Source organism: Hakea prostrata, chromosome 1, assembly GCF_041222555.1.
Source record: "Hakea prostrata isolate BN-2017 chromosome 1, UWA_Hpros_2, whole genome shotgun sequence".
NCBI lineage: Eukaryota > Viridiplantae > Streptophyta > Magnoliopsida > Proteales > Proteaceae > Hakea > Hakea prostrata.
The window spans coordinates 71,935,065-71,998,830 of record NC_142600.1 but is presented as its reverse complement, the minus strand read 5'-3'; the positions used below and the strand labels follow the sequence as shown (position 1 = coordinate 71,998,830).

Sequence of the window (63,766 nt, the reverse complement as noted above, 5' to 3'; positions counted from 1 at the left end):
AGGCTTTTTGTGGGAAAAACTGAATTCAGATATTTCGTATTACGACCCAGTGCTGATGGACCAAGCAGTATTCCTCCCTGCAAACATTAAAAATAGCCAGTAAGTAGAATGAATGGGAGATAGAAACCATTTGATATCAGCTTTGACTCCACTTGTGTGAAGTAACAGGTGAAGATAATGAATAAACACATACAATGATCTCAGCAACTACACGAGGTTGTCTGAGAGGTCTTAGGAAGTAAGCAAGAATGCGTGTGAGAGCTACAACAAGGCAAATCTGTAGAATGAGGAGAGGTAGTGCAAAGTCTAGAGGATTATCCCCTTGCAAGACTCCATTAGAAGTAGCTGCCATTGGAGCTGGACATACGGTTGCCGATGTTGCATTGGATGCCATTGTTTCCAACAATATGTTTTGACTTGCTAGTAATCTTCTCTACGAGAACCTACAAAACATAAGGAGATGAATGTAAATAGGCTGGGCTGGGGTTTTAGTGTTACACGGAAAATGGAACTTTTATCAAAGAAACAAAAATGTTATGTTGTAATTCTTAGGCTATTTTTGTATTCTCAATTATGCCTATTTAAAATAAATAATTACAAGAATTCATTATTGGTCAAGAATGAAAAATGATTTGATGAATTTTATTAAAAATAAATTATGGAATGAAAACTAAGTTTGGTATGTTAAAATAAAAATTTGTTAGAAAACGATGTGAGCAAGTGAGAAAAGAGAAGAAGAAAATATATATATATATATAATATATATGATTTTTTATTAAAAAATGTGTATTGACTATTTACCCTCATCTTAACTATAAAATTTTAAATGAACTTTTGCATAAATGAAGAGAATGGAATTCTCACCATAATTCATAATAGACAAAAAGTCTATTATGGATTTTGGAGATTTTTCTATTATTGTAAATAAAAACAAAACTGATAATAGATGTCAAACCATTTAAAATAATAAAAAATCCTTATAATCAAGAGAATGATAATTGATACAAAAAATAGCCTTAGTCGTGTGGTCGTAGGTCATTCAGAACCCTAACCCACCACGCTCTTGGATGTTTATTAATGTTTTAATTAAGGGATAATTATTGTTGTCCTGTGGTATAGTTTAATTATTAAAAAGATTCTGTTTTTTATGAAATTATTGTTGCTTCCCTCATTCCTAATAGTGTTAAGATACCGTTACAGTTGAATGTTTAATGTCTATTTTATCCTTCTAAAATTAAAGTCAAAATACAATAATATCATCATTTAGAAAAGAAAAGAAAAATTCTTAAAATTAATAACATCAAATTGGAAAGTGAATAACAAGAATTAAAAAGCAACACCAAATTGAAAAGTAAATATAAAATATAAATAAAATAAAAACATAAAGTAACATAACGTAACATAATCACGCATGTGTTTCAAACTCACCCTCACATGCAATAATGAAGAAAAAAGAGAAGAAAAATAAGAAAGAACTATGGTAGTTCAATTGAGAATGCACTTCCAAGATAGTAGATTTCTCGTCTCATCAAATTAGTGATGGAAGGTATTTCATTATCTTTAATTAGATAAAGCTTAGAAGTTGGATTACACAAGGAGCTGAAATCCTTTACAATTTATTGTTTTTGAGATTTTATTGATGATGTAATTCTTATGGATTTAGAGGGAAGACTTGAATTCATCCTTGAAATGGACGACCATATCTCCAACAAGAATAGAACTCCAACCAAATGAGTGCTAGGAAGGAGTAGTGGAGAAAGCCAGAGTATTAAAGAAGAGAAAAATCTAGAGAAACAGCTCTACCGGGTGGCTCGGTAAAAAACCGACAACTCCAATTAAGAATTCAAAGTTTGAATCTTCTCAGGACTAAGAGCATTGTCTCGCTTACAAAACCAAAAAAGATTATAAGATGAATCTTTCTCAACTGAAAAACAATAATACTTACAGGGAAGAAAAAGAATAACAACAAAATATACCCATAGAGAGAGAGAGAGAATCTATGTTACCTGAACAGCAGCTACTAGGCTTAGAGCTTTCCTTCAATGGGTGTAGGAATTCATGAAGCCATGATCTCTTCCTTTCCTCTGCTCACTTCAAAGATGGAAAGAAAATACAAGTACATTAAAGCCACCAAAACACAATATATATCAAATTTGAGAAAGCAATTTTGGCATATGATAAAATTCGTTATAATAGTTATCTATTCTTTTAGTTAAAAAAAACGTAATACTAATATTTCAAGTATTTTTTAATGTAATATGCCAATTCCACTTTGGCAATGTTCATGAACCTAAAATATCAAAAAATATCAAAGATAAACCACCACAAAGGCAATACTCATGCCATGGTTCTAAGTATATGTACCGATATTATAACAGATGATAAATGTCGGATTTGCATATTGTTGATACTGACAGGGGTGTCAACGGTTTGGGTTGGGCCTAACGGTTTAGGGCTGAAAAACACTCAGCCCAAACATAATCCATTAAGAAAATAATGGTTTCAAGCCGGTTTCAGGCCGGTGCGGTTTGGGTTCGAGCTGACTAACGGTTTGGGCTAACGGTTTAGAATTGGGTTTACTAACGGTTTGGGTTCGGATTTACTAACGGTATGTTTTAAGTACCTTGTTAATGTGTAGAATTTATTAACTGGTTGTCCGAGATTAATATTTAAATAACTATGACTCAACTTGAATCAATTGTTGTAACTTTTTTTTTTCAGAATTTATTAAGAGACATGATGAGATACAACCAAATAAGCATTAAGTTCTCGTTTCAAGTCTCGGGGGTGGGTAGCATTAAGTTCTCTTCAAGTCTCTTGTGTTGGGTGTTCAAAACTAAAATCTTCTTTTTATAAAGAAATAAAAATTGTATAACTAATATACAAAAGCAAGTTGGCATCTTGATGAATTTTAATGGATTATTGTCTATGCTTATTCTTCTCCCCTTTCTTGACACTTATAAAAATGGATCAAAATAAAGCATTAAAAGATTTTGAGATGACACTTGCTAAATATTTATTAAGCCCATCTTTCAAATGGTAGAGGGTTTGACATACTTGTTGTTTGCATATTCTAAAACAAAACAATTAAAGAAAACAAATAGATACTTGGGGATTTTCTTGTATTTACATTTAAATTTATTTTATTTTATTTGTTTATAACGGATTTAATAGGCTGGTTTGGGTTCGGGCTAGTTTTGACCAAACGGTTTGGACTAGCGGGCCAAACAAGGGCTGGCCCTGCCTAGCCAGAACCATTACAGGCTGAGGTTGTTCAGCCCAAATATGACCCATTAAGCTTCGGTTTGGGCCGGTTATGGCTATAATGGGTTGATTTGGTCATGTTTTAACGGTTCGAATTAGGTTTTGACACTAGATAGTGATATTAGATAGACATTTTCTCAGACAAATCAAGGATATTCTATATTGACTACCAACTGACATCAAATTTGATATCATAATATATTCCTATTCCATTCCATAGTAGTTAATTTCGACATAGCAAACACGTTTTATTTTATTTTAAATCCGTTTCATTTCTTACTTGGAAAGTTTCTACTTGGTGCATTGGTCAAGTGCTTATTGAATCTTTTACTTTTATATTATTACTTTTTAATAAAATTTTTATATTATTTTTGAAAATTTCTTTCAGACATTTCTTCTTTTAAAAACGAATCAATTGAAAAATATAATTTTAAAATTATTTTTCGACACTCTCATCATATTTAAAGACGTGCTAATGAAGGATCATGCTTGGGAGCAACGATGCTCCCAGCAGCGCATGGTCCAAGTCCAAATTGGGGTCTAGAGTAAATATGAACGTTGAATAAACACTTCATTCAACGGTCCAGAATAGCTCGGACTCCAAATTAAATATAAACGTGTTAGGTTTTTTTTTTTTAATTTATATTAAGTTTCAAAATTAGTTTTTGTATTTCTTTTATTTAATTGTTTAGTTAGTGTGTGGGACCCATGAGGTAAGGGTGGTAATGAGGCACCATGAGTAAAGGAGGCCCTTCATAACCTTGGTTATGAGCCTCTTCATGACATTGGTCATGGGTCTTAAAGGTTTTGATCATGGTGATGAGGTGGGCGTACTTGAAGGGTGCAATTTACTCAAATTCTAACTCTTGACCCTCAATTCTCATTTCAACTTCATGACCATTCATGACCATTACCATGAGTGGGGTTAAGGTTTTTGAATGGATTAAATTCAATTCATTCAAAAGAAGTGAATATGAGAGTTATTTCTCCAAGTAGTGGGGAAGTTAGGTCAAATGTGGTTTATTTACATTAGTAGATGAGAGACAAACCCATTGATTCTCCAGAATTGATTCTCCTCTTGTGAGGAGGTGAGTCATTGTGATTCAATGACCAAATTCATTGCCTTGAGAATCTCAAGGGGTATAAGGTGTGGTTTGGGCCTATATAAACCCAACCCTTCATTGCATGTGGTGTGGAATAGGGACACTCTTCACACTCACATTATTTGTTTTACAAAGTTCATTTCTTTCTTTGAGTTATCTAACTGTTGTCTTTAGCTTTTGGCTCCTTAAAGGGACTAGAAGAACTACCTCATCTTTTAGTTAGAGGTTGTTTTATCTTGGAGGTGGTGGTGTGAAAAATCCTTGGTAATAGAGTGCATCAGTTACCTCATAGACAACACTCAAGGTATAACTTAACCTCATTGATCGATGGTTCGTTCGATTGCAACATCAAGCACTCCGGATTGGCTAAGGGTCTTCATCTTTCAATAGTATTGCAAAATGCTACTAAAGATAGACCCTTCCACATACGCATGTTTGTTGTTGAGTTATAACTTATTCAGTTTTCAATGAAAATTCTATTGAATTATTTTAGTTTTGTGGTTTTTGCTTCAAATCGTTTGGGTTATCGTTTATAAATGTGTTTGGTTGTGGGACGCCCATTTTGGTGTGGGCTGTGTTTTGCGTCCTCCTAACGCCTAACGTGGTTACATTGGGGTTTCTTATTTTGAACGGTAAATGACGCTTATCACCCCTCTTAATTCATCAAATGACACCTCAATTTCTTCTTATTTAAATAATAACAGATACACTCTCTTTTTTGGGCAAAAATGACAATTTCTTGATCAAGTTGTATATTTTCTACTAAATACTTTTTAACATAAACATCGTTGTGTTAAAACCGATATGTATCGCTTATATTGAATAATACGGTACATATACCTTGAACTCCTGAAGGACTACTTAGTCCTTAACATGAGGATGCGAGAGACAGGTTAGGAAGAGCTATTTGAAACACCCCCCCCCCCCTTCCTATACTTTTTTTTATATATATATTATAATAATAATTATTATTTTATTTTTTATTTTTTGAATTTTACAAGACACTCATTATTATTGAGGTGAAACTAATGATTATCACTATTATACTCTAAATTATATGACACGCATTGTCAAATTATAGATTATTTATAATTAAGATTTTTTGTTAAGTAATAAGTAAAATGACCTATATACCCTTACCTTTAGTTTACTTATACAGTGGATCCTTCATAGAGAGTCTTGTCACACCTCTCAATGCCTTTCTTAAACAACAAACTTTCTCTGATAATAAGGGCTTCATTGTCCTCTGAGAAAGCTCTCAAAATCACATATGATCTCTTGCAAATCTATCAATTTAAAATGTTAGAAAAATCAATATTCACATCAAAAGTAATCCTCCTCTTTTCCGGGTCGTGCTTCAGTGCTGCGCATTTAATGCGCAGCATGGTGAAGCGCACGATCGAAATCGAAATCTCAACCGAAATTTCGATCTCGACCATCCGTCTCGGTGTTGAGACGAACGGTCTAGATTTCGATCTCAGCCGTGCGCTGCACATGCTGCGCATTTAATGCGCAGCATACAAGTCAGAGCGCTCCTTTCCTCCAACCCCAGAGAAACCTCATGAGCCCTTATCAGATATTTCCAAATTTTTCATGTTTTTGTCCCTTCCCTTTCCAACGACTTAATTGGCATCTCATCAGACATTCCGAAAACCTGTAAGCTACGACCCAGTATTTACCTTCCCTAATCTATTATTTTTTAATCAGCCATAGGCGACAACCATCAACTGTTGCTTTCATTGAATCCATTTAAGTGGAATGAACCTCAGACGAATCGATTTAAATGTATATGAATCAAACCGTCACAATACTAAATCGGGTTCATGCGTTTTACTAAACCCAAAGTCCCAAATCTCATCATCTTCTTCCCCAAATCTAGCTGATCTATGTTATGTATGTGAGCCTAATTTTGCGTAAATGGGGTGGGGGTTGGTGCCAGCCTCCATGGGAAACAGAGCTAGCAAAACCAACGAAGGCCGAGTTTATGAAGCCGAAGATCATTTTGTATCGAAAATTATTTTTGTGTGCCTGATTTACATGGAAATTCTTCATCCAATGGTCCAGATTACCCTAAGATATGGACGGCGTTGATTATATCTCGGTTTAAGGCTTTTGGTATAAATATGTAACTCTCCTCCATTGTAATTGATCTATTTGCTAAAATTAGTGGCTTGTTTGGCAGCCGTGGGTTTTCTTCCCCTTGAGGATTTGTCATGTAAAAATCCAATACTTCGTGTACTGCATTTTTCTTCTTTTGTTGTGTCATTTTTCTTTGGTATCGATTCTAACAATCTCTCACCTAAAACGCTGGAAGGAAACACAAGAACAAGTGAAGAGTAGATAGGATCATGATACATGGTATTTATATGAGTAATACAAGTATGGATGGGCTAAGATGACATGATATAATCAGTGGCTAAGATGTACTAGATAGGATCAACGGTGTAGAAGACTCCTTAGTCCTTAGCAAGTACTGGATCTTGAATGCAACGGTGAAGATGGGTGAAGGGATTCAACTACTAAATGAGTTAAATAGATGTAAGAGTATTTAGGTCATTTAATGAGTAAAATTGAGGACAACAATGTCATTTTATTACCTAAGAGCATTTGGAAAACTTGCATTTTAAATTATAAATAAGTTTAAATAGGGATAAGGGCATTTAGGTTATTTTATTAATCACTTAACATAAAATCTTAACTGTGATCATTTGTAATTTTAATAGTGGGTGGTCACTAGTTTCTCTCTAATAATAGTTAGTGCCGTGTAATAAACTCTTTTTATTAATGACCCTTTGAAGTTCGATTTAAGTCTTTTTGAGTACAAATAAAATAATGTTTCATATTGCTTTTCTGTGGTATCCAAAAAAATCAATTAAAGACACACTGTCACTTTATATAATCAAAATACCATTACATCTTTTTGAATTTATTTTCTTCAACTTATTCAGATCTTATAGAGGTATGAAGTATTAAAATTTAGTATAACTGAATCTGCAATTATAAAGATATTTTGACCATAAAAATATGAACAAATTGCATTGACACCCAAAATGGAGGCCTTAAAGCACTAACGCCTCACTTTATGTTTAAAAAGCACAGAGGGATTTTCATTGGATTTATTTGTCAAATTTATCACTTAAAAGAGTTAAATCACGGTTTATTATATGAATATTTTTTTTAAAATAAATAGTGATTTAACTGTTTTTAGTGATTAATTTGACAAATATATCCAATGAAAATTCAATTTTTGAGTTTCTGTACTTTTTAAACATAAAGTGGGGTGTCAGTGGTTTAAGACCTCTATTCTAGGATGCCAGTGCAATTGCTCTAAAAATAATGATATGTCCTTAATTATGCTAGAAGGAGAGAGAGATGCAAAATGTCAATTTGTTTAGACAAAAAATGAGTTAGAGGGGCCTAAATGAAAATCAAGCCGGCCAAACTATAATGTCATAGTATTAATCAAGACCAAGGTTTGACATGTCGACTCGTGTAGCCGTGTCGGACCCTAGCGACACGGGGGACATGTCGCCAAAAGTCGCCCGACTTTTGGCAAGGGTTCGATGAAAAATCGAACCCCTGTTTCCAAAGGGTATTTCGGTCATTTTGACATGAAATTTGACGTGTAACCTAATTTGAGGCCAATAAACACATTGGGAGTGTTATTTTGAGTCTTTGACCTAAAACATCACCTAACCTAAAGTTTATAATTGGCACATGTTCAGCTATATGCGGGCAAAACTGGAAGTTTGGAAAATTCATATAAACTAATGTAAATATACAAAGAGAACACAAATACACAAGTAGTAAAGAGATGTACTAAAGCTTTTAGAGGCCCTATGTCACCTTGGCAAAAAGCGAACGAAAAATCGGTGAAAAACAAACGAAAGGCTGTTATAAATGGTAAATTTAACGACTTGTCGGCGGTATATCGTTGACACAGGGCGATATTTCGTCGACTTAGTGTATAAGTCGTGTCGCCCCCCAGCGATACGTCGAAATGTCGCTCCGTGTCGGCGATATATCGCAAACACGAGGAACCATGATCAAGACTCGATCATCTCTCCCTTTAAAAAAATAATATGTTTTCTTGATGCTTCTCGACCATACAATAAATGTGGAGCCTATAAAAATAATTTTCGTATACTTTTAGGATCCAGCTCCTACCCGGCGTAAGAAAAGAACATTCTTTTGTCCGGACGGAGAGGTGATCAGCAGCTATCCCTACTCGTCTGGGCTGTTGCTCTGTTAGCCTGTCTGAGCGACGATTTATAAGTTGATAACTCAAATCCGAATCTTATTTTCGCCTTTTTATTTCAAAAGAGCAAAGAAAGTCCGATGGGTATAAAAGGGCGGTAATCGAAGAAAACAAAATGGAGTGATAAGAGGGAGATCTTGCAGTGTTCACACATACACAGAGCGATAATTCTTCAGTGGCGGGTCTTCTTCAGATCGCTGATTTCCAGCTGAGCTCTCGAAGTCTCGTGCTATTATTCTTTCTTTCTTTCTCTATGTTCCGGTGATCGAACTTCTGGATTCATTTTCAGGTGTGTGGCCGCTCGCTCATGTTTAGGTTTCCTAGTCAATCGTATGTGTTTCATCCTATTTAATTTGAAATTATTGTTGTGGCGTGAAGTTGATAGAATATTTCAATGTCAAAAATCGTGTTCCATTCTTGAATTATGTACCTTTTCCAATTACATGTTTCGGCATCGGCTCCTCAATTCCCCCTCTCCAGATCTAGGATGGAAAATCAGATTCATAGTTCATGACGTCAAACTTCTTTCTGCTGTTCAGTTCCTTCATACTTTTCTTTAAGCCAATTCAGTAGCTAATGTCATGGAAAAATCAGTTGCAAAGCACCAAACTCAGTTTATATCTGTAAATATACCCATACCCCCTCCCCCTCTTTTTCTTTCTTGGGCATTGTTGTTAGATGGATTAGGTTGTAAGCTCCCTAGGGGCTTCTAAGTTTGATAAATAAACTGATTTCATACCAAAAAAAAAAAAAATGTTTGGGGCATCATCTTGTATTAAAGCAAAGCCACTAATATAAGTCGAAACTGTAGAAATGGAGAATTCCTTAATGGTTTGATTTTGATTTCCTAAAAGCACACATCAAAACCTTATCGAACCAGAGCATTGACACCCATGGTATTTGAAAGGCTGGAGCTAAAGTTAATCTCTGATCTTTCTCACTCATTATATCTCGCCCACGCTCTGTCGCTCTGTGTGTTTCATGGTTTCACTTGGATCTAACAAAGGCAGCTCCAATGCCGGGAGAACTTGATTTGAGAAACGAATAACAAACCATAACTGAATTTGTCTCTCGATCTCTTGCCATCCCGTCTCGATTTGTTGCAACATTACTTCCTCTTAAGGTATAAAATAGAGCTTGGTCCTCTCTTCCTCTCTCATTCTTTCTAATCAAGGGTTTTGGGTGTGTGAGGCTTCTCGATTTGGTCATATGAAACAATTTGATCTTCATTTTTGTTAGGAAGCCTTGGCCTTAAAATCCTCAGTTTGTTTAGTGCATTCAGGAATTTTTTATGTGATCAACTATATTTTAAATCCCAGTACTGTTCTACCCCTTCTCGGTGGAAAACCCTAATTTGCAGAGGTGGTTACTCGTATAGGCTGAAGAGAGAGTGAGTAGGGGTTAAGTCTCAGAGACTAATGGAATTGGGGCTTGGGGTGAAGAGTACAAATTTGTATTTAAATAGAAACTTCGTTCTTAGTGGTGTTCTCCCATGGCATCGAGAATGGGTCCAAGAGTGATGGAGGAGGCAGAAATGGCAACAACTGTTGCTGCTATTGTGTTAAAGGGTGATGGCTAGTTTCTATTTGTATGTTTTGAGTTCATAGTTAGATTCCAGAATCAGGATATAAATAGTTTTGCGAAGTAGAATGCTCTACTTTTGTATCTCAGCCCCACTATGCAACCCCCACTACATAAGATTGACACATTCATTTTTTACACAGAATTTTATCAATGGAATTCTTTCTGTTTGCTTATTTCTTATGGATAAATGGTCTTGAAATAGGCGTTGATTCCTAAATAGGTTTGATTGGATTCTCAACTAAAATCATGTGTGACTCCCACTTGTTCCAGAATTTATTCTTTATATTCTTATACTTGAAACCTTTTAGGCATAAGTTCTAATTAAATTATGTGAGTTCCATATTCTGTTCTGTGCTTGTAGATCCCTTACAGCTAGTTTGTTATGATCACATCTTCTTATTCTATTAAAAAAAAAGTGCTATCGCAATCAACTTGGGTATTGAAGTGTGAGTTGCTCCAATGATTCTAATCCAATTCAATAAAGTTGAATGTTTGTGAAAATTCTGCCTACTTAAAAGTCCTTTTCCCATTCCATTTGACTTAAATACATTGGGGCCATCTATTTAACACTGTCTAAGTCAAGCATTGGTTATTCTTTACTTGGGATCACTTTTTGAGAGAAAGAGAGAGGGATATTTCCTTTTGTTTTGTCTAAGCCTATATGCTTATAAGTTCCAATGAAAAATAAGTTTACTCTTTTTTTTTTTTTTTTGGGGGGGGGGGGGGGTAATAGGGAAGTTTCTTCATTAAGTTTAAAACCTTTGGGGATATTTCAGCCTAATTTATCTAACCACAACATACATGACAGAAAAAGGGGGGGGGTAAGAAGAGAAAGAAAACAGTACTACTTTTCAGTCACATGTTACAATCATATATGTCAAGATCACTCAATGCATAAAGATTTGCCTCACTTGTGACTGGGAAAGCAATTTGTATTTGTTGCTGAAATAATATTATTTATAGCCCCGTTTGAGGCGTTACTTTGGGTTTGCTCGTGATTGGTCTTAGTAATGTAGTACTGTATTTGAATGATCAAAACAGTAGCCAAATAGGACCTTTCACAGGGAATCAACTTCAGATTTGATAGACTTAAGATAGATAAAATTCAGATATAATGGAAGGCTAAAAACCGAAGTGGTAGAACAAGGATATTGGTTTAAGAACAAAGACTAACTAGGTCTTCAAAACAGCAGTATGCTATAAAGAAGAATGGATGGAACAATATAAGAGAATTAGGAGAACAATAAGGACAACAAAGTAACATGTAACATCCGGGCTTCTTACCGCAAGGTGGATCAATTGGATCAAACACCAACCTTCCTTGATCAAACACAAGGAGTCTTAACACCTGAGCTTCTCACCGCAAGGTGGATCGATTGGATCGAACACCAATCTACCTTGATCAAACACAAGGGTTCTCCAAGAGGAGGGATGCTAGCAAGCAATTTGATTTTATTTCACAAGTTGTTTTTTCACCTCTTACATAAGTCTCTTTATATAGCATTCTAAGAGACATAAACACTAATGGTAACATCCAACCACTAGCTAACACCACCTACCTATTAATAATTCAACTACACAACACCACTAGTCAAAACAATAATGGAAACATCCACCTACAACACCCCACTACTAGCTCCTTTTATTGACTTTTCAAAGCTAGACTTGGGCTTAGTTCAAAATATGTGGGCTGGTCTTCTCCCACTAAAGTAATCCAAGCCCATGAAACCATGGGCTCATTTTAACCCACTACAATAGTCCTAGCCCATACAAGCCATGGGTTGTTTTGGATCATATCTTTAGGCTTTGATGGGCTTGACCATTGGGCTTTTCTCTTCCTTGTATATGCTGCCAATTCTGCATCACTTAGATTGTGAGAAACTTTTCATGCTCTTCCATTTGTGATCGGATTGGTAAGCTAGTTTTCTATGCCTCCATTCATCATCTTTGGTGGGAGCGCAATCTTCGGAGATGGACATCCAAATCTCGCTCTTCAGACATGATTTGGAATGCCATCTATTTTGATGTTTCTTCTTGATTGTTAGCTTATCCCCATCCCCCTGTTGATGATACTCCAAGGAACAGATTCATTGTTGTCTCCTGGGGCCTTATCTCTTATTCTTTTCAATCTTCCTCTTAAAGACCTTGTTCTCTTGTTTTCTATTCTTTAATATAATTATTCTTTCATCCAAAAAAAATATATATTTATAACCACAACAAATTATAGTTAAAAATGAAAATATATGAGAGAAAAAAGCAGGGGAGCTCCTTTAATAGGCACCCCCAACAGTCAAGATATTCAATCATGTTCACCTCTACATGCTTTTTTATAGAAAACATGCAACACAGATGCATTAAACAAACAAAATAGTTGTTCACTCTTTTTTTTTTGAATGAAAAAAATTCATCAACCAAAGGGAGAAAGGGTGTTTGGGGGGGGGGGTACAGAAGCAAGGGCTAGGCCTAACAAAGCCTAACGGCACAAGCGAAACAGTACATTAAAGAGCAGACAAGAGAAAAACTCAGGGCCTAAGGCTGGGATAGCCCCAAAGAGAAGCTAGTGTTTTCGAGGTGATGCTGACCTTTGGTAGACCGGGAACTACGCTGACAAGACCGAAGAGGAGGGGATGGAGTTTTAGAAGAGGAAGAGCCCTCAAAATCAGAATTGCAAGAGTCATTGCCCTATGGCGAGAATGGGTTAGAGGAGAGTGGAGGAAGGGCTCAACAAAGAACCGGGGAGGAGGAGAGGGCTGAGGTGTGATACGGATCGAGAGTGGGGGGCAAGAGAAGGATCTAAGGGTTGGGGGGGATATGGGTTTGACCCATATTGGGCAGGGAGAGGGAACTGGGGGAGGCATGGGCTGACGGGCTAACAAGGGGCCAGCAGGCCCAGAGATAGAAATAGCGGGGAGAGATTAAAAGATGGGCCAAGAGAGGAGTTGGGCCAATTAGAGGGTCGGCCCAACACTGAATTGACACGAGGACAAGGGAAGTTGTACATTCTTGGTTGCTCTAATTCTTCCACACAAAATCAATGCTTAAAGAGCTTTGGTGCTATAGTTATTCCACATGAGAAACATATGCTTGGGAGGGTTGTTCAGATGGTTTGTAAGAATACCATTTTGAGCAAAAGAGATAATTAAAGAAATTACTTATTCTTTGGGCAGCTAGTGACCAGTATAGACAAGTCGCATTTTGACAGAAGTTTTCCCTTCCCCCATGTCAAAGTGATGTTGGCTTACCTTCCCGCTCTCTTTTGGGGTATGAATACGACCTAATTTCTGTTTTAAGTTCAGAGTTAAAAACAGTGTAAGAACTTGTGAACATAAATTTCTAACTACATATTATCAATTGCAATGCACACTGAAATCGAGGATGTGGATTCCTTAGATGGATAGAAGAGCCCCACCCAAGTTGTGTTGCACATATTTCTGCATCTTCATTTGAGGTTAGCCAACAAATCAGCACCTGCACCTACAGCACCAATCTCTGATTTTCTGAAGGATTTAACAAGAAGAATTGTTAGAGAAAAAGAAAGTGATGCAAAGCTTGACCATTTTGACATCTTGTGACGGTTCCTTTTGGGGTTAAGCATCTGCATGGCATTAAAGTAGTTTATTTTGGATGGAAGTGACAGATATATGATCACAGTCTAAATTCATTTGGATGATAATGTCATTTTTGTAGCTCTTCCTTTTCCCTAAATCTGGCTTCAGTCAGAATTATAGCCTGGTTTTACCTATTTTGATTAGTTTTCTGATTCTTCTCCTGATTGCCAGTTGGGCCCCTTCATGTAATAAATCAGAATGGTCATCTAAACCTGTAATAAACTAGTTGGTTTATTATAGGTATTCTAAACCTAACCATTAGGTGATTTAGAATCCCCATCAATTTGGGTGAACTATGGATCTGAGGTATTTAGGTCATCCCCACCAAATGGCTGGGTCAGAAATTTTGGAACTTGTGATTTTATCTGGTTGTTGATCATTCTACATAGCCAACAGTCTTGCACCGGCAGTGTGTTGTTCTATGAAATGAAGGATCGTGTTTGGGTTGATGGTTGCCTAGTTGAGACCTAGCTCTATTTGGTAACCTTTGTAGATGAAATCCAAGGAGTAGGTATGCCTATAAATGGGAAGCTTACACCAAGAATATATAACCCAACAGACAAAAGATGGAGGACCGGTGGAACTTTTTCCTAGTAAACAGAAGTTTTCAGAATGAACTTCTAAATCTAAACAGTAAAATCAAGGAATTTGATAGGGAAGCAGAAACAGAAAAGAAGGCCCGGAGGGGGGGGGTTTAGATTAAGGCCAACTTGACCTGAGAAGGAGATTTGGAATCAAATCAAGTAGAGGTGAGTTGAGAAGGGAAAGCAAAGCAGAGCTCCTAGTGGCTTTCAAAGCTACTATTTTATTCAATTTAATAATTTCTCCATGAATGTTCATGTATACAAGGAACACAAGAGGGAAGTTTCCTAATCAAATGCTAAGATAACTCCAACAAGATAAGCTTAAAAGAAAAAAAAAAAGGGGGGGGGGGGAAGAAATACCAAATTACATAAATTTCCAGAAGCAAAAATGTGTGTAAATGCATCAGTCGTACTTCTTGTTTTGAAAGACTTTTCTTTTGTAACCTTTATCTTCATTCGTTATGTTTGTGCAATGTTGCAATTTTCTTCTATTTTTTAATAGTTAATCTAGTCAGTGAAAGATCGTCACTTCAATTTACTAGAGCTTTAGAACCTCTGTTGCAAAACTTCATTTTCCTTGTATGTTTTTTATTTTTATTTTGATATCATAATAAATATTCACTTCGTCAGTTTAAAGAGGGTTTGGACTTCATTGAAAGGTCATTTTAATTAAATAATATCTGTACACTTCTCAAGTAGCTTTCAGTCTCTTATATTTTGTTTTCTGATTTACTCAAACCATGCTTAAACCAGAAAATTGGCATCTTGTGTTCTTGGTAACACAATGTATACTTATGAACAAGGTAGCACTGCTTAATACTCGCCTAATGTTTTGTTTCGCTAGATAGAACAAAGTATCAGAGGCGCTAATTTCATATGCAAAGTGTATAGTATTCATTTTTACTAGTAATTTTCAGTTATCTTCTTGGCATTCTTTTGTGGTTGGTTGGGTTACGCGTCCAACTTCTTATACTCCCAGTTTTATGGTCACCTGTTAATATCAATGCAAAAATTCCAGCTTTTATTTGATAATTTTAAGTTTTTCTTTATTCTTACTACTTTTCCCATTTATTCTTCTTTTTCTTTTCTAGGTAATCGATCTTATACATCATAATAGAGGAGAGTTGCTTCTACTGAGTTACAGTTGTTTCCCACCCTGCTGTGAGTGTTACAATGTTGAGTACTTGAAATAGTAAAAGATGGAGTTTGGCAGTTTAAAGCTCCATTATGGAGTTGAAGGATATAAGGAAAAGCCAGAGCATTGCGTACCTAGAGGGTGTGCTTTAGCATGTATGGTGAATTCAGAAATTGGTTCCGTGCTGGCTGTTGTCAGGAGAAACGTAAGATGGGGGGGCTGGTATATGGCTGATGATGATCAGTTGGAGCATTCTTTAGTGCAATCTTTGAAGCTCTTACGGAAGCAAATATTTTCATGGGAGAATCAGTGGCATACTGTCGATCCATCCATTTACCTACAACCTTTCTTAAATGTGATCCAATCAGATGAAATTGGAGCCCCTATGACTGGGGTTGCCCTTTCATCTGTATACAAAATACTATCCCTTGGCATCCTTGATCTGAACACCGTAAATGTAGGAGAAGCAATGCGTTTGATAGTTGATGCTGTGACTGGTTGCAGATTTGAGGTCACAGACCCTGCATCAGAAGAGGTTGTGCTCATGAAGATTCTTCAAGTTCTTCTGGCATGTATGAAATGTAAAGCATCCATTTTGTTAAACAACCAACAAGTCTGCACCTTGGTCTATACATGTTTCCGCATTGTTCATCAAGCAGGAACAAAAGGTGAGTTGCTGCAGCGAATAGCTCGCTCCACAATGCATGAACTTGTACGGTGTATTTTTTCATGCTTGCCATGTATAGAAGACATGGAAAAGCCATCTGATGGAGGTGGGCCTTCTTCCCAGACTGAGGTACTTTATTTAATTGCTTTCTTTATAATGCACCGGCATTTTCCTGTGAATTTATACTCTGCTAATTTGATAAGTAATGATTTATTGTCATTCCTTTGGTGAGCACTATGTTACACAAGTAATGATAGATACTTTCCTGAGATTCTCAATAATGTGGAAATATGTAATTGGTTAGTATCTGATGAGCTGGATTTCAAAGGTGAAAAATAGTTTTCTTTATTTCCTCCCTATATTTTCCTAATGTTGTCGTTTCTGTGGGCCTAGCCTCTAGATGCAGTTTGATTATCTCCCTGGTGTATCCGTTTGAATGTGTATTAGTTACATATGCATGATCCTGCATGCTTGTAATTTAAAAATCATTGCTGGCATATTTCTATGTCCATACAGAATTATTTCTTAATTGTAATTGGAAAACAAAATTATGAAAATATCTGAATATTTGCAGTATATATGCTAAGCACAAGTTTTTTTTTTTGGGTGAATAAAATGCTAAGCACAAGTTATTGTGCAGGTAGGTGGAGTTCACAGTGAATATACTTTTCGGTTCAAGCAATCAGCTAGTGAAAATGGCAGTTTCAAACATGCTTCAATGTCTGTAGGTTCAGAATGGAGCCTGCCAGGTGCAGGTGTTGGCAATGATGGTAGTGTTGAGGAGGCTGTAAATGACATGCAGCAAATCATGAGCGAACCATATGGTGTTCCTTGCATGGTAGAGGTTTTCCATTTCCTGTGTTCTTTACTGAATATCTCTGAGCAAATGATGAGTCCAAGGTCTAACCAGACAGAATTCGATGAGGATGTCCCACTCTTCGCCTTGGGATTGATAAACTCAGCTATTGAGTTAGCTGGATCTACTATTAAACAACATCCAAAGTTATTGGTGCTGATACAGGATGACCTGTTCCTTAATTTGATGCAGTTTGGCATGTCACTTAGCCCATTAATCCTGTCAATGGTCTGTAATATTGTACTTAACCTATATCTTCATTTGCGTGTTGAACTGAAGCTGCAGCTTGAGGCCTTCTTCTCATGTTTGACATGTAGGCTTACTCACAGCAGGCATGGAAGTGCTTCGTACCAACAGAATGAAGTTTTAATGGAGGCTCTTGTTGACTTCTGCAGGCAGAAGACATTCATGGCAGAGATGTATACCAACTTTGACTGTGACTTGTCCTTCGGCAATGTGTTTGAAGACCTTGCAAATCTATTTTCAAAAAGTGCATTTCCAGTTAATTCGCCATTGTCTTCAATGCATATTCTTGCTTTAGAAGGTTTGCTTGCTGTTATTCAGGGACTAGCTGAAAGAACTTTCAATGCCTTACCTGTAAAAGATCAGACCTTATCCGATCTTTCTGAGTATTCTTCATTCTGGACTGTGACGTGTGAGAATTATGCAGATCCTAACTGCTGGGTTGAATTTGTTCGTCAAAGGAAGCACTTGAAGAGAGTGCTAATGACCAGTGCTGATCACTTTAACAGGGACCCGAAGAAAGGGATGGAGTTCCTCCAAGGGATGCATCTTTTGCCTGATAAGCTTGATCCATCAAGTGTGGCTTGCTTTCTCAGATACACACCTGGATTGGATAAGAATGTAATTGGTGATCTTTTAGGAAGTCATGACGAATTTTGGGTTCAGGTGCTCCATGAGTTTGCCCAGACTTTTGATTTCCAAGACAGGAGTTTGGATACTGCTTTGCGTCTGTTCCTGGAATCTTTTAGACTACCTGGAGAATCCCAGAAAATACAGCGGGTACTTGAGGCATTCTCAGAGAGATACTATGAGCAATCACCACAGATTCTTGCTAACAAGGATGCTGCTCTGGTGTTGTCTTATTCAATCATATTGCTAAACACAGATCAACACAATGTGCAAGTGAAAAAAAAGATGACAGAAGATGATTTTATTCGTAACAATCGGCACATCAATGATGGGCATGACCTTCCACGTGAATTCCTGTCGGATCTGTACCATTCAATCTGCAGGAATGAGATTCGGATGACTCCAGAGCAAGGGGCTGATTTTGCTGAAGTGACATCGAGCCGTTGGGTCAATCTGTTGCACAAGTCACGGGGTGCTGCTCCATTTATTACTTATGACACCAGACCCTTCCTTGACCGTGACATGTTTGCTATCTTGTCTGGGCCAACACTTGCTGCTCTTTCAGTGGTGTATGATCATGCAGAGCATGAAGATGTTTACCAGATGTGCAATGATGGCTTCTTGGCTGTTGCAAAGATATCAGCATCATATCGCTTTGAAGAGATCTTGGATGATCTGGTTGTGTCTCTATGCAAGTTCACAACACTTCTAAATCCTTCCAGACCAGAAGAACTCATCCTAACCTTTACTGATGATTCCAAGGCTATGATGGCAACTGTAACAGTTTTCACCATTGCAAGCACATATGGTGATAGTATCCACACTGGTTGGAGAAGCATCCTGGAATGCATCTTAACTTTGCACAAGCTAGGCCTGGTTCCTGCTCTTGTAGGCCGTGACTCTGCTGGTGAGAATGAACTCTCTTCAGATTCCTTGGCAGGAAAACTTGTTAAAAGTTCGACATTTATGTCTCATGTGCCTGCTAAGAGTGTGACTACTGTCCAGAAGGTCATCAGGTCTGATGAGTAGGTTTAGTAAGTTATTATCTTTCGATACCGAAGAGACAATTTTAGAACCCAGCGACGAAGGAAGTCGAAGCACGTCAACGTGCCCATGAGACTATCCAGAAGTGTCAGATTAATGGTATTTTCTCCGAAAGCAAGTTCTTACAGTCGAATTCACTGTTGCATCTTGTGCAGGCCCTTATCTGGGTGTCAGGTAAATCCCAGAAAGGAAAATACCTTTCTCCCGATGATGAAGATGCTTCTATTTTCTGCTTGGAATTGCTAATTACTGTCACACTGTATAATCGAGACCGGATAGTTCTCCTCTGGCCTAGCGTGCATGAGCATATAGCTGGTATTGTTCAGTCCACTGCAATGCCATCTGCCCTTGTTGAAAGGGCTGTCTTCGGACTCCTGCATATATGTCGGCGGCTTCTTCCATACAAAGAGAACCTGGCTGATGACCTCCTGAGGTCATTGCAACTTATCCTGAAGCTTGATGCTCGTCTGGCTGATGCATACTGTGAGCACATTACACAAGAAGTCACAGACATTGTCAAAACAAATGCTGGATGTATTCGATCCCAAATGGGGTGGCGAACAATAACATCTCTCCTTTCAATTACAGCTCGACATCCAGAGGCTTCAGAAGTTGGGTTTGAGGCTCTGGCATTTGTCATGTATAACGGGGCCCACCTTTCTCCTGGTAATTGTGTACTCTTTTTGGAGGCATCAAAGCAGTTTGCTGAATCCCGGGTTGGGCCCTCTGAGAGATCCATACATGCGTTGGATCTAATGGCAGGATCCTTCACTTGTCTCAAGAAGTGGGAAATATCTCCTCAGGAAATTGGGGAGATTTGGATTAGATTAGTGCAAGGACTGAGTAAAGTCTGCCTGGACCGAAGGGAAGAAGTTAGAAATCATGCGGTCTTGTCATTGCAGAGATGCACGACAGGTTGTGAAGAGTTACCCATTCCCCCTCTGATTTGGATTCAGTGTTTTGATGAGGTGATCTTCACAATGCTTGATGACATGCTTGAGGTTACACAGGGGCGATCATCAAAAGACAACCGTAACATGGAAGGAACACTCATCCATTCTGTAAAATTATCATCCAAGGTGTTCTTGCAGATTCTGAACAACCTTCCTCCAATGGAGAGTTTCTCCAGACTGTGGTTAGGCATTCTTGGTCGGATGGAGAAGTACACCAAGGTCAAGATAAGAGGAAAGAGGAGTGAAAAGCTCCAGGAACTCATTCCTGAACTCCTTAAAAACACCTTGCTTGTGATGAAAGCAAAAGCAGTCCTTGTTGAGCCAAGTGGTGATGCAGCAAGTGATTCCTTATGGGAGCTGACATGGCCCCTTGTAAGTAACATAGCTGATTCTCTGAAGTCTGAAGTGTTCCCAGATCAGGAATCGGACAACCAGCAGAGAGAGACAGCAAATCCAGCATCACCAGAAAGTGTCACAGGTTCATAAATTCATAGCAAATTTCATAATGAGTACAGTTTTAATTAAAAAAAATTCCCCTTCAGCTCTATTTTGTATGAAGAGGTCATAGTCTCCATTTTTGTACCCTTTTATATCTCCTGTTAATTCTTTTAGTTGATTTGCCTTTGAAGCCGTCTACATACCAAAGTTTTTATGCTTACACAGATTGATGAACTCGAATGTAGGATCCTTTCTATGATTGAATAGTTTCGTATAGTTATGTAGCAACTTTAGATGATTAACATGTTGAGTGAGGTTCTTATCTTCATTCTTTAAATGGCATTGATGTATGTTGCTTTCAAGTAGTGCAGCAGTCAAAAGTAAAATCTTTAGTTGTAGGCCTTCACCATGAAAAGAAGGGAAAATATTAGCCAAGCTTGGTAAGTTTAAGTGTGTTTGGCTGAAAAAGAATTGGCATGGAACTTCTACTGATGAACATGGGTTGATGCTTTACCATGGGCTGTCCCGAGTTGTTTGGTTTGAATGTCTTGAGTTACGTAGACACTCATTTGATTGAGTCAAGGTCAATAGAGGGTGGCTCAGTTTCAAGTTGGTTTCTTTGAGTGGTCACCCCAGGTTTTAGAGTCGAGAGTGCATCTGGGGCTGCTTGGGTTGGTTCTGTGCAGGATCATGGTAGTTCCAGCGATAGCTGGGTTGGGTGTGTGTGTGGCGGGGGGGGGGGGGGGGGGGGGGGGGGGGGTTGAACATTGCAAGGATGGTTGGGAACATCTAGACACTCACGTATTGACTCTGGTGAAGGATTTGTTCTGCTTCCAGTGGGTGCATTGGGTGGATGAAGTAAACAGTTGCTCTACAGTTACATATACCTATACCCCCTCATACCCTTGGTTGTCTGAGCCTTAACGATTTGTAACAAAATAAAAGAAAAGAAAGAAAACTTTCAGGTACTCTAGGTGTCAAACCCCACCTCCACTTTTACAGGCATGGACATCCAACCCCAACCCTAACCCTAGAATATCTTACCATGACAACATAGTGTTTTTCTCTTCCAAGAGAGAAAGAAGAGTGCAAGTTTCCAAGTGATGGGTAAATGTCTACACTTCCCTTACACCTATCCAACACATATTAGGAGGGTCTATGTGAGACCCATTGGAGATTCTATCTTTAATTCATTTTGTCGGCATTCAAAAGTGGGTTTTGGTTTTATTATGTGGTAGAAAAATGTGAGGAGAACACAAACATCTATCTTGATGGAGTAGAAAATCCAACCTAATGAATATTAGTGGTGGGAGTTTGTTAGTCTTGTTTGAGGATGATACTTAAGTTACATTTCCATACACTGCTGCGGCGGATTTCACATGAATAACCTTCAAATACTTGGTTGATGTGCTTCTAGAACCGTGGTAATAATCTTTTATACAGAGATAGTAAGTTTAGAGAATGTATGGGTTTGAACCTCCATTCTTCTATACCTTCTTTGCGCCTCCCTCCCCACCACCCCCTCCCCCCCCCCAAAAAAAAGGAAAAAAAAACACTGAAAAAGAAAAACCAATTAAAAAATAAAGACACAACAACCTAGTTAAGAAGTAGAATTGCACGAAACTCTTCAAAACCCAAGCAAGCCCAGGCGGGTGTTCGAAATTATTTCAGTCATGCGCATCGGATGCACATGAAGATCAAGCGAAATTTTGGTCGAGCTTTCGATCTCAATCGTTGAATCCCAATGGTCGAAATCGAAATCTTAACCAGATCTCAATCTCACGGACGAAGACGAATCGCATGACGGTTCTCCGGCTGGTGTTGGTCTAAATGTCTAAACCAAAAAAATTGAAAATACCATAATAGCCTTCTGATTTAACGACACGAACGGTTACAGACCGGTCTGCAGAGCTCACTCTCCAAGGAGTGCTTGTCAGTCGAGTCCTTCCTCGCAAGGGTTTCCGTATAAATGCAGAGAGAAAAAAACCCCTTGATCGTCGCTCAAAGTCTCTCTCGAGTCCTTCCCATTTCTTGACTTATTCTTCTTGAATCGAATCAGAATTCAGAAGCTCAGAAACATCCATAGATTTGTTCATTACAGAGAGAGAATAAGAAAGAGGAATGGAGAAAGAAAGACGAACAAGCATGGAGATGGGTTTATTGGGACCTTCCCATTTCTTGACTTATTCTTCTTGAATCTGTCTGAAGCTCAGAAGCTCAGAAGCTCAGAGAGAGACATCCATAGATATTTGTTTGTTCATTACAGAGGAAGGAATGGAGAAAGAAAGAAAGACGAAAAGCATGGACACCCATCTCCTGGAGATCAACTTGATCTCTGCTCAGGGCCTCAAGATTCCCTCCGCCAAGCTGCGTCGGTTGCAGACCTATGCATTGGCGTGGGTCAACCCAACCACCAAGCTCCGCACTCGTGTCGACATTGTAGGGGGCGAAAACCCTACCTGGAATGATAAGTTCATCTTCAGAGTCTCCCAGGATTTTCTCTCCAGCGATACCTCCGCCGTTTCCGTTGAGATTTACGTCGTTGGCTATCTCAAAGATTCTCTCATCGGCACCGTTAGGTTCTTGGTCGGAAACTGCCTATCCCCTTCACTAGTTTCTTCTTCCCCTGAAACTGTCGTCGCCGGCATCGGCATTCCCTGCTTCGTGGCTCTTCAAATCCGCCGCCCCTCCGGCAGATTTCACGGCGTTCTCAACCTTGGAGCCATGTTGATCAACACCGGCTTAGACCTCCTCGGCTTGACGGGATTCTCTGCGATTGGTTACCGTGACATGATGGGCCATCCACACCACCACCGCCTTCTCCAACGTCAACACCGAAGGCGTGACCAATCCAACAAGAGCAACGACGAACAATCCGATTCTTGCGACAATTCGTGTGCAGATTCCGGCGATTGTTCCGACGCTGAATCGTCTTCCGCTTCGTCTACGTCGACCTCATCGACGGTTCTGCAGGAATTGAACGGAGGAAAGGGGATTGCAGTTCTGCAGGAATTGAACGGGAAAAGGGATATGTCGATGCTGCAAGAATTGAACGGAAGAAAGGACATTACTGAAGATGCGAAAGAAAATGATTTGGTGGAGATGGGAGGACCGCTTTGCGGGTTAGGGTTTCAGCGGAAGAAGAATCATACTAATATAAATCTATCGCAATGCTGCACGAGTTGGGGTTTCGGTAGAGCTCTCGTCTGACTCTCCATTGGATCATGAATTAGGGTTTTGTTCGATTTCTTTGTGCCTCTAATGGGCAGCAGTTGCTAATGCTGGTGAGTGCTTCACATCGTCGTTTCTGGTATTCTTTGTTTCTCTTATCGTCCCTGCATGCATCCTTTCCTTGTTCCTGCAAGTCGTTCTGCTTCAGAGGGTTCTCCCCTCGGTTCTTCAGCAAGGGTAGGATTTGGAGCCCCCCCTGTAAAATCCTAATCTTTGGTCACTGTAAAGTTCAAAAACCGCCATTAATGGATGTCTATAGTGTATTTTAGTGATGGATTTGAACAGTTTAATGCGTTCTGCTTCTCTGCCTTCTGGTTCGAAGTTCGAACATCCAAAGCTCATCTAATCTCTGCGTTTGGCTGGCCCCAACCGACCATAATTCAAGAGACCGGCCTAGTTTGGTTGTGGTGAAAGGAAAATTCCATTAAGGGTATGTTTGGTATGTATTCTTACACTACTGCATCTCTGCATTAGGGGTTTAAAATGAGTTCTGAAGTGACAATAACTCTTTGGTTCCAAAACGAAATAGCAATTTTTTGTTGAAGTGGGGCTTTGGTAGTATTTTAAACAGAAGCCCATTTGTATTATCATCAGGGGTTCGTTTGGGTGCAAGGGAAAGTAATGCAAAGGAAAGTGAAAATTTTCAAACAGAAAAATGGAAATTAGTTTGTATTTGAAGTATGAAAATTTCCCAGCCCCTTCATTAGATTTCCCTTGCAACCAAACGAATCCTATGGGGAGTTCAGAATGAGAATTTGCATCAAAAGACAATTATATTTCATTTCATGGTGCACATGTATATAATGATGTCCTCTGTCTACATAAACAGATTTTTTAATTATATATATATTTTTTTATATTTTTCTTTAACAAACAAAAATTAGTGTCATTTTAGTAAAACGTGACAATAATTGTACCCACTTATCTCGTTCTACTTACTAATTCTTAAAAAAAATATATAGAATATTAAAAGGTTAAAAATTAATTATTAATGTATAGTGATTTAATAGTTTTTTATTAACATTATTTATCATATAATATTTAGCACAAAGACTGGGAAATGGAAGACCCAATTGGTTTAAAGGCTAAGATAACATTAGAGAATGTTTATATAAATTCCCTGGATCTATCTACCCAACCATTGCTACTCAAACTTTCTTTCCTTTAATTACCAAATAAGAAAAAACTTCCTTTTCTTGCATATCATTTTGATTTTTTTAAAATGTCAGACAAGTCAAGAATGGCATTATTCTATAGGAGAAGAGACCAAAACAAAGAATCGATGAATGGTATTGGATTCTCCCCTGTCATCTTCATATCTCTCAAAGATATTTGAATCATGTCCTTCTTGTATAAAGATATTCAACATTTGGGATATGAAATATCATGGGTTGGTCATTATCAAGGATTCCTTTTATGGAACAAAATATCTTCTTCTTTAATCCCCTAAATTATATATATATATAAGAATTTTTAGGTTTCTAAAAGAGACTCTTTACCAATAAGAGTGTTTTTTTTTACCAATGATAGAGGTACTTAAAAGTTTTATAGTTCAACTCCTTGAAATCTTTCTTTTAATAGGATAATTATCTCTGTCCGTCGAAAAATAAACAGAACAAAGAAAGTGCGTAAGAATATCTAAGTAAGTTCTCTATTGGCAGAAAAAGTATTTTATGCATGCTTGAACACAAAGAGGGGAAGAAATGACTATACCACCCCTCTTAAAGACATTACATTTTTGTCTCCTCACCTCCACTTCAAATGAGCCCTATGCATTTAATCATCCCATCCTTTTTCTCCTACAAACAAACAATTTCTTATAGAAATTCTCCATTCCAAAAATTATATAAATTTGTTATAACTTGGAGTTTTATATTATGGATGGGTACCATTACATATGCAACAGAGAGTGTCAAACTTATGTTCTATTCACTAAGAAGTATTAGTCATTATTGATGGAGTTACCTTAGATGAAATGACAATTTTTTATTATTATTATTTTTTTATGTTCATCAAAGATGTCGACTGGGCAAAATAAGACATTGTGATGACATTTAAAGAAAATATTACGATTCTATGAAGAGAAATGGAAAGAACCTTTGTTGAAAAACATAAATTTCCACCATTCACCAAAAATATCAAATGAAAAAGAAGAATATTCCTTCCTTTCTTTTGATAAACAACTAGCTAAAAATATAACTATTCAAGCTTTTCTTTTTCTACTGGCATGGATCATGTGCTGCCTACTTTCCTCCTTTTATCATTTTATAAATAAAGTTCCCAATTTATAATAATAGGAAGACATTTTAACCCCTCAGGGGTGGTTCAGTTGGTAAAAGACCAACACTTCTATATAGGAGGTCGGAGTTTCAATCCCTTCGGGACCAGGGCGAATCCCTGCCTATATTAATTATAAAACTACCCTGAAGATGCAGTCGAAGTGCACGTAAGCTGACCCAGATGAACCTCAGATTCCAAAAAAAAAAGAGAAAGTATTATTACATGTTGTCATGATTCATGTCTTACCTTCCTAATCTCTATGTAAGTGAAGTTCATGATATTTCTGTTTGTCAAAATAAATTAATAAACATTTGTATCATCATCTCATCTACTTGCTCATGTGTCAAAATTCTTTTCAAATGAGATTCTAACACGTTGCCATGAACATAAGCTTAAAATATAATATTTAACTAGAACCACTAAAGTTAAACTAAAAATTAGTACCATTAAAAATAAAAAAATTGACAACAACATGGGTTGGTGGGTGGGTATATTTTTTTTTTATCAACTCTTGTTTGTGGATGTGACCCAACAAAGAACAAAGATCTCAACTACTTTTCAATTATAAAAGATTAAAACCATATAATAAACATCAATGATCGAATTAGGATTACTTTGAAAGTGTTCCATTACAATGGATATTCCTAGAAACTCTTTTTTTAATTTCTCTATCTGCATTTTGTTAGTGAATTAAAAAAATATTAATCATCTTCTTTAACATTATAATCCTTCTTTTACAGTTTGGATAATCCACGTGAACACTATAGAGATTAGTGCTAATCACTTTAATAATTAAAATTAAATTGAGTGAATTGTTTAATTCGAATTGCAACAAAACAGAGTATATTAAAGAATTCTAGAAAGGAGATATATGAAAGTTGGATAAGGAATGACACCCAACTTTAATTTCCAGAGTTCTTTGTTTTATTTTATAATTTAATTGATAACTTAAAAATAATCTAATTTTCGAGCAAGGAATTTCTATTCCAGTTAACAAATGATAACCGTCCGTTTTTTACTATTCTTCGAAGAATACCGAAAGTGTCCATGATACCCTTATCCAATTTTTCCTTAATTTCACTTTGTTTGGATAGAATTTAGAAGAGAAATCTTGTTCTCACTAATGATATGACCATTCAATTTACATTCTTTAGAAGCAAATCAAACGTATTTCTAATGCAATTTGATGGTATTGATAGTGAGCAATTTGATGAGAGATTCATTTTCAGCATTAGTGTACAAAAACTGAACTCGGTTTTGAAGTATATGATCTGAAAAGCATATAAAATGACGTTAGTGGCTGAAAAGAGTTGCCGTAGTGGTAAGGCCACCAATCTCCATCTCAATTTAATTATTAATTCTCTAAAGAAACGTCTATGAAAAGTATAAATTTAAAGGTGCAAGTGCAAACTGCAAAACCGGTTTTAAATTGCTTTTAAAACTATTCCACATTGGTGATTAGTGGAGAAATTTGAAACACAAAGTCTTATACATACATAAATAAATAAATACCTTATATTATAATATGTAACACCTCAAATATTGAATTGATGATTTAATTAATAGTATAAAGCATGAGGATAAACGGATATGCTGTTCAAATTTCCCTTCTCCAACTCAATTCTGAAAAAAAGATGGCCATAATTGTTGCAGAGACTTTTATATCCAATATTGGATTCAATATGGGCATGCTTGAATGAGAAGTCACTTCTAAATCATGGTAGATGAGACTAGATTCACTCAACCCAACCCCACATCTAGTGCAATCAATCCATTTCACAACAATTCAAATTCATCCAAAACTTCATTAAAAGGGTACCCCACAATCATAAGACCCTTAGAGGGAATTTAATATAAAATTTGTTTTTTTAACAATTAAATAGGTAAAAATTGGGTAAAGCTAGAATTTAAACTAGAAGGGATCAAGGAACGGAATTTCAAATAAAAAATAATGATTTTTTTACCTCAGTTAAAAATTTTCTCCAGTAGCCAGGGGGTGTGGCAAGGCAACTACTGATGTTTTACACATGAAAAGAGGGCCGAGGGTGTGTGGCAAGACAACTACTGATGTTTTACACATGAAAAGAGGGCCGGGAGGGGGGGGGGTGTGGCAAGACAACCACTGATGTTTTACATATGAAAAGAGGGCAAGAGCAATTTTAAAAAATTTTAAAAAATGAAGGAAAAAAAAAGTTGAAGAAGGAAGAGGCCAAGAAAGAGAAATTTCAACAAAGAGGTGTGGGGGGGGGGGGGGTGGATCTAGTTTTGAGGTAGCTCCACCTTTAGTAGAAGATTATATTAAAATATTGAGAGTTGTTCTTAAAATGCTTTCCTCAAGGTGTCAAATAATTTGTAATCTAAGCTTTTATGATACACAATTACTTCCAACACTCTTCCACCCAAAAAAGGAAAATTTTGTTCCAACACTTGCATGACATAATTCCATTATGATTTGTAATGAAATTTAATGTATAATCAATTTTAAAGAATGTCTATCCAAGTAGGAAATCAAGAGTTCAAATTTTCTTGAAATCAAGGGTGAAGCTCTATCTTAAATTATAGAGCAAATTACACTGGCATCCCAAAATGGAGGCCTTATAGCACTGACACCCGCTTTATATTTCACAAAGACCCCAAAATTAAATTTTCGTTAGATATATTCGCCAAATTTATCACTTAAAACAGTTAAATAATTGCTTGTTTTCAAAAATATTCTTATAATAAATAGTGTCTGGAAGGTTTTTAGTGGCAAATTGGACAAATATATTTAATAAAAATCCAATTTTGGAGTCTCTGTGCTTTATAAACATAAAATAGGGTGCAGTGCTTTAAGACTAATTATATATAATAACTATTTTTGAGGATATAGTCAAGATGTATGTAAGCTAATGTTGGTAAACCACAAGATATCTCATTATCCAATATACTCAGTAAATTGTTTTTTTTTTATAAGAAATACAAAAGATAAATGCATGAAAATACAATGTTCGATCCGATCCATTCCACCAGGGAATGGAAAGTGATCAAATATCATACATGCAATATACTTAGTAAATTGTTAGTTTTATAAGTGTTGAAGATGCTACTAGTTGTCCAACCAAAAAGAAGTTACTAGTTGAAGCCAACTTTTTTCCCAAGAAAAAGTTCTCCTTTTTCTCTTTAGAAGCCTTGGGGACGGAGGAGATAGAGCTAGAATTGAGGATTTGACATGGACCTTAGTATGAAATGAGAAACATGAAAATGACTTGACTTTTTGATCCAAATATCACACATTGAATCTCCATCACTTAAAAACACTGATGCAAATATTAATCAAAATCGTTACCTGTGCAACCAAATCCAATCCAATGTAGAAAACCACGGCTGATGACTGATGGGATGAGCAAGAGGGGAAATTCCTTTTCTTTTACTTTTTCTCCATCATCTTCTTCTTCTTTTCTCCTTTTAATTGTTTTTAGTTGAGGTGTTAATAAGTATTTAATGGTGAGAAAGGAAGCAGAAGGGGACAATAACATGTTTCTTTTCCATTAAAGAGAGCGGCTGAAAACCCAGTGGGTCTCTCACTATAAAAAGGCAAAAGTTGAGTAACACCTTACCTTCGTCAGTGAGTCTTCAAAAAAACCAACCACAATAACAAAAACGAAACCCAGATCTTCGATTTCTCCCTCTCAAGTCTCAACAGCCCTATAAAACCAGTTCCGTTTTTGGGTCTAGCCTGTCGTTTTGTTTCTTGGAATAAAGGCCATACATTTCGCCCTTTAAGAAAGCCTAAGTTAATGGATCGTTATGCTTCTTTCTATGCTGAGTCCATCGATTTAAGGATAAATACAGAGTTATCCATCTCATTCCCTTGTAAACGGTCATTGGGTTCTTTGTAATCTATTCAGTTTCTCTGCTATATCTGAAGGTTGTTTGACAAACAGAGGAAAGGACCCAGTTGATCATTATAAGCGAAGAAAAAGGTGTGTTCATCATCACCTACTCTTTATTGGGTTATATTCAGTTTGTCGTTGAATTACTTTTGTTCCCTTATTTGATCTGTTTTCGGTTTTTTTCCTTTTCATTCTTCCTTGTCGTTTTTATAATGTCGTGGTTGTTTTCTGCAATGTTCTTTGTCTGGTTTTCGTTTTGAGTGCCCTACCAAACATTTTTCACTTAGGATCTCGGTTAGGGTTTGTCGATGTCTTGAATCATGATTATGGAAGAATGATCGTTGCAGTCCAAGGTTGGATAAAATTAAAACCTCTCTTCCTCTATATTTTTCGGGTCTTTACCATCGTCTTATGAAATGGGTTCAATTGTTTGAGTTTGATTTGGTTTTGTTCTTAACTTTTCCACCCTTTCCTGTTTACACCTTGTTTAACGATGGGCAGTGAATTGGGTGGAGATTCGGTTTTTGCCTTTTCAGTTGAATCTAATTGGACCATTTCTTTATTTGTGGGATTTAACCAGATAAATCCTTAGATGAAGATTCTTCGATTTCTTCTCAGGCACATTTTCATCTCATAATAGCTGGAGATTCTGCTTTGTTGCGTGAGCTTACATTTTACTTTTCGGTGTTTTAGTTTCGTAATTCTTCTCGGGGATTCTCAAACCTTTTGTTTTTCATTAGCGGGGTTTCTTAGCATGATTCGTCATTCGTTTGCAGGTGAACTGGGTTTAATATTTACTTATTAGCTCTGAAATGATACTTTCGTTAAAATTACATGTACGAATTTTTTAATTTTTTTTTGGAAAGAGAGTTTTTGGTTTTGGTGACCAAGTTTTTCTGTTGGTAGTTTTCCTGTTATCACATTATTGTATCTCAACTCAACAGAACTTATGTTTACTCCCTGGGTGGAGTTGCTTGATGTTCATCGATGGCAGTAAGTCCTCACTAATCAGTTTCACTGAGGTTGCGTCTGAATGTTGCTTTTTTTTTTTTTTTTGGATGGATGATTATTGTTTTGTTCCAATTCCATAAAAAGTTAATATTTGTAAAAGCTCTTAATGGTGTTCTTAGCCCTCCAATTACTTTGGCTCTTCTTCTGTTCTGTATCATCCAGTGCTACTACATGTTGAGGAGGTTCTGTCCTGAAGGCATTATAATTTCAGTAGAGCGCTTGGATTTGTTGTCTAAGAATGCTTGTACTTGTACTAAGATCTAGATGTGTTTTTGTTTTGTAATTGCTGGTGGTTTCTTTACCCCCTTTTTACCCCCTTCTTCTGCTTAGGGTATCAACACATCTGTTGATCATGGAGGAGGAAACATCATGGATCACAGACCACTTTGATGACATTGGGCGAGAATCTACATATGTTTCAAAGTTTGAGCCACTCCCTGAGATTAGCAATGAAGAAAGTAACTTAAACCCAGTGGTTTCCCTAGATTTCATTCTTCCTGATGACTTACTGGAAAGAATTTTTGCCCATCTACCCATTGCAAGCATCTTTAGAGCAGGTTCAGTGTGTAAACGATGGAATGAGCTTGTGAATTCCAGAAGGTTAAATGTTTTGTCCCAGAAACCTTGGTACTTTATGTTTACCTGCTCTGATGAACCGGTTGGGTACGCCTATGATCCCAACCTTCGGAAGTGGTACAGTTTGGAGCTCCCTCGCATCGAGACATCTAATTGGTTTATTGCTTCCTCATGTGGTTTGGTCTGCTTCATGGACAACGACAGTAGAAGCCAGCTATTTGTCTGCAATCCTATTACCAAAGAATGCAAGACACTTGATGAGCCTCCGGGTTTGAAATACTCTGACTACAGTGCTCTTGCAATCTCAGTTGATAGGCTATCCAACAATTACATTGTTACAATTGCAAAATCTAAGCAAGTTCCTGGTAATTTCTTCCAATGGGATTTGTCAGTTGATGTTTACGAATCTGAAACAATGACATGGGCGACCTCTGCAACAGAACTTTTTACAGGGTGGAGAGGAGGAGATGAGAGTGTGATTTGTGATGGGGTTCTGTACTTCTTGATTTACTCTACTGGAGGTGGCATGGGTTGGCATGATCGCCATGGCTTGATTATGCACGACCTTTCTGGCCGATCTTCCCGTGGTAAGCTTATGCATATTCCTGTGCCTTGCTCTCTGACATGTGGTCGTTTGATGAACCTTAGGGATAAGTTGGTGATGGTTGGTGGGATTGGGAAACCAGATAGACCGGACATAATAAAGGGCATTGGAATTTGGATTCTGAATGGGCAAGAGTGGCAAGAAGTTTCAAGGATGCCCCACAAGTTATTTCAAGGATTTGGTGAGTTTGATGATGTATTTGCAAGCGGTGGAACTGATGATCTCATATACATTCAGAGTTATGGAGGTCCAGCACTGCTTGTTTTTGATATGAACCAAAAGCTATGGAAGTGGTCACAGAAGTGCCCTGTGACAAAGAAATTCCCGCTTCAGCTCTTCACTGGGTTTTGTTTCGAACCAAGAATCGAAGTTTCTCCCTAATTATTGGCTAGTTCTCTTTCTTTTTCGCGGTAATTTATCATTCAATGCTTTTCCCTATTATAAGTTATGTAGGAGTTGATGTCGGTGGAGAATCCTATAGAAGATGTAGTGAACAAGATGATCCTTATTTCTGTTTTCTATGATGTGTATTCTTTCTTTTGGAGATATCTTCAGAAGAGTTACAAGTTGAAAGGTTGAAGCTTTTGTACAAGTGGTTTGGCCTCTTCTTCTTGCCACTACTCAGAAAAGAAAATCACTGAATACTTTGATGCTGCAGCTTTTGCTTGATATGGTGCTGGGATTGGCTTTTGTTGTTCCCCCTTTCGGCCTTTTCTCCCTCTCCAGTGTTTTCTTTTCTTTTCCAGTAGCAAGAGGTTTATTGTGTTGGGTTCCTCACCCACTCATTTCCTTTTCCCCAGTAGGGCACTATTGATCTAACATTTCTTTTGACTTTGTTATGCTGCTGGGTGCTGCAATTTCTATTTGAAATATCCTCTCTCTTCATGGTTAGTGGAGTGCGCTGGGGAGGTTCTGTAGTTTGAGTTTTTTTGTCTGCCCAGTGGCATCGTTTTGCCTTTCATCTCATGCAAGCATATTCAAGCTTTGTGGGTTTTCACTATAGGGAAATCCTTACAACTGGAGAAGGTGATCTAGAGATCCATGTGGTTCATGGTTGTTAATTTTTGTTTTTGTCTTTTTCTTCAATAATTATGTAAATCTATGTTCAGTTGCTTCAAATGAAATGATCTTTTCGCTCGAAAAATTCTGTTAGCTTCAAACCAGGCCATAATGGGAATGGAGTTGTGCACGGCAGATTCCTGAAGACAAAAAGACAGTTTACAGCATCAAGGGGGGAGGCAGCCTTTTTCCAAACTCATTTGGCATAAAGCAAATGATCATTCAGAGTTCGACACTCAGAATTTTCAGATTGACAGAATTGTCTGGAGTCTAATATTCATCTTCTGTAAATTTCCCCTTAATATTATCTGTGAGAAAAATTTCCAAACATTGCAAAAAATAATGATAAAAATAGAAGCTTAAATTTCCAACTGGAGTATTTGTAAACGAAGATTGCAAAGGGCAAGGCCAGCAGATAAGTACATTGTTTTGTCAGCATTGTATTAAATCTTTTGTCTCAGAGAAGGATGATCAAATAACTTGAAATTTTGCATACGGATCCTAGGATTTATAAAAAAATGGAAAAGAAAGAAAAAGAAATAAGTTTTCCTTGGTAGAAAAAAAAGAATTAAGTTCATGCTTCTGAGGCTTGTACTGTTTTCTCTAGTGTCCGTAATCAATGTTGTATCATGACAAAATGGCTTACAAATCCACGAAAAATATTTCAGTCGTAATCTTTCTTTTCTGCTTCAGCTGCAGTTTTTGGAAACTGGGTTCTGGCATCCGGTTTTTAAATTAGATCACCGTGGAATGTTGTTTTGTTGAAATTATCTTGGATTGTGTTTAATTTCAGTGTTGTACATTAACTGTGTTGGCACGTTGCCAATAGTCAAGATTTCAACCTTTGGCAGCAGGTGCTACATTTAATGTGCTGCATTCAAGTCTGCTTCTTTTCGATTTGGGTTTATTAATTCGGAACTTAACAACCACAGAATTTGGTGTATCTGGTGTAGAATGTGGGTCTAAGATGTCAATGGTGCAATTCATCAGAACTTTGTAGATTGAAGAGTTTTCCCTTTCCTTCAAGGAGTTGAGTCCAGGACTGTTTGCGACCTGTGCTCACTCCGAATCCAGAAGGTATAGTTTAAGCAACGAAACAGGGAGAGCAGGGTACGAGTCCATCAGACCACCTTGTCTGTTCTTTCGTTCCAAGAATCAAAACGGAGAGCAGAGTAAGCCCAGAGGAAATCTGAGAAGATGGGAATGCTACAATGCCTGAGTGGAGCCCTGGACAGGTTGGGCTGGAGTTGAAGCTAGAAAGGTACAGGCCTAATAGTGTCCTGAGTCATTCAATGTCAGCCAGTTCAGGGCTCCATGCAGGGAAGGACAGGGTTAATGCCGTTAATCTGTCGTTAGTTAAGGATTAATTTTGCAGCTAAAAAGAGAAAAAGGAACAATGGCAATCATTTCATATCCGCAAATTTCCCTGCTTTTAACAATAGTTTTTCAACACTTTTGGCAACAAACAAACAGTGACACGCATGTGGGACAGAAGAGAGAAGGAGAGAATGCGTGTGCCTGTGCAGGTGGACAAAAAGAGGAAAGCTTCAGTCAATCAAAGAAGAAAGGAAAAGCACAGTAAAATCGAACTGACCCACTATTGTTATATCTTATATGGCGAGAGAGAGAACGGAGAGAGGGTTGAGGTTTGAACTTTGAACCTTGATGAGATGGAAAGAGAAAAAAAAGGTAGAGATGGGGTAGCAGAAAAGCAGGAATTTCTGGGAATAAAGTTGAAACGCGGGATTTCGGTGGGGAAAAGAGGAGGCACTTGCACTCCAGTGCCCAGTTGGAAACTTGAGTGTGCGCCGGATAGCACGATCAAGGACCCTCTCACACCGCCTCCCATCGTTTCTGCTAGAACGCTTGGTGCCAATCTCTGGGAGCTTCAGAACCTGCCGCTTTGTAAGATGAACAAGGGTGGTTTTATGCTTCGTCACAACAAGAACAAGGGTCTTGAACTTCCTACCCATTTGGCCGATCCTTCTTATAGTCCGCCCCCTGCGCAGGTAGTTCTAGCTTTTCTGCTTGATGGGTTCATCGGCAGGGCCTGGAGTTCGTCTGTTGAATGGATTTATTTCATATTCTGTTCAGGAATCTTACTGGGTTTCATCTTGTTATTCTTACTCGTTACTTACCCAATTTATTTCTTGATGAACTTGCTTATGACCCATCTTGTTTGTCTTGTTGAGATCTTACTTCCGTTTCTTTCGGGGTTGGGTTCCTTCCATGTGATCACGGGTTGCAGTATGTGGAGTTCGTGATTTGCGTTTCCCTTGAGGGTTTGTTTTAGTTTTGTGATATTTGGCCACTTACTGTGTTTCGAGCTTCATCTATGTATTATCAACCGTCTCTCTTTACTTTGCTCATTCTTCCCCTTGGTAATGTGACATCTATTGAATTAGGTTCCTGGTACTGCATTTGATAAAAATAAAAAAAAATTAAGAAATTGTTAAATTGAATTATACTTCCTTAAGAACTTATCAACTTATGTGGAATGATGGGTTTGTTTCCTCAGAATCTTGCCTATTCATTAGCCTACTCTGTAGATTTTCTCTGACGGCATCAACTCGGTGAGCAGTGGTGGCGGTTGATTTATTTCTTGCTTCTAAGTAAATAAAAACTTTGCAGATCAAAATCTGAAACTTCACATCTGCACAGGGAAAAGTGTCACTTTGTTTTCGTAATATTGCTGCTGCCAGACCCTCTGTAACCCTTTTGTTGTAAAATGTTTTGCGCTTTTTAGTTCATCAGAGAAATGATGAATTGTTAATGATTACATTGTCATTTTAATGTATTATAACAGCATCAGACCTAACATTTCTCATCCTCATTGGGATACATCCTTGTATTGTAGACATAATTCATCTGTTCGGTCATTAAGGTTTACTGATTTGGTGGCTGCCATCCAGGTTGGTGTAGTCCTATAACTAGCTTTATCAAAAGGCACGATTCTATTGCCATAGGAAAACCAAGTCTTAGAGCATTATTAGCCATAAGAATGTGAACTGAGCTCGAACTGAATAAAAATAAGGTAGACCGGTTTTTCAAGACCTTTTTGGGCTTTAGCTGAAAATTGCATCCCTTCACTTAAAGTTGGGTGGTGAGGTGGAACCCATGTATAAACAGATTCTCTAGGAAGTATCCTGATCATGGAAGTGCCTTTTTTTTTTTAATATAATTCTTCTCATGAGTGGAGAAGCATTTTTTAAACTGTCATCCTGGGGATGACTTTAAGTTGACATTGTCCAGTCCAGTTCAGTTTGGGTTGGCATTGGAATTGGGTTCAGCTATAATTTAATCATTCAGTTTCTGTGGTTTGGCTAGTGGTTGGTTCCAATTCCAGTCTTATCTACCTACATTGGTATTGCACACTGGTTAGTATGTTTTTCAGACTATGCTATGTCCATAATTGAAAAGGTGTCTTTTGTTGAACACTTAGCATGTTATTATCCATCCTCCCCTTCTTTTTCAAGTTCGAACATGTAGTGTAACTAATCTTCTGTTTTGTTTTTCCATGACAGCCGGACAGTGCTAGTAGTTTAAGGAGGCATATTGCAGCATCATTAATGCAGCACCATCAGTCGATTGAGAGGAATGGCCGTGCTCTACAGCCTATGTCTCCAGCAAGTTATAGTAGTTCATTGGAGGTAAACTTCCTCACATAAGCCTCATAAGCCTTTTTTCCTTTTTTTGTTTGTTTGTCCTTCCAAAGAACTAGTAAAAAAGAGACACTGAGGAAATTATGAAAAATGGTGATGGTCATAGAGTACTAATAGCACTTTTGAAACCATGCTGCAACAGAGTCTAACACAACAATGATGAATCATTGAATCCTTTAAAACCCTTCCGTAAATCAGGCAAGATAGAGTTCATATTACCCTCTGAATTAGATGGATTTGAACATTACGATATTCTCCCCACATGCTTATTAAATAGTGAATGAGTGAGGTTTTAGTAGATGTGTCATTTTGAATCTGGATTGGACCTTTTGGTGCAACACCTACAAATTTTTTACTTGCTTATTTTAGGTTGGGGGTGTTTCTTATTAGGCAGATTCAACTTAATAAGCAGAGTTATTTTTTATTCACCATAGACAATAGGATCGGACTCTGGGAAGAGCTAATGTCATCATTAACTCCTGCCCCTTATTATAGAACAGGATCAAAGGTTGAATCAGTCCCAAAACAGGATCTGAAATTGAGGGGCAGTTCAGCTTGATGGGGATAGGGCTGGAATTGTTGATAGGTCAAGTGGGTCTGGGGGTTAGGTTTAAGGTGGGGAAATAGGTCTAAGACAGTGGGGCGGGGTAAAGGGTTTGAACATAGTCAAATCTGCAGCAGGTTCACCCTCTGCTGATTTCAACAAGTGGACAGAAAGCTGGATTGTGAAGTGTGTTGGGAGAAGTGCTGCAGCTGTCAAAACTGCTGGGCAGCATGTGCTGAAATTGGGATCCAGTGGAGTTCTAGGAAGGAAAAAAATGTGCTAAGAAAGGTCAAATGTGATCGAATTAAAAGGTTAGCCTCAAAATAGAAAATAACCTGACAATAATGAGTAGTCTTAGCAGTAGCAGCAGCAGCAACAGCGTCTTGTGAATGATTTTTCTAGTGAATGACAGTAACAAATAATGACCTCCTGGGCTTCCCAACATAAAGGAGTTATCCAGCTCATAACAGCTCCTTCCTCCATGGAACACCAAGGAAACACTTCAGTAGAGGCAAGGCAAGCTATGCAGCAATGGTAGAGAGCAAAATGATGCCTGTGTGGCCTCATTGCGGTTGTTTTATGGACAATTGTTATAATATCAAAACTTGGTATTCATTTTAAGAAGAGAAGAGAAGAAAGAGAAGAAGAAACAAGCTATCCAAAGAGAGCAGAGTCTGTAGCTTGAGAAGAACACTTAGCTGCAAGAGTCAGGACTGCTCCCTGATATTTATAATACTAAACAGTGAAATAAAAGGTGTATGGAAAGGACAAACTACTCCTGTGCTCTAAGATACTGTTCATGTTCACAATCCATAAGACCAAGTTACCCCTAGAAACTCAACACCACCCCAAGCTGGCATATATATCACCCTTGCCTGGCTTGTTACAGCACTGATGAAAATTACTAAATTAGAAGTTAGAAGCAACCAAGGACTTACTGAACACATCAGCAAACTCATATGTTGCAGAAACAAGGGGAGTCTTAATCAGTTTCTTCACTACTAGACCCTGAACGAAGTGACTAGCCACTTCAATATGCTTGGTCTTGTGGTGGAAGGTAGGGCTGCTACTGATGTAGACAGCTGCTTGGTTGCCATAGTATGTCATAGGTATTGGCACAGTGAAACCCATCTCAGGAAGTAAAGGCCGAATGTACATCAACTCAGCAATAGTATGAGGCACGGCTTTATACTCTGCCTCAGTATTGGACCTGGCAATAGTGGTTTGTTTCTTGCTATGTCACTTAACCAGGTTAAATCCAACAAAGGTATAATAACTTTGTAGTAGAGTGAAAATCACTAGCTGATTTTGCCCAATTTGCAATAAGAGTATGCCACCAACTCTACATGCCTATTGGGACGATAAACAAGTCATTTACCATTTCACCCTTCAAGTACCAAAGGGTCCAAATAGAGCATCCCAATTAGTTTTACAAAGGGACTGCATGAATCAACTAAGAACAACATCAACCAAAGATATTTCAGGTCAGGTGAGTCAGACATATCAATTTTCAATCAGGCTTTTGTAAGAGTTGACATCTTTGAGAAATTCACCTCCATTAACCCCAAACTTAACTGCAAGAATGTTCACTGGGTTGCATCCATGCCAGTGGCAGACAAGTGATCCAAAACGTACTTCTTTTGAGATAGGTTGGTTTCCTTTTTACTTCTATATCTTGATCCCAGGAAAGTGATGGAGTTGACTTATATTTTGATCTGAAACATGCTGGTCCAGATTACTTTTCCCCTCTGCTATGCCTTCCTCATCATTACTAGAAACAGTAATATTGTCTGCACAAGCAACCAAGACATCTAACTTCTCTCCCCTCAGCAATAAACAATGAATGATCTGAAAAACATCAAGAGAAGCCATATTTGGTCATGATTGCTTTAAATTTGTTGAATCAAGCTCAAGTAGATTGCTTCAGCCCATTAATTGCCTTATGCAACTACATGCATGTCCAACATTCTCCCCTTGAGTAGCAAACCCTAGATTCCTCCATGTAAATTTCCTCAAGCAAGTTCAAAAAGGAATGCATTTTAATGTCCAAGTAAGATTATTTCTCTTGATTATAGGATAATAAAACATAATAAGACACTTTGAATAATCTTTGCTTCTAATAATCAAGTTATTAAAATATGATTACAGTCATCCATGAATTAAAGTGAAAACATTAACCAAAGTTAGTTAAATCTAACCATCAGAGTTAAATAGAGGAATAGTTAATAGCTGAAGTCTACTTTCTTGAGAGGTTTAAAAAGTTAAGTAGCGCCCTCATCTATCAGTTGGGTGAGAAGGATAAAGCACAAAGATATAAGGGCAACTACTAAATCATAAGATATCTCCAATGTCTCAGAAAGGTTGGACTCCGTAGGCACAGTTCGAACAGGCACACGACTCGCCATGTAGCTCCGTGTCCTCTATCGTGGGTCCCTCATAGGACTCAAATGGCGGCGGACTCTTCAGGTAAACGTGGTCCTCATAACCTACAGTTAAATCTAAAAAGAACATACTCATAAAAGGAATGAGTTCAACAGAACTCAGTGAGGTCAACTTAACTGTATATCAAGCATCCATTCACAATTCTCCACACAAAGTTATATAAATATAATAGTAAGACAAATAATAAATGAATATGCAATTATGCTTCTAACTCTAATTATGAAGTCTCTATGGTAAATACGCATTAAGTTATACGCCAGCCTCCTCTGGGCGGTCTCAATCACTCTCCCTCAACAAGAGACGTTTATTGGGTTCTCTGCGATTGTTGAGTCAAGTCACATCAATCCGTGGTTGGGGATTAGGTCACCACTCTTTCACATCACCATTTGGTATGAGAACTAATGCATGTCAAGGATAACTCTAGGCCCAATGCACGGTCATATGGTCTCGTACTACATATGGTTCGGATATCATTCTTCAAAGGAAGGCATTTGTTGGTCCTATATCCTTATCCACCTAGAAATGGGATCCTTAACGGGAAACTTCTATTGGATTTCATTTCTTAACCCAATGATCATCCACATATATATATAGGCGGACACTCTCGTGGCTTTTCCGAGGAAATCGCACATTACGTTGAAAGTGACACAAGCCCAAACTTTATACATATCCAACCTTACCATCTCATGATGGCAGTAGGCCTACTTGATACTCACAGGGACCAAGCCACTGACATCACGGATTAACCAGCTTTAATACCCCTACCGGAAGGGTAGTAGTACTCATGGAGTCATGGGGTTACCTAGCCAACACATCTAGAAACCTAATATCATGTATTTAGGTCTAAATGCATATATATATATATATATATATATATATAGGGTCACCGAGGTAATGGGTGAACCCACAACCCTAGTTGGCATATAAATACAAGAGGACAAGGGTCACAGAGGTAATGGGTGAACCCACAACCCTAGTTGGCATATAAATACAAGAGGACAAAGTCTCACAATAAAATCCACAGTTTCACATATTATAATTCATAAAATTTGAAATAGAAACAAATAAATGATCTTACCTTCTGTTCGCGCAAAGTCATAATTTATAATAGAACAAGATATAAAAAATAATGAAGATTCAAATAACGCCATCAATCATACAAGATATGGTTAAGTATTTTCCTCAGCTTCCAAGCTAATATCAATCTCCAAGTTCCAAAAAAATCCACAAAAGAGAGTGCAATTGACCCAAAATAACTTTGAAAACATGAGAAATTAAATGAGTAACAATCAGGGGATTGACTGGGGTCGAAGGGGGGAAAACACGCACCCTACATAGGGGTGGGGGATTGAGCCACATAGGGCCAGTTGACTGCCCCCGGTCAACTGCCCAATCTAGGGCTCCGACCACTTCGATTGATTTCGGCATCGATTCGAAATCAACTTGAAATGGGACTTCGGGGGTCTTCAAATTGACCTCATTAGGGCCCCCAAAGTACCTTTAAACACCTCAATTGGTTCCCAAATGAAAACCCACAATTTGGGCTCTCCATGTCTACCCGTGGACGTCTCAAAGAGGTTCAAATTGGTTTCAAATGCAAGGGATTGCATGAACCAACTCTCACAAAGATTGGGAAACATAAATGGGGCAAAAATAAGCAACTCAGTGTTGCCCAACAACAACAACAACCACAATAAAGCTAAAATCTCATCATAAATGCTTCAAAAGAGATGTTGCAAAGAGGGTTTTTGAGACTCTTTACCCTAGTGCGTGATTTCTTTTGTATCTTGCACTTCGCCACCACCAAAGGAGTGAAGAAGCTTCAAAATCCCAAGCTTTTCCTCTCTCCCACGTTCTCAGCCTTCCTCTAGCATAAATAATGCATTTATGAGGTTTGAGGAACATAAAATAGGGTTTTTAGCCTGAAATTCCGAATTTGCCCCAAAACTGGGTAAGGACGGTCAACCCAGCTGATCAACCGCCTTCGACCAACCAACCCTTTTTCTCCTTCATTAGAAGGCCGATTACGATGGTCTTCAGAGGCCTGATCAATGATTTAATGGTATCGTTTACCTCGAAATTCAAGTCCTCTAGCTTCGGTTTATGGGAATGTCAAAAGCTCAATATTATGCCTTCTAAATTGACCTTCTCTCTCCTTTTGAAATCTATTAGAGTGATCAGGTCATCATTGTGGTATTCACCTCCATAGGTTCGATTTCACCCAAACTCAACTTGTATGGTCCCAAAGTTGGTACTTACTTGCATTCCGGGTTCGCAATCCTGAAACCAGTAGGTTAAAGGGTCATAAATCCTGGGGATTTCACAACAATCACATAGTAAGCAAAAGATGAAATAATGGAATTTTGTGTTATGGATGCATGTAATAATTTAACTATGCGAGTTTCTATCTAAACAGAAATGCTTTAAGACATAACACTAGCCCTCCTCTAAGTATGTCTCGTCACTCTGATCCCTCACAAACTGGCTATCTTTGTTGGGATCCTAGGTCAAGGGTACAATGCTCGTCATCATCCATGACTGGGGTATAAGTCCACACTCCCTCACCACAACCATTGATCTAAGTACTAATGCATATCAGCGATTGTAAACCCAATGCAAGGTCTTAAGGTAACACACTACATGTGTTCCAGATACATTTTATCATGCATAGTGCCCTTTTGATCCGGTATCATTTTCCACCTAGGAATGTAAATCTTCACGGATTGATTATCTTTGTTGGACTTTATTCATTAACCCTATGGTCATCCACATATTGTTGGGGTGGAGGCTCTCATGTCTCTTATGACACCCAAGCCGTCTTTTGGACGCCCATGAGCCCAACCCTAACATATGCAACACTACCATTGTATAATAAACAGTGGACCACTAAGTCTACTCACGAACTGTTACCTCTTTTGGATGACACAGAGTCATGTCATTGCCATCATGAATCACTTGGTTTCAATACCCATGCCAAAAGGGTAGTAGCACATATGGGTACCTAACCATGCAATCTAGACCTCCTAGTCATGAGGAACAATAACCATGATAGTGCTAGGGGCATCAGATGACAGTGTCCTACAGCCCCTAATATCCGAAGCTAGGAGTACCAACCTTGGTAAACCCTAACTTATAGTCACAACATTCAACCACATCATACGATGAAAGAAGTAAAAGTGCAATACATACCATCTACGATTCATTATCAATAAGCAAGCACACGTGATAGCAATTACAACAGGTTATAAGAATCATTAGCATGCTTAGAATAATCATCAAGTCATCATACTAAGCAATTCAGTCATATATGCAATTGTCCCTTACCTGACTCAGCGGAAAAGTATTGAATAATGTGCTAAATCCCTCAAGCAAACACCCTAGCAGATCCTAAAAATTTTCTAAATTAAGATTATAAAGTTATATTAGGGTATGAGAGTTAAACTGGGTAAAGACAACATTAATACAACCTCTGGAACCTAATTGGTTGGTTAAGGCGGTTGGTCAGTTGATTGACTTCCCAAAGCCTCGCCTCAATCTCAGGCAGAATTCTAAGTCCGAAATTTAGGCTTTTGATTACCCATCCTTGATCTTTTTTGGGTTAATCTAAGTCTAAATCACGTCTTTAGAACTTTAGAGAGGTCACCTAGACTATAGATCACAAAAGGGAATAGTTTAGATCCATATCATCTTCTTCGATAAGATCCGCCATTAAATCGGATATAAAATCCATCCTTTTGGCATATTCAATTAAGAGCATCAATGGAAAAGGATTAAACTAATCCAAATCACTACCACATATTAGAGGAAGAATAACTACTCTCTAACAAGATAAAAATTCAGTAGAATAAGAGAGTGGTTAAACTTACCTCCACTTGGATCCAAAAGTCAAAGCAAACTCGCAAGATTCTCTGCGGAAAGAGGTTCTCTTCCTCCAACCATGTGCTTTATGACTCTTTTCAGTCCACGGCAGCCTCCATGAATTAAAATAATACAAAATTAGGTCATATAAGGCTTTAAATAGGGTGCCGAGGGAAAAATAGGGTTTTTCGGCACAATTCTCCAATCAACCATTAGGGGTGGTAGTTGCTTGGTCAGTCGACCACCTTAAGCAACTGTCCCTGGTACTTTTCAATACCTAGGTGTTTTGCCCTATCGGTTGGTCCCTAGCTTAGTTACAACCTTAACCAACGTGCGGAGGGCTCTTACCTTGTTCACAAACATCCTCCAACTCGACCTTTCTCGCATTGGATATCCACCTACCCATTCCATTCAAGTTTCGACTAGATCTTCTTTTGGTTCCTAGAAAGGCAGTTTCTTCACCAACAATATCTAGATCCATGGGCTCTGTGGCTGAAACATGGGTTTCAACCCAGATGGCCCACAGCTTCTTCCGGCTAGAGCGTCGGGTACTCGGACCTGCAATTCGGGTTAAGAATACGGGGATTATTACAGATTTTATGACCTATTTACCCTTTATAGGGTAGAATGACATTGTTGTCCTAGTCTTCTTCTTCATCACCCTTCATTCCTTGTCCTAGAAAAACCTAACTCAAAATAGGATCACAGTGACCATTCTTCCTTTGTAAAACCTAATTGCCCATAACCATAACCAATCTTTTCTCTTCCATTGTGACATTGTCATTCTTCTAAAACCAAATCCATCTTCCATTTTGGAACCTGCCACCTACCCTCTCTCAAAGCCATCATTGCAGCGTGTCTTTGTAACTCTAATGGAAGGGGGATAGCAATGGTGCATTGAAGAAGGAAAGGATGCCTTGGTGGCGTCAATGTCCAAAGATGGGAGACAATCTGGGATTGAAAGGAGGTCTTCGGCGGTGTTGTTGATTCGCAAGTGCAATATTCCAGATTCTTTTGTTTACCCTTAAGCTGACTGAAGAATCTTCTATCTCTACCCCCCCCCCCACACACACACAAAAAAAAAAAAAAAAAAAAAGAAGATGCATTTCTAGGCAGAGTTCTATTCGGGAACCATCCTCATGCTTCCTCTCATATCTTTTTAGATGATTCTCTCTCTCTTATATTGGGACTACTAATTTGTGGGATAAATAATTCTATAGTCCTTATGAGTTGCCCTGGTCATTGTTTAATTTTCAACCCATTTGTTGGGCCAGTGAGGCTGTTTGGACTTTGTGGTCATGAAGGAGGTAGTTTATAAGAAAGAGATACTATGACAAGAGAATGGTTTTCTTTCAGAAGGGTTGTACCCTTGACTGTTCTCTTTATTGTTTTTCTCTTTGTTTCTCTCCTGTTTATCCATAAATCTCTACTTAAGAGTTAAGACTCGTGGAAGCTTTCACATCAATTGGCAGAGCTATTGACAGACGAAACATACTGTACCCTTGACTGTTCTCTTTATTGTTTTTCTCTTTGTTTCTCTCCTGTTTATCCATAAATCTCTACTTAAGAGTTAAGACTCGTGGAAGCTTTCACATCAATTGGCAGAGCTATTGACAGACGAAACATACTGATTCTAGTGTTGCGTAATTGGACCTTTGAGATTTTGGTTGTGCAAACCAGTTTACACATACCATTTACTATCTCATCCTGACGCTCTAATCCTCCCCCCCCCCCCCTTCTCCCTCACCAAAAAAAAGAAAAAATAAATAAATCCCCACCAATCCCAAAGAAGAATCATTTTTCCCTCAGTTTTACAGGATATCATTTTGTTCTTTGCAGGTGGCAGCTTACAACCCTGCTGTCACTCCTAGTAGCTCCTTGGACCTCAAGGGGAGGCTTGGGGAGACAGGTTATAGCCTTAAAACATCTGCTGAGCTACTAAAGGTATTGAACCGGATTTGGAGCCTTGAAGAACAGCATGCATCCAACATAGCATTGGTGAAAGCACTTAAAATTGAGCTGATTCATTCTCGAACTCGCATCAAAGAGCTGCTGCAAGAGCAGCAAGCAGACCGACAAGAAATAGATGATTTGATGAAGCAAGTTGCTGAGGACAAACTGGTCAGGAAGAGCAAGGAGCAAGGTCGTATGAAGGCAGCAGTTCAGTCTGTTAGAGATGAACTAGAAGATGAGAGGAAATTAAGAAAGCGCTCCGAGAGCCTGCACCGGAAGTTAGCACGAGAACTGTCGGAGATGAAGTCTGCCTTCTCAAAGACTCTGAAAGAACTTGAAAGAGAAAGAAAAGCAAGAGCTTTGTTGGAAGACTTATGTGATGAGTTTGCTCGGGGAATAGGAGATTATGATCAGGAGGTACGTACAATGAAACACAAATCTAACAAGGACAATGGTAGCGGGGATGACCATGACCTGATGATCTTACATATTTCTGAGGCATGGCTTGATGAGCGGATGCAGATGAAGCTTGCAGAAGCTCGTTCTGATCTCACTGAGAAAAACATGATAGTGGAGAAATTAAGCTCTGAAATAGAGACTTTCCTTCAAGCAAAGCGATCTGGTAGTTCGAGGAGCAATGATGTCATTGCCAAAGATCATAATGACAGCTGCTTGCGTCATCATTCTCTTGACTCTGTTCACTTGAATGAGGCTGTTAGTGCACCTAAGGATCTCGAAGATGATGAAGACAGTCTTGGCAGTGATTCACACTGTTTTGAACTGAACAAGTGTGTCAAGGATAAGCAAACCAATGATTGGCCTAGATCTAATATAGAAGAAGATGGGGATGATAAATTGGAAGAAATGAAGTCTAACCGTACAAAGAAAAAGCTGGGCTCCCATGAAAGGATCAAGGGTCGTAAGGCCCATAACCCATCCAACTTGCAAGTGCAGCTTGAGCAACAAATTGCCAGGGCAAAGTCATCTAACATGAAGAACCCAATTATGGGTAAGGAGCAAGGGAAGGAAGGAGAAGATGTAAACCAGGTTGAAATGAGCATTTCAAAGAAGTCGGAGAGCTATGCAGTTACACCAGAGGGAAGCCATGAAAGAAAAAGTAAACATGATGGGAACCATGGACCAAAGTTGAACCATGTGATCGATGAAATGATTAGAAGTGAGCCTTTGGAGGAAGATACTAAGGTTCATCTTGAAAACTGCAGGGAAGAGTTATGCAGTCGAATGTCATGGAGGGGTCATGCCAGCCCAGTACGAGAATGGGTGTCAAGATTCACTGCCCCTGACCTTGACACATCTGAATCTTCATCAAAATGGCCACGAGGTTCAAAGGAAAATACCTTGAAAGCAAAGCTACTCGAAGCGAGGCTAGAGGGGCAGCGTTCTCGCCTAAGATCTTCCAAAGGTTCTTCCTAGGCCGATGGAGACAATGGTTTCAGCGGACAAACAAGACTGATCAACAATCTGTGGGTTTTTGTGCCATCATCCAAGGTACTTGTCTTCAAATTTGAATGTTATGATGTGTTAGTGTTACATGGAATACTTTTCCCCACTGCTGTAATTTAGGAATTTACCCCTGTATATGAAAATTGTATTGTTATCACATGGGTACAGCAAATCTTAAGCTGACAGGATTCAAATAGTTTGCTGCATCAACATTTTGTTACTCTTTAACTTTGTAGGAGTTCTGCACAGAGTAATAGACCCTCATTTTTGTCAGACTTGACATCAACATTCTTTGAATTAAAGACTTGGGAATTAAAGACTCCATGCGAAGGAAGGAGCAATTGTTCAGGAATGTGTCGTGATCGATGGTTCTTTCTCATTTAGGTTTATCCTGTGTGGCAGCATTGATCCTCAACAAAAATTTGTCTTCCCTATGTGCAGCAGACAGCCCTGTGCAGTCTCAATCCTGTACAATGGCTGAAGGGCTAGCAATCTTATATGGGATGGGTTAGCTGCTGCAACTCAGCTTTTATCGTGAATGCATTTTGGATTCTCAAGAAGCCTGGTGATTGGATTGCTGGACGTTTTAATCAGATTTATCAGATACTTTTTGTTTACTACGTAAATGGAGTTTAGTCCCAAGAGATAATGTAGAATGTTTTCATGCTAGAGCTCGGAGAGCTATTCCTTCTGTGAACTCTCTAGCTTTGATAGAGACTTGCTGGTTGGCTCATCAATTGACGTGAAAAGCTCTTCGTTTCTCCCATCGTTTTGTATTTTATTTTTTCTTTGTGAAATTGGTAGCCTTGTATTATGGAGTGGGGACTATTACAGATATAATACAAGTGGGGACTATTACAGATAGCACAGGGAGCGTCGAAGCCGTGACCTCTTGACTAACAGGTGCTGTCATTACTGGTTGAGCTGCCCTCTGATGGCATTTCTATATTTCTTTTGCTTCCTCAAACAAACCCCTAACACTGCCCAAGTTGGGATCGTCTAGCTATGCTCCCCTCACTTTTCAACCATATATTTAGGGTGAGGGGACTAGAATTCTTTACCAAGTGCTCATATTATGGAAAAAGGGTCACTTGACTAAAAGACAATGGAGCTTGTCTTGGGGCCAAAAATGTTCCTAGACTCTGCTTGTGTTGAAGCCGTGACCTCTTGACTAAGTGCCGGTCATTATTGATTGAGCTACCCTCCGATGGCATTTTTATATTTCTTTTGCTTCTTCAAACAAACCCCTAATACCGCCCGAGTTGGGATCCTCTAGCTATGCTCCCCACTTTTCAACCATAAATTTAGGGTCAGGGGAGTATAATTCTCTACCAAGTGCTCATATTATGGAAAAAGGTCACATGACTAAAAGACATAGGAGCTAGCACTGAGGCAGAAAATGTTCCTAGACTCTGCTTGTGTAGAACCCTTTGGCACCAACTTCGCAATATTTTGGAGAATCGCTTCAAAAGTTCCATCAGTTAGAATGATGTCCCGAGTACGAATAATCCTTTTTTTTTTTTGGGTAAGAGTACGAATAATCTTAGACCAGCAAATTTATTACTTTGGCTTTCTAGCACTAACATCCTTTTTTCTTTCTCTTCCATTAACATCTTCATAATCACAGTACGGAAAAGAATATATAACACCCTTTCTTGTTCTCTAATCAGAACGCAAAGATATGAAAGCTGAATTCCTTGTGTCTAGTTTGTGTTAGTCATAAAAGGCAGAAAGGTGGAGAAGATGTCTATTTTAGACAAAGACAAAGGCAAAGGCAAAGGCAACCCTTCTTTATAAAATAAAGGTTAGTGTTTTCTGGTTAAATGAAGAGGTACATTATAAACATCGAATGGGAATCCTTGAAAGTATAGGGACACAAGGAATAAGGAATGAGGAGAAATGCTTAATCAAAGTTCCCCAATATCCCTAAAGTGCCAAAGTTGTTTCTTCTAATTGGTGTGGTTAAAAATGGAGATTATTTGGCACAATGGCTTACACTTCCTCCAAAAGGTCTCAGGCTCTTTCAGTTTCTTACCCTGATGATCCATCAAGGGCGTGAAAAGGTGTAAATTGGTTTGGCTTCAAGAAGTGCTGATGTGGGCAAAAACCAAACCTGAGCCAACTGAATTCTAAATTCTGAAACACAAACCTGAACCTACAAAGAAGAAAAAAAAAGTAGATGGGGTGAGAGAGGCTCGAACTCTCGACCTCAGGATCACTCTTTAGCTATGAGACCTACGCGCTAGCCAACTGCGCCACCACCCCTTGATGTTTTATTGTGTCCATATGATAGTACTACTTATAAATCTCAACCATTTGGATTTTAGTAATTTTTTTTCAATTTGGTAATCAAAACCATTATTTGACATCCACAGATTCGTGATCCTTTGGAAAAGATGAAAACAACTGAGGGGAAGAGAGAGAATAACTTGAGATAATAAAAAATCAAAAGGTCCTACCGGGAGTCGAACCCAGGTCGCTGGATTCAAAGTCCAGAGTGCTAACCACTACACCATAGAACCAATTGTTGGTATCCATGATTCTTGTATTTTTATTTTATCGTTAGTCACTACCACCCCATTTATCAAGTTTACACAAAGATTCAAACTGGTCTTCAAGATCCAATAAGGTCCTGAGTCTCCTGACTAGTTATGACAAATTATAATTGGAAATGGATTTAAGCAACATGCATCCATTCAATTTTGGTAGTTTAATCTTAGGTTTTTCAAAAGGTTAAACTTCTCTTACACACTGAAAAAGAATCGCAAACCAAATGGTTTGGCTTGAAAACTTTTTATGAAATCAAATGTGTTTTCACATTTATGGAAAAAGCTGCCTTGTTTGATAGAAATATTTAGTCCAATATAGCAAAGAAATTTTGGCCATGGAATTAGGGCCAGAGCTAGCCCACGGCTCCTGATTTTTTGGAAATTTCTCCCTCCCTTTTTTCAAATTTTTAAAAATTTCCTTTTGACGCTTTTTTTATGTGTAAAATATCAGCACATGTTCTCCCACATCGCCCCTCTAATATCAGCACTTAGTGAAGAAAATGTTTAATAGTAAAAACGATTGATAAAAAAGTCAACGGAATTTATGTGGTACTTGGCGCCCGTAGATGTTAAATCCCGACTCTACCCTTAAGTGGAATCAAGCTTTACTTGGTAATTGATATCACCATTCACCACCACCATATCTTATAAAAATCATTGAAAAGAAAGATCCTTTTAAAAATTGAACAACCAGATGTTGTTCATTCTTGAAACAAGTTATATGGGTGCAAGTGTGCGACCCAAACAGATTGAATTTGTTGATAAGACTCTAAAAAATAAATAGAAATTGAAATGAAAATCATATCCCCTTCTGACTCTGAATCTCATATCTTCGATCATGTATAACTTTATTAGAGAGTAAACGCGCAACACTCGCAGGGTGTTCATGAACCAGCAGCCTCCATTGTTTCTGGGATTGGAGAGGAAAAAAAAACAGAAGCTTCTAAACGCATTAGTCATGGTCCCCTACCCACCCTGCAAACCTATTTGTAATTGTAAAACCCACTACCACTACTCACTACTCACTACTCACCAGTAGTGTCTCTTCCAGTGGCATTCCACCAACCCCATTTCCTCCATTTCTCCCCAAAACACTTACAACTTTGTCTTCTCCATCAGTGCACAAATCTGATTCTTTTTTCTCTCGAGCTACAGAGATAGAGATGTTTGTCTTCTTGTTGTATGCTTTGGAAGGATAAGAAAGTATTGGATATGGAACTAATACCAGTGCTTAAATAATGCTTGAATTTATTGAAACTTTCAAACCCAGGGATCCTGGAGTAGGTGCAGGTGCCTAGATAGTATAATTAATAAGAGAAGGGAAAGAAAACCCATATATTCAACGATGACCCAGATCAAGTCATGGCCTCATGGGAGAAGAAGGAAGATGAATGACCTAGGTTAGGTTGGAAAGCAAGTTATCAATTCTATGTAATAATTTAAAAAACAAAAAAAATTACTTGGGCTAAATATACTACTTTTTCTTGGTATATAGGTAAAAGAAAATCATATAAATAATGGTGACCACCAATGCCAATGATTGTATCTCGTGTTTTAGATTTTTGAGATCTAAGAATAATTATTAATGGTATCTGGTTTATCTTCTCAAAGAGAATCTTCCAATGGATGTCTTTTAAGATTCCATCGTCTGTAGTATTCTATTCAAGGACATATTTCTATAATTCATTGGACAATCACAATAAGTTCCCTTTAAAGAGAAGATCAACTATTATGAAGTGTTTTAAGGGTTCCGGATAAATGTTATTTTAGTAATTTTCTAGGCTTAAGAGTCTCCTAAATTTATTACAAAGGAAAATTTTCAGTGCTACTAGGAAACTCCAGTTAAATGTTGATGTAAACAAGTTAAATATTTCAAAAAGACAAAAATAACTTGAAACGAAAAGCCTGCGCTCAACTCATTTTCTCATCTCCTCCACCGTTTGGGACTACTTTCTCTCTCAATTATAAATCCTTGTAGAGTTTGGAAGATATGCATCATGAATAGTATTTTTAAACTTAGGATGTGGGAATAATACTGAAAATAAATAAATAAAAATTAATTGAGACCAACGGTTTTAGGAATAGCAGGTCTGTTATAAATCGAGTAACTTGGGGAGGGGGGGTGACATTAATATTACAAGATAACTAAGGAGATGGTGCTGAATAGTTGCTTATGATAAGTAGATGCATTCTAGTTTTGGGAGGATAAATCAACTTTGGGGTTGTATTGTTTCCTTAAATGTCCTCATATGGACAAATCAGCAATTGAGGATATAGATGTACAACCACAAACAAAGAAGAACACAAATAAAACACACAAGATGAATTTAACATGGTTCGGTAAAATCTTGCCTATGTCCACTAGAGAGAGAGATATTCCATTATTTCCATGAAATCTCACGCCACTCTTATGCCTACAAAGTGATACCCTTTGATTGCCCCCCAATCCCTATTATCAAGATGGGTCAATCCCTTACAGGGATTGATTCTCATAGGTTATCCCATAGAGACTATTTATAGGGAAACTTAAAACTCCTAATCTCAATATAATTATAATTTTAACCCAACACTAGTAATTGATCCACACCCTGTTTTAATTACAAAGACAATTAAAACTATAATTACATGGACACACAGAATACAGAACACTCACACCCAACAATTTCCACCTTGGCTTAAATTCTACAAACCACTTTGAAGAAAATCGTTGATATTGGTGTAATCTAGAGGGGGAGTGATTAGGTTGCAACTAGTGGAATTCCCCAATTCTTCGGATTGATTGCAAATTCAAGGTAAATTGAAAATTCAAATGAAATTAAACAATAACAAATAATCACAACACAAGAATTTATAGTGGTTTAACTTTACAAGTCTATGTTCACTCCTCTCTTAGTCTTAAGAGAGATTTTCATTAGTGGTTGTCTTTCAATACGATGGGTAGAGAATCAAACCCTTACAGTCTTTGTTACGGGGTAGAAACACCCTTTTACAATCTTTGTTCATTGGCAAAAACACAATTTTTACAATCTTTGTTCACGGGCAAGAGCACCCTTAACAATCTTTGTTCACGGGCAAGAGCACCCTTAACAATCTTTGTTCACGGGCAAGAGCACCATCAACAATCTTTGTTCACGGGCAAGAGAACCCTCTACAGTCTTTGTTTACGGGCAAGAGCACCCTCTACAATCTTTGTTCACGACACAAGAGCACCCAAAATCAATTTTAATCTAACTAGACTAGAATTGAACAAATGCAAGAGAAGGATGTTACTTAAAAAGAGTTGTGACACTTTATCTCTTGTGTGAGTGTGATGCAATGAGAGTTGTATGCCCAAATGATATGATTTGCACCACTAATGACCTTCCAATAAAAAGCCTTCAATCACCTTAAGCTTTGTTCCAATGAGCTTGCTTAAACACCTTGGTATGTTCTTCAAGGATGAAATAAGGGTGAGAGGCAAAATAAGTGATTTGTTGTAATTTGAGAGCTTGAGAATACTTGGGGAGTAGTTGATCAATTGGCAAGGTTCAAAGTCTCAAATGGAGTTGGTTGGGCTTATATAGATAGCATTCAATTGCTTGGCCCAACCTCCCAACGGATAGAAATTTATGTGAAATTCCTAGGAAGGACGTCTGTTGAATAGCGATTTAAAAATAGTCGTTGGGCTTAGTCGAACTAGATGGCCCACGCACGGGGCTCCTTTCAGCGGACATCCATCTGAATCGACGAGCTCCATCTCAAAAATAGTGATTTAAAAATCCGTTGGCTTAGTGCGTGGTGTCCGTCCCTCGCTCGGATTGCGCCGTCTCCGGTCCTTGTCTTGGGCTTGTTGTTTTGTTTCTGCCCCTGCCTCTCCTCTCCTATTGTCGGCTCAAATGATTGATATGTGTTAATTGATGTAATTCTATGGTGAACTGAAGTGCTTGTTCTAATTTTCGTCTTTTGCTTGCTTGAGTTGTTCTTTGTTTTGTTCTGACTCCTTCTTCTGCCTTTGATTTAGACTTCATATCCATCTTGGCTTGGTCTTGGCCTTGACTTGGGCTTAGGCATTTGGAATTGAGTTGGAGTTGGTCCTCTTGCTCTCATATTAAACTAAACAAACACAACTCAATATAGACATTAGTAATTCATGTTTGTTATCATCAAAACAAATGGATGTTGATGTGGCAATGCAAACATCGCATTTCCTAATAGTTGATGAGGTCTCTCTGCAATCACCAGTATCTGTACACCGATCCTCTCTTTCTTGGATCTTAGCACACCTCCAACAATGATCCACCGAACCTTGATCTAATACCACTTGTTGAGGATACATATGCACAACCACGAACGAAGAAGAACACAAGCAAAACACACAAGAAAAATTTAACGTGATTCGGCAAAATCCTACTTACGTTTACCAAAGAGAGAAGAGATTCCACTATTTTCAGAAAACCTCCAACCACTCTCATACCCACAAAGTGATACCCTTTGCTTGCCCCCAATCCCTATCCTCAAGGGCAGGATAAGGCAATCCCCTACGGGGATTGATTCTCATCGGTTATTCTACAGAGACTATTTATAGGGAAACACAAAACCCAAATCTCAATATAATTATAATTTTAACCCAGTACTAGTAATTGGCCCAAACCCTGTTTCAATTACAAATACAATTAAAACTATAATTTCATGGACCCACATAATACAAGACACTCAAACCCAACATCAGCATCGTTGTTTGATGTAACTTCAGTTGGACCATGTAAATTGCTTTTCTTTTTATGGCATTACTAATAAAACTAGGTTGGCTAGCTGTTGGTTGATCCAACCCAAACTTTGGCTTAATTCGATAAGTTTTTAATCTTTTCCATAGGTTTATAATTCACAATAAGACATTTTGGCAATTTTCACCCAAAATTTTCCGTATGGCGATTTTTTTCTTCAACCGATACCGAAACCCACCATATATCACCGATATTTCAACGCTATCTTGTGAAAAATTGAAAATATCTCCTAAATTTCAAGAAATTGGTCAAAATTTTGATCCAAAGATTTGAAAAATCGATTACATGTTCACTCCCCCCCCTCTTCGAATTTGAAGATTTTCATTTCCCACAGTGATGCCGTCTGATACAAGTTGACTTAAATTTAAAAGTGGATAGCGGAGCTCCTCTTCTGATTCTTAGACTGAATTAGAAGATGCTTACAGACGGAAACGAGGATGAATCGATTAACTATGCCATCGACAAGAATGGATTTCCCTCTCTTCAGCTACTTTTGGAAGAAGAAGAAGAAATGAGAGAAGGTAATGGAGTTGAAGATCCATTCATTGGAACTTCACAATCAAGATTCACTATCGATTTCTATCACAATAGAACATATTGGTCATGCTTGTTGGATAGGAATCCACAAAACATAAAAGGCTTAAGCAAATAGACTTGTTCTAGGCATGATCGAAAATGTCGAAGGCATTCTTGAAGGGATAACGACAATCTTGAATCATCCTTTAGCGTACCCAAGAGCATTGAAGGTTGGGATAAAGGTGTTGTTCACATTATGCTTAGCGAAGCAAGATCGAACCAAAGCGGTCAATGCTGGAGAAGTGGAGGCACTCGCCAAGCACCTTGCAGACTTCGAGAAGTCTGACGTGGGTTCCAAGTGTGGGGTTTAAAGAGACTTCGAGAATTCGAATCTTGTGTCAGCATTGTTGGAGAAATCTCACTGAGATTTAACCGATTCGCTAGTTTCAGCAACAAGCAAAAAGCCAAATCTCACAGAGATACTTATATGTCATGTTTAGAATTTTGAGATCTTCAAGACCTTCATTTGTGGGTACTTTAATTATTTTAAGGTGTTTTCAAATGCTTTCTGTAGGGGTGATTTTAGTAATTTCTTATGGTTCTCTTGTGTTTGTTATAAATAGATACATAACTTAAGCCTTGCATCTAATACAGGTTCAGTAGAGCTAATTACACTTACTGTCTGATTTAGGGCCTACTTTATGCTAAAACCAGACCAAATACGTTGCACTTGAAGAATTTTGAGATCTTCAAGATGATCATTTTGAGTGCCCTTTACTATTTTAAGGTGTTTTCAAATGCTTTCTGAAGACACAATTCTACTAATTTTTTAGGATTCTCTTGTGTTTTTGTTATAAATAGATACATAACTTAGGCCTTGTATCTAGTATGCCTCTAGTAGAAGTAATTACATTAACTGTCTGATTTGGGGCCAGTTTATGCTGAAACCCGACCAAATACCTTGCACTTAAACAATGTTTTCCTTTCTTTTTTTTTCCCTTGCAAAAACTCTTAAATCATGATTTAGTCACCTAACCATCTCTAATCCAACACCTTTAGGTTAAACCATGATTTAAGTACCTAACTTTACTTTTTTGGGGGTCAGGGGTGGGGGCTGCTAAGAGATTCAAGTACCTAACATAGCCTAACATTTTTGACTATGTACCTACCTCAGACCTGTTCGAAATTAATAAATGGAGGAACATAAAAGCTGTTGTTTACTTGTTTAGTAATGCTGATGGAATGTTCCCAATGCTCCTCGTGTCCTGGACCTCCTCTATCAAGCTAGAAGTCTTAGAGGAATGTCCGATCCAACTACCCCATAACAATCAATAAGAATTCGATTCGGGTTTACCTAATTCAATTGGGTTTGGCTTGTTAGAGCGGTTCAGAATGGAGTCCGGATCAGCGACCCCGACGGGAGCTCCCCGACGCTTCCTGACCACAAGAACCAGTGGGGGCCCACGGTGAAAAACACTTTTTGGAATAAGAAAGAAAAAATAATAATAACTTTTTCACCAGTGGGACCCACTGGTTTTTGTGGTCAGGTCCCCCGATGGGAAGAAGATCCGGAATCTTCAGAATGATCCTTGGTATTCTTTTCTCCACCCAACAAAAAAAGTATTTAGCTCCTCTTCTCGGGGAGAATTTCCCACTGAGGGTCTTATAAGTTATAAGATTCTGCCACGTGTAACATTCTAATCTAAATACACGCAATGAATTTATCTTCTCTCTCGGATTAGAGTATTCTGCCTATTGGTTGAATGCTAAACTTATTAAGCACTCGTCAAGAAAGTCCATCCGTGGAGAGGATCCAAACCCACAAAATAGAAACCCAAAACTAGCTTGAATCCCAGAAACAAATCAATTATTTGATTCAAAAAACGGATCTTATCAATTCCAATCCAATGCAAGCAGAACTAACTGTCAAATTCATGGTTTAAAGTATTCCACAATACGACATGATACTAACTGTGTTCATATTGTATACAAACAATTTGATAAGTATTAATACATCTCCCTAGTTTTTTTTTTTTAAAGCATGTGTTAGATTGCACTAAAATATATTAACTAGTATGATATAATATTCGATATAAGATAATACATATCTAAAAATCACCTGACTGATACTATACTCAATTCCGATACTTTAAACCTTGATAGAATTTTAAATGGTTAATAGTATAGTTGCTGGACAATAGTAGTGATTTCTTTTCAAGTAACTTTAGTAAGGGCACCTTTTGAACCCAATGCTAAATAATGCATAAAAAGAGTAGTGATCGATGATTCGATGGTAATTTACTTCCTTGTCAAAGAAGTCCATTGTTGATTTGTATAATGAAGTTAACCTATAGATCCTAGAATTGATGATTAGTGCGAGTTAAACTTTTCATGCTACTCTATCTAACAATACCTTTAAAAAAGTATATATATTTTGTACAAATAATTTCTATTGCACAATGCTCAAACAAAGTGCCTTATTGGGTCTTTTAATGACAAACTAAGTGTCATGTCGGCTAATCAACAATTAAGAATGCTAATCTATAAACATAATATATTCATATGATGATGGCATCAAAATGTAATATGTCCTAATGCAAAATCTAAGTTTTTAAGTTTTTTTTTTCAATTTAATCACTAGTAGCATAACAACATTTTAAATATACAGATCGAGTTTATATGTATTAGGTAGGATTAGTAAATCTTGATTCTGATTGACTATATATGTATTGATTAGACAAGTAATGATCACCATTAATCTTTCATCTAATGAGATGATATCTTTTATAATGTTGCCTTGCCGACTAATAATATGATATGATCCAAAGCATCAAAATGTCTTATCAGTGGGATTCGTAAGCTGAAAAAGAAGAAAAATTAAAAATAATCAAGCTGATAATTTATTTTTAGCTATTTACCATGGTCTTCTTTTCATATTATTATCCAAAAGAGTGTTTAATGAGTTAAACAACTTTTTCTAGAAACAAATTTTGCAATAGAAGTCAACTTGATTCCAAAGATTATAAAATGTAATTGGAAGTGAAGTGCGATGCATAATTATTATATGGATTAGAAGCAAGAGCATCAAAACAATCCAAGTCAATGCTTAAGTATCATATTTTTCTAATTACATTTGTTTACCTTGAGCTATCATTATTGTTATCAACTGAGAAATTTCTTAGTGGATCACTGAAATATTTTTTTCACCCTGCATTGTTTGCTTATATTAGGTGATCATGTACATGAGTGATATAGTTTCCTCCATTGTTGGATCAAAGAAACTTATTTCTGTAATTGATCTGATGATGAATTTGGTGGCTTAAATTATATTATAAGCATTTTATGCAAGCCTTAATGCAATATCTAGCTCAATGCATCAATTATGGTGTTATTAAACATTCAAAAATAATGTGTTTTCTGGAAGTCTATGGCCTATAACATCATGATTAAAGAAATATAATTAAACTGCCCACATTGTATTCTTTATATATAGTAACACCATGTTGGATGTTCATATATATATATTGCTCAATCTGAGATTGATTTGCTTTCTGGGACACGCATGATGCTCACCAATTTCTGAATGTTATTGGGCAGACCCCATAAGATAGGGCTTTTTAGGAGTTTTTAAAGAATTTCAAAGAACCCAACCTAACTCTAAGTCTCTAATCTATTATTAAAATCAAACCACTAGTGGTTGGGAGAGACTGAGACACTATTTTAACCTGCCTCCTGTGCTTCTGCATTTGAGGATTGAATTCAAGGCATTTGGCTTTACAAGTAGAAAGATGGAATAGAAAAAAGGAAAAGAGGAGGAGCTTCAAAGAGGTTTCCATAAGCTTTTCAGCCATTTAGAAAATAATATCCAAAGTAGAAAAAAATCTTAATGAAATAAATGCCTTTGTCCCATAAAGATGCTATACATTATCACATTATTATTACTATTTATTATTATTTTTGAAACTGCACTCTAACATTATAGCAATTAGATCTTGTTTCATAACTCCCCAAAAACAGCTTCTAGGGTTTCTTGTTTTAAGAAATATTTTAAAAAATAAATAAAAATAAAACTGTTTTATTTTTGATAATTTTTATAACATAAATTAAATTTATGAAAATTTATGTTTTGAGAAACACTTTTAATACAATACTGTATCTTGAAACAAAAGTTGGGACACTATAAGTTTAAGTCAAACAACTTTACAGAAGGGTATTTATCGAATTTGACATCTTAAATTATTTAAGAACCTTACTAAACCTTATAATATTATACGATAGAAATTCTTCATTTTATTACTTCTTCAACCCTAACGATCAGAATACTTCAATTCTTCATCTTCTCTATCTCTGGGAAACCCAAGTCCCTATCCTTGTTAAAGGGGTTCCTGATTTTTATTTTCTCCATCTCCGATTATTGCGATAAAACACATGTTGGTATTCTTTTTGCTTCCCCAAGCAAATTTTATCAAACATCTACAAAAATATTTCTAATTTTAGAAACACTCAAAACTATTTCTCATGGAGTCCAACTTGAATGTTGTTAATGATGGAGATTGAAACGAGCGTTTAGGTTTTTCTATCCAACATGAATGCACAGCACCCAAGCAATTTCATTTCTCATCTCTTGAAATGAAAACACTCATGGGATATCAAGCAGATTTGTTTTTTTTTTTGGCCAAAGGTAAACTTATATTAAACACCCCAGCTCTGGATAAATAGGAGAAGAGTTCAGTACAAGAGGTGGATACTCCCACCAAAGAGTCATGCTGATCAGTAATTCCATGCCCATGATTAGGAATTGGAAGAAAAGAAATCCCAGAAAAGGGTTTAAACATTTGAAGAAAATAAATATCATGTGATGGCATGAATAATTTCTAGCTAGCAACCATCACGACAGAAGAGCTCTGGGAACAGCATAAAGAAATGGAAGAAAGCAACAACACTGAGAGGATCGAATTGCTTCAGTTATTCACATTTATGGTCAAGCGAGATTTTAGTCCATCAGATTCAAAATCTTGATCGAAAATTTGATCCGACAGACCAAAATAATGTTTCGTTTGACAATTCTGTATATTTAACAGTAGGACTGAAGCATTGAAACGACAGGACTGGAAGTGGGAGCACAAAGGTCCTTAATTTTATGAGACAACCCCATTTTGTCTACAAGCATATTGATCCACCCATTGCATGAAATGCTCAGGTCCTGTGCCCGAAACTCTTTCTGCTTTAATTTCATCGGTACTTGGTTCTGTAACAAGGATGCAGCCCTGGAACCCATCTCCCATTTTCTCTGTTGGAAGGAAACAATACCTTATGGACTATATAATACGGTAACCCATTATATTTAAGTGCACATCTCATATCTGCAGCTGTTCTGTGTTCATCATGTTCATATTTCTCTCTTGATATTATCACACATTCTTCCTACCCAGAAAGAGAGAGAAAGAGAGAAGAGCTCTGGTAGGGTTGGAGAAGGAATGTGGTGGGGAAAAGTTGTGATTGGACATTGATGACGATGGAAAGGAAATGGGCTTAGTGGGTGAGAAAGAGAGAGAGAGATAAAGGGAAGAAGAAGACTGGGGAAGGTACGTTTTCGCCGGCAGCTTTTTGGATTGACAAGACACTGATGAAGAGATTCTGATGGTGAATACGCCAGTGCTTTCCAGATTATTTTCTTCCTCGCCATGATAGGCTGTCGTTGTTGATATTGGGTAGTTATGTGTTCTTTATATGAATATGAGGTTATTACCAATTTTTGCGGATTATATTAGATATTAGGTGAAACTATACTGATTGAGCTATTGCTTGTGCTAGTAATTCACAAGGTTAATGTTTGCATAAGTCAAATTTAAAAGTTCAAACATTACCTAGTAAATAGCGTAAGAACACCGCTACTCCATCCTTTTTCTTAAAAAAAAAACACACACAACTACAAACATTGTAGTCCGATTTCATCTCTCCCAACCCTACTTTTCAGTTTTCACTCAACTCAAAACAGCTCAAATCAATTGTTTTCCATTTTTGAATCCACCTTCATAAAATAAAAAGAAAGTATTGATTTAGCGATTACATTTGATAAAGGTTTAGTCTCATCTAGCTAGTGGACAAATCACTAATTAATATCCCCACTTAAGAGGTTTGTTTTTTGGTAAACCACTAGAGAGATTCTTACCCATAAATATAAAAGCTCTTCTCTCATATAGGTTTGGTTAGGTTTTGATTGATCTAGATAGTTTTACAGTGGTATCAATGTGAACTAAAACGAAAACATTTGGAGTATTTTGCTTTCAGCACGGGACTGTTGTGCCCAAAAATAAAAGAACTTTGATTGAGATTTTGGTAGAAATTCTACCGAAATCTCGATCCGACAGGTTTTTTTTCACTGAACGCGTCATGTGCATTAATTGAAGCTTGATCCACATTTGGATGTGATTCAATTTTGATCTGATATTTACCCCCAAAAAAATTTGGATATGATTAGTTTGGTCCATTATTGTTCTGTCACTGGTTAGGTTCGATTCAATTTTTACTAGTTTACTAGTTTGATTTTTGGTAGAGAATTGAAACCCTAAATAAAAAATGGTTATTTTTCTAAGACGTTCAAATAGTTCAGATTGATTCAAGACACCCGTAAGTGGGCTCATGACCTTAAGAAAAATCATTTATGATAGACCCATTGAAGATAACATCCAAATTTCATCAACAAACCTGAAATGAATTTTATGTATATCACAATTTCATGAACTCTTACGACTACAAAAGCTTCTAAAATTCAACAATGAAATGATTTCATTTCAGATGGCAAACCAAACTGAATCTTTCTTGATTACATTACACGACTGCTCATATTTGTTTGTTTGCTTCTTTTTCCTTTATAGCTAGCACAGAGAAGGTGACAAATTCAAGTACTAGGCTATAGTGATTTATTTTCACTACATTCAAATGCACCCTATCTGATGAATTATGAATAATATCCTCTCATTGATCATTGATATAAAACTGTGTTGTCACTTTTTCATATATAGTAAATAAAAATTTCTTACCAAAAAAAGAAAAAAAAAATTGTTATTCTTCAGTCATGCATACTTCTAAGTTCTAACAACCTTGATAAACATAGATAGTTTTTAGGGTTTTGGGCAGTGCATCATCAATTATAAATTATTTATCCACAGTGATGTAAAGATAAGGAAGGAACATGTAAAGGAAGGAAGCAAGTGAAGGTGCCGACCTTTTCCCCATACCCAGAAAGCCAGGGATTGGAGGGTCGGTTTATAGAATAAGTCACTTTCATTAATTGTTTCCATGACACTATTTTAATATTTTAATTGCTGTATCATTCTCTCTCCCCTCTCTTAGCTATAAAATGCGTAGTTCCGTTCTCAGATTCATGGGTTGCCTGCTAGTTCTGATGTTGATAACTAAGTTCCTCCCAAATTCCATTTCTTCTGGGTTTCCTGACAGTTCTGATGATGATAACTAAGCTCCTCCCAAATTCCATCATATTCTCTCCTCTTTCCTTCACTCTCTCTGCTGTTAAAGGCCATTGTTCCATTCACAGATTCATGGGTTTCCTGCAAGTTCTGATGGTGATATCCAAGCTACTCCCAAATTACATTTCCTCCCTTACAGCATCATATTCTCTCTTCTCTCTCTCTCTCTCGCGACTTTTTAAGGCCATTGTTCCATTCACAGATCCTTGGGTTTCCTTCTAGTTCTAATTGTGGTTACCAGAAGCTCCATCATCCATCCCTTCTCGCTCTCCCAGTGTCGAGATTTACTTTTCCTCTTGTGATGGTTTCTCTCTTACTCTCTGACCGATTGTATCTGAGATCGATCCTTCTTTCTTTCGTTTCCTTATGATTTTGGAGTCCCATATCAATTTTTCTCAAATCTTCTTCTTGATAAGCTTGGTTGTTAACAACTGTTATAGGAAGATTTATGCTGGGTGATTTCAGAGATGAAGATACAAGTGTAGTGATTGTAATGAACTGTAATTTGTGAGAAGAGAGCTTTCTTCAGTCCACTCATGGGTGGCTGTAAGATTTAATTAGCTGCCGACTCATTCACCCAAATGCCAAGTATGGTGATGAGATGCTTCTTGGCAGATGAGTGAATGATGCGGGAGATTAGTTGAATCTTAAGCTTCCTGTACTTGGACTGAAGGGAGCTCCCTTCGCCCCTTTACTTCTCCCTTTCTTTCATTGATTGCTCATGAGTTTCAATTCTCATCTGTTATTGTTTACTAATGAAAGCATTCTTATTAGGGTTTTTAGTTATGACTGTAGAAGAAGATGCAACAACCATCGTGCAAAAGGAAAAAAAAACTAGTTCAAACCCTTGAAAGCTTATGAGTTTCTTAACTTTTAGTTTGTTGATCAAATCAACAAAGAATTATTGCCTAACTCATGCTCTCTTGTTCTCTTATTTTTCAGGAAACCAGCCTTGGACATGGTTTGGGAAAAAACCCTAGAAAGGGTGTACATGCAGATATGGCCGAGGGCTTATCTCTCAGGTAAGAGAGAGAGAGAGAGAGAGAGAGAGAGAGAAGCAGCTCTATTTCAACAGCTGCAACAAGTTCCTAGACCATGTCGCCTGAAGAGGTGCAACTGTGGAAGTTCCAAAGTATCATCTACTGAAAACCATGAAAGCTGCAATTCCAAGCAATTTCACCACCCTTACGCCTCAACCCATCTCTTTCTCTTTCTTGTTTTTGGATTTCCCACTGTTATATCTGAGTGAAATGTGTAAGACGTTATCTTTTCTTGTGGGCAAAGTATTCTCTGAGTTACTTCATTTGGTCCATTTTCTTCCCCTCCTGTAAAGTATCTATATTTATCTTTTCTATGTAATAGTAGAAAGATCATGTAAATTCTCAGTTTCATGAGAATCTACTGACCTAATCAGGATGATCTTATGCGTGATTGTTCTTACGTGCTTCGTTGATTGAGCCTTTTGTGTTCGTACAGTTTCTCTCAGTTCCTCAACAGGATAGAGGCTATAAGGTAATGATCTGTT

At 37.7% G+C, this 63,766-nt stretch overlaps 5 protein-coding genes and 2 non-coding genes across 11 annotated transcripts in view; 4 read left to right on the top strand and 3 right to left on the bottom strand.

Moving 5' to 3' along the window:
• LOC149029810 (cation/H(+) antiporter 18-like) overlaps positions 1 to 394 on the bottom strand; it is a 2,614-nt gene extending 2,220 nt beyond the window's left edge. For both annotated transcript variants that reach the window (XM_089151524.1, XM_089151532.1), the window contains exons 1-2: positions 194 to 394; positions 1 to 77 (exon numbers count right to left, since the gene is read on the bottom strand). The exon at positions 1 to 77 is cut by the window's left edge and continues 925 nt beyond it. In XM_089151524.1, the coding sequence (XP_089007650.1) occupies positions 1 to 77; positions 194 to 394 (278 nt within the window). The remainder of the gene's footprint in view (positions 78 to 193) is intronic.
• An 8,136-nt stretch (positions 395 to 8,530) lies between these two features.
• Positions 8,531 to 21,035, top strand: LOC149029809 (ARF guanine-nucleotide exchange factor GNOM-like). The gene is given in 5 exon segments (XM_089142160.1): positions 8,531 to 8,914; positions 15,493 to 16,332; positions 16,844 to 18,931; positions 18,933 to 19,019; positions 19,021 to 21,035. Coding segments are annotated over 4 exon segments (4,302 nt in total). The 5' UTR covers positions 8,531 to 8,914; positions 15,493 to 15,600; the 3' UTR covers positions 20,416 to 21,035.
• Positions 21,036 to 22,301: 1,266 nt separating this feature from the next.
• Positions 22,302 to 24,448, top strand: LOC149029808 (uncharacterized). Its single transcript, XM_089151510.1, has one exon. The coding sequence runs from the start codon at positions 22,642 to 22,644 to the stop codon at positions 23,575 to 23,577; it is 936 nt and encodes a 311-aa protein (XP_089007636.1). The 5' UTR covers positions 22,302 to 22,641; the 3' UTR covers positions 23,578 to 24,448.
• A 4,716-nt stretch (positions 24,449 to 29,164) lies between these two features.
• LOC149029807 (F-box/kelch-repeat protein At3g61590-like) lies at positions 29,165 to 33,724 on the top strand. 2 transcript variants are annotated; one of them, XM_089142159.1, is made up of 2 exons: positions 29,165 to 30,103; positions 31,092 to 33,724. In XM_089142159.1, the coding sequence occupies exon 2, from the start codon at positions 31,114 to 31,116 to the stop codon at positions 32,320 to 32,322; it is 1,209 nt and encodes a 402-aa protein (XP_088998285.1). In that variant the 5' UTR covers positions 29,165 to 30,103; positions 31,092 to 31,113; the 3' UTR covers positions 32,323 to 33,724. The 2 variants fall into 2 exon arrangements, with proteins under 2 accessions (XP_088998285.1, XP_088998284.1); XM_089142158.1 differs by having other exon boundaries at positions 29,167 to 29,840; positions 31,092 to 33,723.
• Positions 33,725 to 34,003: 279 nt separating this feature from the next.
• On the top strand, positions 34,004 to 47,882 carry LOC149029806 (uncharacterized protein At5g41620-like). 3 transcript variants are annotated; one of them, XR_016171200.1, is made up of 4 exons: positions 34,004 to 35,009; positions 36,525 to 36,650; positions 45,346 to 46,968; positions 47,198 to 47,882. XR_016171200.1 is itself a non-coding variant. In XM_089142157.1 (3 exons), the coding sequence occupies exons 1-3, from the start codon at positions 34,671 to 34,673 to the stop codon at positions 46,891 to 46,893; spliced, it is 2,013 nt and encodes a 670-aa protein (XP_088998283.1). In that variant the 5' UTR covers positions 34,004 to 34,670; the 3' UTR covers positions 46,894 to 47,189. The 3 variants fall into 3 exon arrangements, 1 of the variants encoding a protein (XP_088998283.1); XR_016171199.1 differs by having other exon boundaries at positions 47,160 to 47,220; XM_089142157.1 differs by lacking the exon at positions 47,198 to 47,882 and having other exon boundaries at positions 45,346 to 47,189.
• Positions 47,883 to 49,103: 1,221 nt separating this feature from the next.
• TRNAM-CAU (transfer RNA methionine (anticodon CAU)) lies at positions 49,104 to 49,188 on the bottom strand. Its single transcript is given in 2 exon segments — positions 49,104 to 49,139; positions 49,151 to 49,188. It is a non-coding gene; the product is annotated as a tRNA-Met (tRNA).
• Positions 49,189 to 49,373: 185 nt separating this feature from the next.
• On the bottom strand, positions 49,374 to 49,445 carry TRNAQ-UUG (transfer RNA glutamine (anticodon UUG)). Its single transcript has one exon. It is a non-coding gene; the product is annotated as a tRNA-Gln (tRNA).
• Positions 49,446 to 63,766: the final 14,321 nt, after the last annotated feature.

What these genes read in the sequence shown, in the direction of transcription:
- LOC149029808 (XM_089151510.1), top strand. Translation starts at nt 22,642, where the DNA reads ATGGAGAAAGAAAGAAAGACGAAAAGCATGGACACCCATCTCCTGGAG.
- LOC149029807 (XM_089142159.1), top strand. Translation starts at nt 31,114, where the DNA reads ATGGAGGAGGAAACATCATGGATCACAGACCACTTTGATGACATTGGG.
- LOC149029806 (XM_089142157.1), top strand. Translation starts at nt 34,671, where the DNA reads ATGGAAAGAGAAAAAAAAGGTAGAGATGGGGTAGCAGAAAAGCAGGAA. An exon ending in ATAGTCCGCCCCCTGCGCAG is followed by an intron (nt 35,010 to 36,524) that starts GTAGTTCTAGCT and finishes TTTCCATGACAG; the next exon opens with CCGGACAGTGCTAGTAGTTT. An exon ending in GTTATAGTAGTTCATTGGAG is followed by an intron (nt 36,651 to 45,345) that starts GTAAACTTCCTC and finishes TGTTCTTTGCAG; the next exon opens with GTGGCAGCTTACAACCCTGC.